Source organism: Ambystoma mexicanum, chromosome 4p, assembly GCF_040938575.1.
Source record: "Ambystoma mexicanum isolate Mex_15411 chromosome 4p, UKY_AmexF1_1, whole genome shotgun sequence".
Classification (NCBI taxonomy): domain Eukaryota; kingdom Metazoa; phylum Chordata; class Amphibia; order Caudata; family Ambystomatidae; genus Ambystoma; species Ambystoma mexicanum.
The window spans coordinates 924,258,774-924,330,862 of NC_090927.1; positions in this window are offsets into that span (position 1 = coordinate 924,258,774).

Sequence of the window (72,089 nt, forward strand, 5' to 3'; positions counted from 1 at the left end):
CATGATAATGATGTAGGATGCTTGAAAATAGAGCCAGCAAAAATAATTTTGAAAGAAGGTGTCACACTCCCACAAATTCCCCAGTATAAAATTTCTGTTGAAGGTGAGAAGTGATTGAAAAGCATTGTTACTGACCTGGTGAGATTGGGGGTGGTTGAGGAAATTGCAGGTAGCACGTGCAACAGCCCGATTCTTCCAGTTTACAAGAAAGGAGGCAATGAGGTACCCTATCGTTTCATAATTGATCTGCGCGCATTAAACAAAGTGGTAAATCCACAATTCCCTTTGGTCCCAGATGTCACAACAATACTGACAATGATACCGGCCACTGCAGAATACTTTAGTGTAGTTGATCTGAAGAACGCGTTCTTTAGCATTCCAGTGGATAAAAGCAGTAGATATCTGTTTGCGTTCACTCTAGGAGGTCGATCATTCACATTCACACGTATTCCACAAGGATACACAGAAAGCCCGAGCATTTACAGCAGAGCGCTAAAAGAGCAGCTAGACATGCTAGAATTACCCAAAGGTTGCGTACTCTTGCAGTACATAGATGACTCATTACTAGCTGCTGACACAAAAGAGATCTGCAAAGAAAGTACTATATTACTATTGACACACTTAGCGACCCATGGTCATAAGGCAAGTTTGAAGAAATTCCAGTATAATCAGAAGGAGGTGTCTTATTTGGGTTACCTACTTTCAAAAGAAGGGAGAAGATTAACACCAGAACGCATAGAAAGTATTTCTAGTATGCCTATTCCAAAAACTCAAAAAGGAGTGAGAGCTGTAATAGGCATGGCCTCTTATTGTCGGCAGTGGATCAGTAATGTTGCGTTGATTGTGAAGCTGATGATAAAGTTGACAAAAAAGGATGCAGAGATGCCTTTACAGTGGGATGAGGAATGTCAGAAAGCGTTTGAGCAATTGAAAGCTGCATTGTGTGTTGCGCCAGTTTTAGGCACTCCAAACTATAAAAAAATCTTCAGACTATTTGTGAGTCAGAGTGAAGGATGTGCATTGGCGGTTTTGACACAGGAACAAGGTGGAAGAAATAGGCCGTGCGGCTATTTTTCTTGCGTGTTGGACCCTGTAGCACGCGCATTACCACGATGTTTGCGATCCGTCGCAGCGGCTGCTGCGTCAGTGAAACAAACGAAAGGAATGGTATTGGGGCACACTTTAATTCTGATAGTGCCACATGCTATAGACGTTCTATTAAATAGGACGCAGACGCAACACCTCACCTCAGCTAGACTGACAAGATATGAGCTCATCTTGTTTGCACCCCACATCCAAATTATGAGGTGTAGCGCATTGAATCCTGCAGAATTAATGCCACTGCCCAAAGCAGAAATTGGTGACAACAAATCACCACCCCATGATTGTTTAATGATCACTGAAGAAGAAACAAAGGGAAGGATTGATTTGAGCGGTATCCCACAAAAAGAGCCAGATGGGGAGTTATTTTTGTGATGGCTCTTGTTTTAAATTACCTGATGGCACATCAACGGCCGCATATTCAATTACTACCCTAAAGAGTGTTGTAGAATGCAGAAGAATCCCCTACAATTAGGCGCAAGCCGCAGAAATAATAGCACTGACCCGAGCCTGTGAACTCTCTCAGAATTTGAACGTGAATATTTATACTGACAGCCAGTACGCCTTTGGCGTGATTCACAACTTTGGCCGACTTTGGGCTGAGACGGGTTTCTTGACATCACATGGAGCCAGGATTCAGCATGGCCCTTTGATTGTGCGATTGTTGTCTGCGCTCACGTTTCCAAAGCGCCTAGCTGTGAAGTGCGAGGCGCATAAGAAAGTAACATGTAGAGTGCGAGAGGGAAACGCATTTGCAGACAGGATTGCGAAGCAAACAGCCACAGATTTGGGGAATAAAATGATGACAGTACAAACTGAGGAAGTACCTTGTATGATAGAGAATGGAGTTGCCACAGTCAAAGAAATGCAGGCTGAGGCCACGACCGAAGAGATTCAGGGGTGGGCTGAGGGCTCTGCTGAGTTAGATTTGGAAGGATGTTGGGTGGACAAGGAGACAAAGAACTGGATGTTGCCAAATTGTTATGTAACTGCAATGGTTATAATGGCGCATACCCCTACCCACATTTGCGCGAAGAAGATGGTACAGACCAATCCGGGCTTGCCTGGCCGCTAAAAACCCACTACTTCAATCTGGAATAACTCTTTGACACCTCTTTCTTCTTTGCCATGTGTGTTTGTTTGTTTGTTCAGTTTTATGTGCGCCCTGAGGCCTACGGGCATGTTGGCGCATTACAAGAATTAAAATAAATAAAAAAAAATAAAAATGTATCCACAGTATGGAAGAATGAGCACATAAAAAAGAATGCAGAAAGACTAGTGCAGAATTGTATTACGTGCCTGCAACACAATGTAGGGAAGGGAACCGTGACTCCAGCAGGTAGTTTTGGCCCACCCTCTATACCATTTGAGGTGGTCCATTTTGATTTCATAGAAATGGAAAGATGCCAGAACTACAAATATGTGTTAGTGGTAATTTGTGCATTCAGCAAGTGGGTGGAGGCATATCCTTTAAAAGACTGTACTGCCATGTCCACAGCAAAAGTAATGCTAAAGGAGTGTTTCTCCCGGTTTGGGTTGCCCCGTGTCCTGTGGTCAGACAATGGCCCCCACTTTGTGGGCGCAGTAGTGCTACAGATCTGTGCAGGTCTGCAAATAGAGAAGCAATTCCACAGTTCCAGCCATCCCAGTTCTGCCGGGCTTGTGGAGAGACATAACGGAATCTTGAAGTCAAAGATAGCAAAAATTTGCGGTGGGAGCAAGTTGAGTTGGGTGGATGCATTACCCCTAGCGCTGTTATGTATGCGCACGTCTGTGCAGGCTAACACTGGGCTCTCCCACTATGAAATTATAATGGGGAGACCAGCAAATCTATGGTGCGCACCGCAGCCCAAAAGATTATGTGAGGTCGAGCATCCTATGTTAAGCACTTATTGTGGACTTTTAATACAGAAGTTGCGTTTGATTCATCAGCAGGTGCAGGAGGCGTTACCAGTGCGATATGCCGGACCGGGGCACTCGCTGGAGCCTGGAAGCTGGGTGTTAATTAAAAACTTTGAACGGAAGACAGCATTAGCACCCAGGTGGCGCGGCCCCTATCAAGTACTTTTGGCAACGCAGACGGCCATCCGAGTAGACGGACGGAAGGCATGGATCCACGCGACACATGCAAAAAGATTCCCAGGATTGCTGACAACTTCTGACGACCAGAGAAAGGAAACGGTCTCGGAAACGAAAGAAACTGTTGCCAGTCCAGTGCCACAGCATCAGCCTGAGCGAGAAGTGAAAGTTGAAACAAAGCGCGAACGAGAAGTGAAACTCGAAACAGTGCCTGAGGAGGCTGCCAGTAAGGGGAAAGGGCGAAAAGTGCCCCAACGTTGCTCAGCGGAAACAACACAAACCCTGCATTGCAAACATGAGCAGAAACAACACGTGTACCCCTTTGGCGCCCACCAGTTCCTGCGAATGCACCAAAGCCAAAGAAAGAAACTACATCATTGCCACGACGCTCAACGCTACCCATCATTGTGCCAAAGGCTGACACTGAGCCTGATACTGGAAATGCAACGGCACTATTCACGGATCATACAATACCAGGAGTGAATCGGTATAATTTGTGGCCTCGACTGGCAAAGTGATCCACAGATCTTTGGTGCTTTTCTTTTTGCCTTTGGTTCCACTCACAGACGGAGTAGGAACCAGGCGCGTAGAGGAGAGAAGTGTGAGAATTGTGCAAGTCGGACAATTCAAGACTCACGGCTCCTCTGTGCACTTATAAAAGTACATGTGTCAGGAGCAAGAGCAGGACAAGCTGGACGCACATAAGTACTAAAGCTGATAGAGTACATGTGTCCTAAGCCAGAGCGGGACAAGCTGGATGCACATAGTACTCTATCAATAAAGAACTGTCCGGAAATCGTCTGAGCAGTGGGAGAAAGAACAACTAATCTTGCTCGGAGTGGATAGATGATCCAGGCTGTGAAAAGGCTGGCAGAATTGAACTGTGACATTACTCATTGAACTTTTCTGGCATCAAGAACGAGAGACATTTGCGACAAACTTTGCCAGCAAAAAGAAGGACGATGAAGAACAAGTCAAGACCGGTTTCAGCTTCCTCTTGCACCCCTGCTAAAAAGATAATAGATTTAGAGACTGTAAATTTAGGAAAAAAGCATGGTAAAAGGAATAAGGTACTGATTTGGACATTGGTCCTATGTTTTTTAAGTATGATAGTACCAACAATAACAGCTATTACACTACGGTTCCTGGAGTACGTACACCCATTAGAAACACTTTTGCCAAAAGCAGCTACTGAAAGCCCGGTTCATGTAATCACTGGTACTTTGCCCCCAATGGAAGAGAGACATCGAGAAGGATACGGCAACAATACATTGTTGCTCATCATGAACATGACCCATGCGGTTTTAAAGAAAAAAGATTGCTGGGTTTGCGCCCATTTACCACAGCATGGTGGGAAAGGGATGTCTGGTATGCACAACCGTTGCCATTGATTTATTCAAGTGAAGTAACATTAAGTGCAATGTTCTTTGGGAAATGGAACAAGAGTAATACGGGTCAGCTAGATGAGACCAATATGAATGAATTTGAGGAAGTGATCATGAGACCTGTGGGTTGTTCCATATTCCAAAAAGCTCGCGTGTTTGCACTAGAACCCATGAGAAAGAATACACGAAAAATAACAAGACTAGATAGATTACATAGGCAGAATAGACCAACCCCGCCAGCAGAAAGAACATCAGTAATGACATTTCGGATGAGGGATGAATGGAACAAAGATGCTGTGCCCCCTGCCTATACAGTGGATCACAGCCCAAAAACTGCTCCCCTATGTCTACAGAAAAAGGGTTCCTATAAAGTAGGAACGTTTGGCAACTGCCTGAACACAGTGGTTTTAAAACATGAAATAGAACCCATGTACGTAGGAGACCCTGTTTACTTTATATGTGGAGAAAAAACATATCCATGGTTACCTAGAAACTGGGGAGGTACATGCTACCTAGGTCTACTGTTTCCAGGAGTGTTCCTCTTGGAGACAGCAGAAGTAGCCAAAGGAACAAAAGGTAGAACTCAAAGGAGTAGCGAGGATGGAATGATAGCAATGGATATAGCCAAATCATTTATACCGTTCTTGTCCCAAATAGAAAATTCTTACAATATAAGAAAACTGTCTGGAATATTACAAAAAACAATAGATTCCACAACGGATATTTTATTGAATATGACGATAGAAGAAAAAGGAATAAGACTAATGGCACTTCAAAACAGGATGGCTCTCGATATAATATTAGTTGATCGTGGGGGAGTTTGCAAGCTCGTAAAAACTGCATGCTGTGTGTATATAGATGACTACTCCCCTACAATATTTAAAGCAATCCGGAAATTACATGTCATAAGTTCCACACTCTCTACTGAAGAAGGGGGTTGGGGGATAGGATCCTGGTTTCGGGGATTATTGCGGTCTTGGGGATGGAAGTTAATTTCGATACTAATGATGGTACTCGGGATATTCATAACATGCTGCTGTTGCATACAATGCTTACCAATAGTGTGCACTGAAATAACTGATAGATGTACTAAGGGATGTATGCACATGGTGTTGAGAGGAAAACAAACGCATGGCCAGAATAACAGAGACACTGAGGAAACAAAAATAGTAAAACAATTCATGGCGATAGACATTAATGATGAAGTTGATTCAGATGTAGATACCCCAGACTTATCCTCATTAGAGGAGGATACAATGAATAAATAAGACGTTTGGCACACGGCCAAAAGGAGGGTTTGTCAATCTGGAAAAATGAATACCCTTCATTTGAATGTTAGATGTAACTTGATGGCCGTGGGCCAACCGTCTTATGCACCGAATTATAGAAATATAAACTGCTATGCTTGACCAACGAGCGGCCATTTTAAATGTAGCAAGAATCGCCATTTTGCTTGTTAACCATTGCTCATTGCTTTCTGTCTAAAAACTGCTTTGCAGCTTGCAATTCTTGCGGATTCTGCTTACTCTGCTCAACTGTTAACATTGTTGACTGAATATGAAAGGACAAGGTCGCAGGACTGAAGAGTTTGTTGAAACTCCTCATGAGTAGCCCAGAGAGGAATGCCCACGCTCCCTCTCTGTAGCCTTGGGAGGGAGCTGCAGGGCATTTAATCACTTCACAGCTGCCAGCCAGTCTCATACGATGGTAGAATATGTTAGAATAATACAGCTAAAGGCTTGAATTATGCTTTTCTTACGCCCCCCCTTCGCAAAACCCTTTAGAACGTGTCGGCTCCCAGGACACGAATAGTACCTCATAGATAGCAAAGCTTGGAATGTGGCTCTTCCCCGTGTGCAGCTTGCTTCCAAGAACAGAACCACTGTGTTCTGTTCAACAACTAAAAGATGCCTCCGCACTTTCTAATTGCACATTGTTACTAGAATAGACATCGAAAATGTTATAATCGTCATACTCGTCGGATATGTCCATCGGCATCCCGAGTTCAAAGGAACTTAGTACAGAGGGGTGTTGAACATGACTTTGCTGATTGTATGATATGCATTTTGTATATATGTAACTGATGTACGTAATTCGCTCTCTTGCGTCCCTCGAGGTCTAGGAAACTCACGTCGCGGGGCGTGAGATCAGAATTGGCTAATTGATACTATCTTTTGCTTGCAATAAACCCTAGCATTGGGAATTTGAACCTCGGGTCTGGTGCATCTTTTCGTGTATGGTTATTGCCTTGTTTCCATAGCACTAGGGACCCCTATGGTCCCCTTTCAATATGACTATAATCGTGTGCACTCCCAGCTCCTGTCATTGGACAGCATTTTGTATAACATCAGTCGGTCACAGAAATGATGTTTAACAGTTCTCTTTCCTATGTGATGGTTCATCTTTTCTCTGACTCTATACTTGCCAGAATCCGGAATTATGAAGTGTTTTCATTTATGCCTTTGATTTTTCATTCTCTTTTTAGAAACGTATTCACAAGAGCATCCTGTCTTTCTGTAAGAATTGATGTAAGAATTGAGGTGCACTTGCAGGGTGGCTTCCATTTTCTGAACCATTATTTCATCCTCCATTATATTTTTGCCTTAATATCAATGAAGGAAATGTACCTGTTCTGTTAGAAAGCTGTTAAATTGGCCTCAGGTCATGTATAACTTATACTAACTCTTTTGTGGGATAGAATGCTTTTTTGGGATTTCTGCAGAGCAAATTAAGCTCCCTTTAATTAAACAAGAAAGGATTTCCTTATGTTTTAGATTCGGGTCACTGCTTATATTAAATGGCACTTGAACACCGACAAAGGAACATTCTAAACTTGGTCCATAGTGAAATCACAATTCTCTTTTTCCTGTATGTAAAGTTTAACTTCTACTTACCTACACTACTGGGTCGTTTTTATTGAGTGATCACTTATTTACCAAGATCTATAGCCTAACAAATGGGAATTTAGATTTCTTTTCACCCACATCGGAGGATCACATAATGTGGATAAATCCTGATGGAAGTCTGGGATGTCTACCCATAAGGTCTTATACAAATTTAGTACCCGGAGAGAGTCAAGCAGAATGCAACACGCATTCTGATTGGCTCTCGCCGGGTCCTTACCCGGCCGAGAATCAAAGGATTCTCGGCTGGGACTCCAGCTGCCTTGTCCTCGGCGGGGGGGTGTGGCAGCCCCTCAGCCAATGAGGAGGCTCGAAGCAGGGCCATCCCCGCTCCCCACGGCTGAGAGGCTGCCTCCGCCCCCCGCTGGGGACTCGGGTACGCTTTTTTTTTTTCCCCTTCCCTCCCTCCTCCCTACCCCACCCCACTTACCTTCTTGCTCCTGCGTCCCTGGTGGGGGATGATGGCAGCCTACAGCAGTGTGGAGAGTCCGCGCCTCCACACAGCTGGAGGCTTCCATTGTCCCCTGGCAGGGATGAAGGTACGTTTTATTTTTTTTTTCTCCCCCCTTCCCCTCCCTCCCGCCTTCCAACCCCACTTACCTTCTGCTTCTTTTTTTTTCAGAAGCGGAGGCGCTGGGAACACTTGTGTTCCCAGGGCATCTGCTCCCGAAGGCCACCATGGAAAGAGAAAACGGACTCCTGTTTTCCCTTTCCCGGCGGCCATTTTCTTGGTGTTTTTTTTTTTCTGTCCCGAAAAGCAGCAGCGTTTCGGGACAGAAAAAAATGCTTTTAGTGCCCCGGTCACGCATATAATGCGGGCCGAGGTACTAAAAGCAATATGAACCTCGCGGCGGGGGCCTTACCGACTCAGGTAATGCCACTATGGGCCCAGGGGCATTGCCTGAGTCGGTAAGGCCCCCGCCGCTCGGGTCATATTGCTTAATTAGTACCCGGCGAGAGTCAAGCAGAATGCAACACGCATTCTGATTGGCTCTCGCCGGGTCCTTACCCGGCCGAGAATCCTTCGATTCTCGGCCGGGACTCCAGCTGCCTTGTCCTCGGCGGGGGGGCGTGGCAGCCCCTCAGCCAATGAGGAGGCTCGAAGCAGGGCCATCCCCGCTCCGAGCCTCCCCACGGCTGAGAGGCTGCCTCCGCCCCCCGCTGGGGACTCGGGTACGCTTTTTTTTTCCCCTTCCCTCCCTCCTCCCTACCCCACCCCACTTACCTTCTTGCTCCTGCGTCCCTGGTGGGGGATGATGGCATATGCCCCCGCCGCTCGGGTCATATTGCTTAAATATTCAATCTTTGAATTTGTAGTGGTCATGCGAGAAAAAGTAGTAGATGGGTTCAAAGAGGTTCAGTTATCTCTGAGAATTTACATGTACTTGTTCATCCAGCATTTTGGCCGTTAGCCATTAAGACTTGGGATCATACAAGTTTGCCGGTAATAATGTTTACTGGCACTTTAACCGGACCAGCAAACTACAAGTTTGTTGGTAGGGATGGAGGATTTACCTCCATCTAAGAGCTGGAGGTAAATTCAAGCCCTACCATCAGAAAATGGACCGTGTTACCGGCACGGTAATACCAGCAAAATCCCCCTTCCATTTGGACTCCATGGAAGGGGGATTTACAGATGGTGCCTGACCTCTTAATATGCCAGTATTACCAATATGTCAGGCACTGGACATACCGCCAGGATACCGGCAAACACATAATGACCCAGTGCCTACAACCCCTGTACTTTCTCCTAACCTACTCGACATATAAATTGCTGTTAGGCGCCAGTAGGAAGGTAAACATTCCCCAGAAGATTAGACATTTCGGGAGGCAAGCTTGTTTCAGATAAGTTAAGTTTTGAGAGCTTTTGAGAAAAGTCAAACCATATGTTGAAGCCCTGATTTAAAATGACAGGGAATTCCGTAGCTACGGAGCCTGTATAGAGATCTCCTTCCTTCTTCTGTGTACATGAAGGATAGATCAGTGACAACGTGGGCGCCTTGGAAGCAAGACGACTCGAAGCAATACAGGTGTGATCCCCAGGTCTGCGCTTAGAGATCTCTGGGTATTTAAGCGCATTATAAATACGCAACTAAGACAAAAAAAAGTATTAAGAAACCTAAAAAAATATTTTAAAACAATTCCTGTAACAGCGCCTCGAGGCCCTTGGGCTGTGTGAGCGCTTTAAAAAAATGCAACAGCAAACCATTTAACTATAGGGACTACCAGTAGATCTTGGTCAGAGGAGCAGAGGTACCAGCTAGGCAGTTAGGGAGTGATCATATTCCTGAAGTATGATATTATATGGCATTTATAACGCGCCTATACACAAGTGTTTCAAGTATCGAGAATCTGCTCCATTAAGGCATTTAAAGGTGAGACAGAATATTTTAAATAGCATCAGGCACTCAACTAATAGCCAATAAAGGGACTGATGTAAATCGAAGATATGATCATTGCAAACCACAGATCAGCTAACAACAGCATGTTGGAGCTCCTACACATACAAGGCACTGGTGTAATGAAATTTGGAATTTGCTGAGGTAGCAATACACACACGATAGTCCTCTTTCGTGTTATGTGGCAGAATGCAATTAAGTTGGAGAAGCCCTTAGAATGTCCCCTTTATCACTGCATGTATGTGGGGTTTCGGTATCAGTTCATATTCCCAAGGAGCTCCTGAATGTTTTAATTTAGAAAATTAGGTGCCCAGGCTGAACAGTCCAGCAGGAAGATGAATGGGACCTAACATGATGTGTTCAGTTTTAGATGCATTTAACTTTATACCACTCTGGTCCACGACATAGCTGACCAATTCCTGGGAATTGATAAGCCCATTGAATTGTTCCTCAGACCAGCATATATGTCTGCATGTCATCAGCCTATAAACGGAGCCACAGTCAAGAATCTCTAATGAGGAAAAAATGGCCAAATACAATGTGAAACGTACCAATGAAAATAGAGATCCTTGTGGGATACCATAAACCACAATCCATGGAAAGAAGAGAGGGCATGAAGCTCCCCAGTTTCACCTATGCTCTGTGTCATAAAAAAAAGGAATAGAACCGCTTCATGGCTGTTTCTGACACACGGACAGTGGAATGTAGTCTCTGCGCGAGAATATCATGACTGGCTGTGTCAAAAGCATCTGACAGGTCCAGCATCAAGAAAAGCGAAGATGGCCCTTGTTATTGAGCCAAACAAATCATACCAAAATGAAATCAGGGTCCTCTTCATCCCATTCCAGAGGTGGAACTCAAAGTGAGTTATCCAGTATCCCTTCCTCCTCAATTTAAATTTGAAAATGGGTTGTAACCACCCTTTCCACATACTGGGCAGCCCAGCAATATTTCTGGAATTGCACAGAAGCAATGGCTCTGAGGTTTCTTCAGTAATAGGGTCAGCAGTGAGTGCTTCAAGGAACCAAGGACTACGTTCTTATCTAGGGAAATGTTAAAAAAAAGTGGTCTATGCAGCGTTAAATTCTTGCAGCATGCTCTTTGGCTGCACGCACTGGCAGAGCATTTTCACGGTGACAAGTAGGGAGAAGAGAGCAAAGAAGTCTAGGAAGTGAGTCTCAGACAGGAAGCCAGTAGCCGTAGCCGTGTCTGCTTTAATACCAGATTAAACTGATTTGCTTTCGCCGATGAAGACATGGTCAATCTCTTCGTACCACTTCTGTGCTGTGTCCGGCCCCCTCTAAAAGGTTTGAGCAATGTCAAAGTATTTTCTTGGCAAGCTAAGGGCAGCTTGAAGTTTACAATGAATTTCTACGTTTTGCCTCAAAGATCTTCTTTATCCAGATAGTACCAGAGGTAGGGCTATTATCAACCAAGGTGCAGTTATTATTGGATGAATGCTTTGAAAAAGGTTGTTGTAGGCCCCTTGGATCATCGTATATATACCTGATGTGTCTACTAATCTATCCATCAATGTAAAGCTAACACTCTCATTGGAGAGTATGTTCTGGAGTTTGGTTGTATGACCTACTTTCCTGTCAAGTCGGCTACTCTGAGAATGCACTCACCTCCATCCAATCTTCCAATGTCTTTAAACATTTGTATTTTTTTGTTCGGGTAATTTAAAACCTTAAGAAATTCTGAGAGCCTAATCAATTGTTTCACCTTCTAGAATAAATCCTCCAGACTTTGGGGTAGCCATTGCTGATATAACAAAATCTGTGCAGAGCACTACCGTTAGTAACAGGTCAAATGCTCCCTCTTTATCCAACTCCCTTCGCCCCTCTCCGTTCCCTCTACCTCGTTAGCCCACTACAAAAAAAAACGAACAGCATTTTCCTGGAGCATTACTCCTTCTGAATCCCCTAAGAGCCAGAATATGGATTCTAAACACAAATGCGTATTCACGCTCCTCCCCATTGAAACGCAGCCTTGTGTTTCCATTATTAACTGGGGCACAATTTAGTAAGTTGGCAATTCCCCACTTAGGGGCTGATTCTGCAGTGCGTGCAAATGTAAGAAAGTGTCCCTCCATAAAGGAGGAACACTTTACTTACAAACACCATATTCAGTTGAAGAAAGAATGCGGTGAATGGACATGAAAGGTCCGGCATTTACATGTGCCTGATTTATGGCTTGACAACAGCCCCAGCATCCATCAGGAATGCAGGGCAGCCACATTGAGGCGATTCTTCTCCAAGCAGCACTGGTTTACAGTACAGTAGCTTTGAGGTGCCGTTAACCTCCACTGCACACTTTTCTCCCTTAAAGCAATGCCTTTCTTAGACTGCAGCACCACTTTTCTAGTTTAATGAAAGTTTAAGAAAATGTTCTTTAACTAGAAAAGAATCAGTCTATAACTTGTGATTTTAGCAGCTTTTGCTGCTGGAAAGCATACCATCTTCCCTCCAATATTTCCACCCACCTCAGAATGATGGTGCTGGAAACTGGAGGGGAGAATGTTGGCTTTCCACACACTTTTTATCACAAGCTCAGAATCAGGCCCTCGGTTTTGTCATCTCGCTGCCTCCCTCGTTTCCAGCCAATGAGATTAAGATTAGTCCTTAGTGTCACTGACCTTCCAATCCATTTCATCTGCATGAGACTAAGCCAGGGGCAACCTATGAGCTAATGAGACAGTATCGATATCTTTTAATATCCTTTCTGTGCACTTCTCTGAAGTACTCCTTCAGGTTCACACACACTCGTTTTGTCTGATGGTCTTGTGGATTTCTCTTTCTTGGGGGTCTTCTGCGTCTTGCTATCTCTATCACCAGAGGATATTGCTTAGCATTGTTGGTGCTGCACGACCACCCTCTTCATTTCGCAGTTGTATGTGCTTGCAACACTTTTCTGCCCGCACAAAAGTTGGGGACCAACAGTTTTTTTCCTTACTATTGAAATCCAATACCAAAATGTCAAAGTTCTTTTCTATTTGATATCCTTACCTTACAGATATTGTGTTATGGAATTTATGACGTACCTTCTGCTCTATGCAACTTGATAGGGATCTTAATAAACGGGAATGGTCATTTTTAAATATACAGGGGTTCACTAATATGCACCTGTTAGCCCTATGGTTTAAATGTTTTTTCTGACCCACTCTGTACAAAATATAAGTCTCTATGTCTTCAACATTGGGGTCAATCAGGGTCCTGATGAAGAACTCAGGTATGCAGCCATTTACAGTCCTCCTTTCTTTCTTTTTTCAGGAGGTCCATCCCTATTTGTTCTCACCTTGAACAGTTCTCAAGGTAGTGACTGTTAAGATGGATTTCTGAACTCTCGCCTGGTGGACAGTGTTTAGGTGGTCAGCCTAGTCAAAATGAACAGGGGAACTCTGGGAGTTTAGCTAAACCAATCAAGGTAAGCGTGGAAGAGTGGTCACGGCTAAGTTTCAGGAGAGGTGAGTGGGATCAGGGGTCCACAATGAGTCCACACAGTGAAATACACAATGAGTACACTTAGACAGTAAGTACAAAAATAATCTATTTATTTCTAGGCCCAAAAACACACTATAAAAATGAATCAAGCAAGTAATGTTATCACACAGCACTCTAAATATAAAACACATATACAGTCAAAGTTAGTTAATACAATGCATAAAGTTCACCATATACCTGAAAGGAAAGGTAAGTAAGTAGGAAACTGTATCAACAGTCTACAGGAATAGAAGCCCTCACTTTTAAGAGTGCAACCCTAAATTAAATGTGCCTTTGGTGCCCAAAAGTTCACAAATTACCAGTAGAAGTTGGGAAAAGGTTAGGCAGTGTTCCTGTGTGTGAAAATTGTTCCAGAAGTATTTCAAAGGGATTTACAGGTAAGTACATTACTTTTCCTAGCTTCTAGAGCAGCTTTTGGAACAAACGTGTTAAATGCAATTGAATGGAATATAAATTAAAGTATATCACAAAGATTATAATGGAGGCGATGAGGGCACCAGTAAGTATTGCGACTACTCACCACCCATACTCTGTTTTTCCCAAAGGACTTTGCAGGTCAAATGTGGGTCGCTGGGAGTAGGTTGTTGTGCGAATGTATCCAACAGAAGATGCACAGGAGCAGCAGATGTAAGGAAAGTTCCGGCCGGGTCCTGGAGCTGAGTGCAACCCTTTCCAGTGGAGAAATAAAGCAGGCACCGATTGACTCTTCAGGAAACTCTAGCAGACGGGGAGAGCTAGTTGCAGTGACAGCGCACACAGCGACAGCAGGCATCTCAGTAGTCATGAACAAAGGAATCCTTGCAGAACAGGACCCATCAATGTTGGGATGCTGAGACTTGCAGGAAGGCGACTTGTAGGACTAGCTGGAGACCCCTGAAGTTCTGGGACAAAACTCAGAATCGTGATGCTTCTAGCACAGTGGCCCAAAACAGGGCTGGTCAGTCCACCAGGTGGTTTAAAGACACTTCCAAAGGCTCCAGGCTGCAGGATCATGAGAAGACAAAGAGACTGGTTGGTCCCACCAGTCCAAAGAGTCTACACACCAGCAATGGTCTTCTGAGATCAGGTTGTGCAGCAGGACTTCACCAGGACAGCAGCAAGAATGGTTGCCAGTCCTCTTCAGGATTAGTCCTCGGGTCGTGCATTGTCTGCACAGCTACACAGGATATATGGCTGCTCTTCTGATTTGCTGGAATGCTTGCAGGACTCCTCTTCTTATTCTAAATTCCAGTGAGTGATCAAACAAAATGGCCAAAGAACAAGCGAAAAACCTTGTGGCACGGCCATCTTAGGACAATAGCCACAGTTAGTAGCCAAATGCAAATGAGCTAACTAGAAATATAGCAAAAATTGTAAAAATGTAACTGCTGCCACTAGCTTGTATTTAGGCACATTTAGAAATAACTAGAAATCCCTTTGGTGTATGTCTAGGGTGATACAAAAGTATCCCCATTGCACTGCATTGAAAGATGCTTTCTGCAATTTGAAAAAGTAACCTTAACAGGTAGCATTTCAAAAGACAAAAAGGAAACACGGTTTCCCACTACTGACAGTCTGAAGGACTAGTCAGTTTCCCCATTACAAAAAAGCAAAAGGCCAGTCAAGTGAAGCTGAAGTCTTCACTTTGCTGTAGAAATTCAGTACAAGGTGTAAAACAAAAGCAAAAAGATTGGGGGTTCATAGAATATGGAGGGAAAGTTGCCTAAAAGAGAAATCCTTTCTAACCATGACATTAGATGCCTCCCCATCCCGTTCATTTGTGACCATGTGATGTCTCTAGCAAGTTACTGCATCCTGCCCAAGATGTCATCACTGAGCTTCTGTATGTCTAAACATGTCTTAAGATTTAGTTTTGAAGTGAGCACAGCCACCACAGAAAATAATGCTTTCTGATCTGGCACAGTGTGTACTAAGAATTACTAACTGATATGCTAAAAAGAAGGTCCATTGTAAAAAGGTAGGTCAAAGGCAATGTCAAGGATTTCCCAGGAACGAGGGATATGGTTGGGGCAGGAGAGTAAGAGACAGGGGGAACAGTAACATACTTGAATGACGTAGGAAAGATGAAAAATAATCTTTTGAATTAGATTTATGAAGCAAGGGTACCCACATTCTATGAACCTATCATGTTACTGGGACGAATCAACTTCCGGGGCACCATTGGTCAATCAGACCCACACCTCTAGTACACCAGAAGGGATACGAACAGATTGAAACCACAAGTCAATTATAAACCTCCTTGTCCAATTTTGGTAACGTGGGCAGAATGGCAGGCTTATCTCTGCAAGGTCGTGGATCATTGGTTAGTTGCAACACAGTGAAAATACAATTATTACCCAATGATAAAAGGGTCTGTCCATTCAAGGTTGTATAAAAATATTTACTTTATTATTATCACACCAGACAGTTCTAGCCCACCACAAAATACAGTCCGCCCTGTAATGGAATACAGAGGACAGGCAGTTTTAAGAAGGAAAGGGGATGCACGTTGGATACTACTAACAGGAGGGTGGTCGGGATGTAATTAATCTCAATAGTTCAAGGATACTTGGTTTCAGCACAAGGGGAGCCATGGGTCATAAAATGTCACTAGGGGTCTTCGGGCAAGGACCAGGGGGACAGAACTACAATGTACCTTGGCTTGTAGAGGTTCTTGGTGCTTGACGGCATCAAGTCGATTTCAGGGTGCTTTGCAGCATCTGAGACAGAGTTCAAGATAGGAGACAGCTGCGGGTATCAGGTGGCAGGCAGTTTGGCAAGAGAAGCTGGATGGACAGCTACAGGCTGGCCTACATGGCGGCTCGGTGACAGGAATCTTTGTCTCAGTGCTGGTTGGCGGGTCTGAAGGAATGGTCGAGGCATCTCGGATGGAGCATCTGCGATATGGCAACAGGCATCGGTGCAGTCTGTTGCAGCCCAACGGGCTGGATTGCCTCAAAAATTTCCTTAAAAATGGACGCTGGTTGATGCTTGTCGGTGCCTTCCTCCTATCTTCTTTGCTGGGCTTGTGTAGTCCTTTAAGGCGAACGTCCCAAAGCTGAGGAGAGTGTAGCAGGTAACAGCTGTGTCCTTTGGGTCAGAGACTCTCTGGCACTTCCCAACTAGGAAGCTTCCTTGCAGAACCTAGCAGGGCACGTTGTGTGCTGACTCGGTACCGGTTCCGGAGTTGCAAGAGGCTCCTCTGGATTCATTATCTCCCTCTGTTCCCTGGTTGATGTTTAGGGGAGGGATCTTGCTTCCCTCTTGGAAATCCTTCCCTTCCTTCACTGGCAGAAACTGTAAGGCAGACTGTACCTTCGGCCAGGGTCCAAAATCAGTCCTTCTTGTTAGTCCTTGAAAAGTCTTCATATGATCTGCTAAGAGATGAGCTCAGCCCTCTGTTAAAGCAAAATGGGCCCGTGATTGGTGCAGGCTGAGCTTACCTTTATGCACCAATCCTGAGTCCACACTGACAAACTTCTGTTATGCGTGAGGTCATAAGCAGAGTGCTTTGCAACAGGAAAGGTAAAGAGATGAAAACATGTACTACTAAGTCCCACCTATCTTGCTGTCTATTGTGGATCAAAGGGCTTCCCTGGTTAATTGAGCTCTCTGTGGTCCCTGATCAAAGCGCAGGTCTCCCTTGAAGTTATGGCGACAACAGACTTTCTGTCTGCATCAAATCACATACTTCTTCCCTCTAAAAGGTGGTCCCCCTGCAGACGTTGCCTACTGTAAACAGTTGTCCCAGACATGAAATTCACTGCTCTTCATACTAAGGGGTGGAAGTTGACTTCAGGTTGACACAGGTGCATATCAAAAGGTTTTGGGTTTCCTATCCCCTTTGTCAGCTTTGGTACCAGGCCTCTCGCAGGCCTGTTTCAATTAACTTTCATCACTATGCGCTGCCACCAGCAGATTGACAATGGGCAGGGCAGATCCATGGAGGCTTTGATAGTTAATTAGGCTGCCCATGGTTGGAGGAAGGTGTTGCCCTCCTCCTCTTGAGATGCTTTCATGTACTCCTGGCTGTCACATTCCAACTAAATGTTACAGGGAGCACTCACCTGTAGGCTGTGTCTGCTCAGAGTACACAGGTCTATGGGTTTGTCCGGCGGTAAGCAAATGTGTGCCCCACACATTTTCTGAGGTTGAGCTCCCATCATTCCTTTTCATTACAAAACTTCAAAACAGCCAAGGCGAGCACACACTTCCCGTGCGCTGGTGGAATTCCTCACAGTAACTGTGACAGAATTCCACATGTGAAGGTCATATCCTGAGCTTCTTTATATTTTTAATAATACAATGATGTGGGTAATTCTATTTCTGAAAGTGTGATCCGCTAATCAGACATCACTTTCATAATGCTTTATGTCAAGAAGCATAATGTACACATCTACCTTACTGTGACAATCTCCTGACATCCCCAGCAGCTGCACTACAGAGGCAGTAGGGCAGGTTCAAACATCACATGTGCATGTGTGGACACAGTTGCTAGAACACAAAGCTCTAGCAGACAGAGGTGTTTTTTTAACTGTATTTACCTCTGATCAAAAATATCATAATTGGGCACCCAAGAAACCTGGTGGCACATTAATATCTAGATCTAAGCTATATCTGGTTCTGACACCTTGGCTACTGAGATCACTCAATTGTACAGTCAAAGGCATTTGATGTCATGTTATCATCAGCTTGGGTGATAGTTACTCATTGATGACAGGGCCTGGGGTGTATTAAGATGTCTTTTCTGGTTGTACTCACAACAACCATGTGGGGCCCGGTATGCCATCTCTTTGATCCCTGTAAGAATGGTTGTCACCTTCCTCCATGGATCAGGAACAATCCTTGGGAGCTCTCCATAGAACCAGGGGTTCAAAGGCAATCCTGTCACTACAAAGCCCACCTCACACCAGACCACTGATTGTTGTAGACCTTTTGATCTTCTCAGACTGAGGAGTTCGAATAGACCAGAGGAAAGTTTCAGTTCACAGAGGGCTCTTATCTTGGGTTTTCCTAGAGCTCCAAAAAACATCCTTTCCACCCTCCCCACTTCCTGCAGACAAGGTACTCTGGGTATAGCATCTGCCTGCAGAGGACATTTGTTAAAAGATCCTGAATCGGATCCTTAACAACAGGCTTGCTATCGGCCGATCCACTGTGTCCTTTTGCTTATATAAGGGCAAGAAGCCTCCCTTAGTTAATTAATCTTTGGACAATACTTGAAGAAGTATTCCCTAGAACCTAATTGGAGTACAGTCTGCTCCAATGTGCTCTGCCAGACAGGTGAAAATTAAGAGATCCACAAAAAGGGACGGGGAGCGCTACAGGACGCCAAGGAAGATTGTTTCCTGAGAGTTAAGCTCTGGCCGGTAACAACCCATTTGCTACCATCGGAGTGGCAAGGACTTCTGAACACTACGGTTCCCCTGCAGAAGATTTATCTCTGCAGTTACTGGTGTGGTTGAGGGGGTTTGGGGACCTGACACTTACTGGGCTCCTGTGATCCGCCAGTTGGTCGATAAGGCCCATGGAGGCATTGTGAAGGTGGACAGTCTCCGTTACTCTTGTGGTGCTGGGAGTCTGAGGCCCCGGCGGCTCACTCTTTGAGTTGAGGCTGGCACTGCCCCCAGCACTTGCTGCGGGAACCCTCTGCCCCTGGCACCCAGCCAGTGATGCCCCTGGAGGTGACGGGCCTCTACTACTGAGTGGTCGAGGGAGTGTCGCACCGGGGAACCAAGCCATTGGTGCTGCAGAGACTGTCCTGGAGGGGGTGTGCCGTGGTTTTGCTCCCGCTGTGGGGTGTGGCTGCGTGCAGCACACCCTCATTGGTGCAGCTGACCCTGAAACTGGGAGCACCCACAGACGGTCCGTGGGCTACAGTGGTACCATTAAGTGCGTGTGGTGCAGGGGATAGCCGGTTGCCCCTGTGCTGCCTGACCAACAGGATGTACAAAACAAGCAGGCTGCCGTGCTGCGGGGCCCTGATCAGGATTGTATCAAGCAAGATCCTGGGGGCGGCAGTGTGTTCCGGTGAAATGCACTGGCCCCTCCCTGCCTGCATGAACAATGCCAGTGTCCAGCTCAAAGAAACAGAGCCGCCTTGTCACCTTTGCTAGATGCAGCCAAATGAAGAATGCCCCGACCATTGGGGCTCTGGCTGCGCCAAGGTCAATGGAAGATCTGCATCCTGTAGAATTGAGAAGCATCATGATGGGCACGTTAGATCAGGAGATGGATGCCATGTCTGGCAGTCTTGAAAACTCGCAACACAAGATAGAGCTCCTGTGTGGGGTGATTAGGTGTAGCGGAGACCGGAATCAGCCTAACAGCAGATGCTGTGCATTTCCTGTAAGGTAAGGTGGTGCGCCTGGAAAAGGATATGAAGGCAGTGCAAGAATAGAACAACGACCTTGAGTCCACGGTGCGCCGCAGTAACATATACATTGTTGGCCTGCCTGACGCAGTGGCTAAGGGGCCTCTTGAGCTGTTCCTCGTAAAGCATCTGCCTGCTATGCTTGTCATCCAGTCTTTTCTCACCATTTCCTGATTGAAAGGGAGCATGTTCATATGGCCCTAGGCCTGCTCCTGATTGCCCCCCTCGCACTGCCATAGCTACTGTGTTGAATTACAAGGAAAGAGACTTGATTCTCAAGGCAGCAAGAGAAAAGGAGGAGCTGAGGTTTGATAAAGCTGTAATCTCCATATATCCAGACTTAAGCGTGGCACTTCAGACAGCCAGGTGGACATTCCTTGATGGGAAGTGCAGACTGCGGGCAAGAACGCGAAGTACCAGATGCTGTTCCCAGCGAAGCTGAACAAAATATGGGGAACCGAGTGCACTTTTTTACGGCTGCAGAAGAAGCTTCTAAGTTTGTCAACGCTAAGTGAAGGGTGAACACAGTGTCAATAAATATCACTGTGAGTGTGCAGTCCATGGGACTGCTTCGGTGAGCACTGCCTCCTTGGATTCCTATTTGAAATGTTATGGTCTGAATGGTTCCCTGGGCAAGCTCCTGCTCGATACGCCCCCCTCCCAGAGCGAGCACCGTTGTGGCCCAATTAGGTCACCAAAGGTTATGTTCTTGGTTTGGGTATTGGAGGGTGCACTAGAGGTTGGGCTTAAACCAGCGAGGATCGGGGGGCGTAGGGGCGAAGGGGGGATTGTAACCGGTCTGTTGGCTGTTAGTGTTACATCACATTCTCAATGATATCATTGTCCTTTGTTTTTATCATGCAGGGGGAGGGCTGGCAGTTCAATAATGACATCTGTTGTCTCAAAGTGATTGTTGAGGAAGGTTACCATGGCAAACAGTGGGACATTCAATAGGGGAAATCTAACAATGCAGTCCTGGAAGTTAGGGGGCTGAATAACCCTGTCAAACAGCGTAAAATAATTGCATACCTGATAAGGCATTATAGCTCCATTGCCATGTTGCAGGAAACCCACCTGGCACATGCTGGCCATGAAAAGTTCTAGAGCGGTAGATCTCATTCGAAATGGCACTCCTCGTAGTCCACACACTCCTGCGGAGTTATAATCCTTATTCAGAAGGAATACCATTGCGTTCCAATACCATAAAGCCATCTTAGACTCGGAGGCGAGATTTGTCATCCTGGCAGGCTTTATTTTTGGACACCGACTAGTGCTGGTTGATCTATGTGCTCCTAATCTCGATGACCCCAATTTCTTTCACAACATCTCCACTAAGCTGCAGGAATTTACAAACTACACTATGATCATCGCAGCTGACATGAACACAGTCAGAGATCTTACAATTGATATATCCTCTGATAGATGTAGGCCGCTGAGTGGTTCGTCTAAGTCACTGTTGAGTCTATGTAATCAACATACGCTATAGGATGTGTGGAGGGGACTTCATTGGGCGCAGCATGAATATGCATTCTACTCCTCTGTACATGACTCTCACTCCCAAATAGACAAGTGTCTGGTGTCTGGGCAGCTGGGTATCTGGGTGGCACACTGTGATATATTATCACGTACGCTCTCTGGCCACTCGCCTGTTACGTTGGGCTTCTGCATTCCTTATGTTCGCCAGATAAGCAGAGGCAGGAGATTTAAACCAGACTCCCTCCAGGATGTGGCGTTGAGGGTGGACCTCCATAATGACAAAGCGTGAGTCCTACATACTAACAAGGGCTCTGTTGTTAAGGTGGCTACGCTGTGGTAAACTTATAAAGCCTACTTGAGGCTATATATGTATCCCCAAGGAGAATGGCGTGCTCAAGGCCTGAAAGGTACCCTTCACACTACTGAGATCAATCACCCTAATGGAGCTTGAGGCGCTGTATGTCAGGGAGCATTTCAGTAACACACTGGCCTAAATTAAGGACAGGTTGAGAGAGTTCAGGTAAACTGTGAATAGAAAGGTAAGGTTTTTGGGTCTCGCCCTTGGCCCAGCGGTACAGGGAGGGAGCCAGACTGGCCAGGTTCCTCTCCTGGCCATCCGATCTGAGAACCCACCAATGCTGATAACTGAGATAGAGGTGGACAGTGCATGGTACAAGGACCAAGACTCAATTATGGGCACATTTGTCAAGTACTATTACACATTATACGGGGGATCTGCAGTCTGTCTAAATGACAGGTTGCAACATTTCTAGAGCGAGTTGAGCTGGCCTGGATAGTTGATGAACACCGGGCTCGTCTTAATGTCCTCATTATGGAGGCTGAGGTCAGGAGGGCCAATAAAGTATTGTAAAGAATTTGGTCCAGCGCTTGTGCCTCTATTGGTTGAGGTATACCAAGCAGCTCTGATAGAGCAGACACTAACACCCATGATGAGAGAGGCGGTCATAACACTAATCTCCAAACAAGGGAGGGAAGGTTGGCTATGTGCCTCGTACAGACCACTACCATTGTTGAACATTGACAAGAAAATATTGGCCAAACTGCTGGCCAACAAGTCAAGAGGGTGTCCCCTTTGATGAGCAAACTGATCCTCCCGGACTAACATGCTTTTATTCTGAGGAGGCCCATGGAATTAAACCTGCGCCAACTGTTTGCTGTGCTCTCTCAAATAGACCCACATTCCCAGGCAGCTGCCATGCTCTTAGATGCTCAGAAAGCATTCAACTTCTTGAGTTGGGGCTTTCTCTTTAACATCATGCAGCATATGGAAGAAAAACCTACATGATTTCCCTGATTAAGCTTCTGCTTACTAGACCAGTTGCCAGGCTGCTTATTAATGGCATGGCCTCTGCCCGATTTGAATTGCATAGAGGGATGCAGGAGGGCTGCCCCCTGTTGGCCTTATTATTCCTGCTGGCTATCGAGCAGTTGGCATGTGTGCTGCATGCGAGCATATACTGCCCAGCCGCTTCCTACGTTCCCACTCCTCCCACCTCCTAGCCCTCCCACTCTCCATCTCTCCTCACATCTCTGATGTCTCTTAGAAGTCACACTACCAGCTATACCTCCTCAGGTATTCTTCCTTTCCTCTCCTTCCCCCAGAAGCTCACTGTCTCCAGAGCTCTGGTTCTCTCTAGGCTGGACTATTGCAAAAGCCTCTTTCTAAATCTGTCTGCTTCTACTCTCCGCCCTCTGCAACTCATCCAGAACAGGACTGCAAGAATTGTCATTGGCCTCAATCCCAGGGATTGTATCCCTCCAGGACTGAAATCTCTGCACTGTCTCCCAGTAGCTGCGAGGATTAAGTTCAAAACCCTCTGCATTGTCCACAAGGCCTTCTGGGGCCCCAATACCTTGAACTCTCTCTTCCTAAATATCTTCCTTCTCAAGCTCTTCAGTCATCCGCCTCCAACTCCCTCAGGGTCAGTAGCTTCTCCAAGCAACACGTTGATGGTAGATTCTTTCTTCGGCTGGGGCCTCCCTCTGGAACAGCCTCCCTGCCCCCCTGAAACTTGAGGAGAACCATCTCCAGTTCCGGAAGCACCTCTAAACCTTTCTCTGTGCTTCTGCTTTTTCTCCTCCTCTCCCCTGCTGATTTCCTGGCTAATACTGAACCTGCACTGGTTACCTGGCCACCCTCTGATCTCGGGCCCAGGACCCCTCCTCCTCCAGTCGCACACCTGCACTGCCCTCCTGGCAACCTCTGCACTTGGGGACTGTTTTCTGTATCCCTACAGTCCCACTACCAGCATTTGACACCTGATGCCTGCACATGCCCTTTACCCTTGCCACCTGCTGGCCGTACTTTACTATTGTTATTTATTCTATTATCCCATGTACTGCACTGTCCCCTCCCCCTTTTCCCCCCGCACTTTCCCCCTTCCCCCTTCCCATGCACTTGCATGATCTGATTGACACCTGGCATAGTAGGATCGCTGTCTGTCTTCCCTCTGTTCCCCCTCCCTTGCCTCGTCGCACCTTGAAACACTTGTGTATAGGCGTGTTATAAATGCCATATCATATCATATCAGCCCCTGATTGGCATGCTCGTTCCTTCTAAGACACCCTCCCAAGGCAGACTCTGACCAGGCACCCCTTGGCTACGGGACACAAGGCAAAGAGAATCTCCAGAAGAAGCAGCTGCAGTCTGTGTTTGCATGTTTTTGCCTGGAAAACTTGCCTCATTCAACCAGCAGCGCCTGAGAAGGTAGATGTGGTTGGGGTGGGGAGTACTCCTGTAAAGCTCCACCAATCGTATTACCCACTATAACATAGCCCACCTCTGTCAATCTGCCATCTCACACTTATTTTGAATTAAAGTATGCTCCCTTCTTTACTTCTGTGTTTCAATTCTAGGTGTTCCCCTCGAGCGCTGTGTTTCAAATCTAGATGTTTTTCCCATTACTGCTGTGTCTAGGTGTTACCCCTCTAGCGCTATGTTTCAAATCTAGGTGTTATTCCCATTACTGCTCTGTTACAAGTCTAAAGGTTTCCCCATTACTACTGTTGTCCAATTTTAGGTGTTTCTCCTCTAGTGCTGTGTTTCAAAACTAGGTGTTTTTCCATTATTGTTGCGTTCCAGTTTAGGTGTTTCCCCATAACTGGTGTGTTCCAGTTATATGTGTTCCCCCTCTGGTGCTGGGTTTCAAAACTAGGTGTTTTTCCCATTATTACTGTGTTCCAATTGTAGGTGTTTCCCCTCTACTAATGTGTTTCAAAACTAGATGTTTTCCCATTACTGCTGTGTTCCAAGTCTAGGTGTTCCCCCTCTATCACTGCGTTCCTATTATTGAAGCTTTCCCTACTACTGGGCACCAATGTTAGGTGCTCGCTCCCACTGCTGCTGTGTTCGAAGTCAAAGGGTTTCCCCACCACTGCTGTGTTTCAAGTTTAAGGGTTTCCCCACAGCTTCTGTGTTCAAAATCTAGGCATTCTATCCCATCACAGCTGTTCTCCAAGTCTATGGCCTCATTACGAGGTCAGAGGTAAGAGAAAAACGATGCCGGTAAAGGATTACCGGCATAGCTAACCGCTCCGGTCCATTAAGACCCGCCAACCCGCTATTAGCGGCACCGTAAATAACGGTGCTTCTAATAGCGGCATTGGCGCGGGCATGCGACTCTACATGCCAGCAATAGCGGCATGGCGTAAACGGGAGCTGAACACAAGTCAGGCGGACATGCAAATAACGGCCTACAGAAGCAAGAAAAGTACCTTACTGGCATGGAGTAAATACCGGCATCGTGAACCACCCGTAAACGGCCATGTGCAGTGTTCCCAACTGCCATAGGTGCACACAATCATCACATGTGGAGACAATGTAGACTGGGCCAGCACAAAAGGAGCACACCCCACCCCTTCCCACACCCAGTCACACACCAAAATGATACCAATACTAGTAGCAATGTTGGGGCTGGAGGACATGATTGCAGTGGAACTCCAGTAACAACAACAGGCAGCACAGAGGAGACGCAGGAGGAGAAGGAGGGTGAGGCAGGCACAGCATGCCACACCAGTGCAGGCAGTTGTACCACACAGGCAGCCCCCAATCCCTCTAATCAGAGCCAGTCCATTTAGCCTAACCCCTGAGCAGATCCACACCCTGTACCGTCTGGACCAGGACACCATCACCACCATTGTGGACAGGATACATAATGAAATTGCCAGCCTCATAGACATCCGTACCGCTATCCCCCCTCTGCTGAAGGTGGTGTCTGTGCTCCACTTCCTGGCCACAGGCACCTATCAGCACACAGTAGGGCAGATGCACGGCATATCACAAACATTATTCTCACGTACACTGAACCAAGTGCTCAATGCCCTCCTGAAGCACACAGGCGACCACATATTCCTACCACGGACTGCCCAGAAGTTCTCCAACACCAAAGTTGGCTTCCATTCACTGGCAGGCATCCCAGGTTGCATTGGTGCCATCGACTGCACCCATGTTGAATTGGTGGTCCCACATTCCATGGAGGTAGTGCACCGCAACCGTAAGTTATACCACTCCATCAACATGCAAATGGTATGTGACTCAAACAAGATCATCACACATTGTTGTGCCCGATTTACCAGATCAACCCATGATTCAATGGTCATGCAGAACTCCACGATACCATGCTACATGGAGTGACACGCAGGGCAACGATCCTGGCTACTCGGTGAGTTGCATGTCAAGCTCATGGCAGTGTGATGTGGGGAGATGATTGGGGGGAGAGATGCATACTTCACCTGGCTGAGATGGGGGTGAGAGATGCATACTTCACCTGGCTGAGATGGGGGGGGGGGGGGAGATGCATACTTCACCTGGCTGAGATGGGGGGGGGAGATGCATACTTCACCTGGCTGAGATGGGGGGAGAGATGCATACTTCACCTGGCTGAAATGGGGGAGGGGGAGATGCATACTTCACCTGGCTGAGATGGGGGGGAGAGATGCATACTTCACCTGGCTGAGATGGGGGGAGAGATGCATACTTCACCTGGCTGAGATGGGGAGAGAGATGCATACTTCACCTGGCTGAGATGGGGGGAGAGATGCATACTTCACCTGGCTGAGAGTACCTGAGAGGATGGACCATGCTCATACCCCAAAGGAGGCCAGACTGGACCTGACACCTGACACTTAAATGCAAGACGTAAGCTGCCCTACTATGAAAATGAGGCAGTGCTACAACCATTCCATAGCCATCAACATGTACACTGCACATAATCAGACCGTAGCCCCTGCAACACAATGCAGCGACATGCAGTTAGTATGGCCAATGCACATGACCAAATTCCATCATCAAAAAGGACAGTTGTCCATTACTGCGTACAAAGGAGTCACATGAGGGTAAAATACATGAACCCACTCCTACACCAACACAGAGGTCCAGCATAACAGCATGTCAACATCTGCCGTGGAAAGTGAGATCATCAAGAGTCTGCCATCAACGGTGACAGGATGAAAACATACAATTGACTACACATCACCTGGACAACAGTGCATGAGCACTCATAAGGAATAGGACACCCCTGCGCCCACTAGACGATGCCATGCACACCTGTCGATCAGATGAATTCACACATTGCAGTTACTTCATGTGGCTCTATTCATGCATGGATATGTGGATGCAAACAGGAAATGAATGCATACTATCGTGTCATTGATACAGGTCCCATTTGATGTAATCACTTACACATAACCATTGTTCTACACATGCAGGTGATGCTGGCTATCCCCTGAAGAGGTGGCTCCTTACCCCTGTCCGTAACCCGCAGAACAGGCACGAAGAGGACTACAATCGTGCGAATACACATACCCGTGTGGTGATTGAGCAGACATTTGGCCTTTTGAAGGCACGGTTTCGCTGCCTCAGCAGGTCTGGTGGGGCACTCCTGTACGGGCATGAGAAGGTGGGCAAGATCATCATGGCATGTGTCATGCTACACAATATGTGCATCAGACGGAATGTGCCACTGCCCCCTAATGCTAAACTGCAACCACCTGACGAGGGGGATGAGGAGGGAGGAGATGGGGCTGCATTTCAGGGAGGTAGCGATGCACAGGAGGGACGTGCCGTGCGCCAGATTTTGATTAACCAATGTTTCTAAAACACATGGATGCGGAGTGTGCCATGGAGGTGGGACTCAGGGCACTGGGTGTGTCAGGGACATGAACACTGTACACTGTTCACCAATAAAGCACACGTACACAATAAGCAATGTCCGGTCATGTGAATTCTCATTTCACAACAGGTGTATTGAACAAATAGAACATAGAAAGTGCACAAGCCCTCCACCCCACACACCCTATCCCCCTCCCACTCCCCCTGAACTTCCCCACACACCCTCTCCCCCCTTAACTTCCCCACACACCCTCTCCCCCCTCCCCCTCCCCCCTCAACTTCCCCACACACCCCCCTCCCCCTCCACCCTCAACTTCCCCACACATTGCATGCACCATTAGTCTTCATGAGTTCCGAATGGCAGGCTGCACCTACACCCCTTGTCCACTGCCAGCATCAGGTGGACCCCTGTCCGACCTGCGCAAGTTCTGCCCAGACCTACGCAGGGGGCTGGTCTGAGTGGAGCTGGCATTTGAGGAGGTGCCAGGTTGTTCAACAACCTGTGCGGGACGCTGAGCCTCCAATGATGCCACCATGTGTGTGAGGACCTGCCTCACAGCCGCCAATTTGTTGCATATGTCTTTGGAAGTAGACTCAATGGCAGATTTGAGGGACGCTGCACATTCCCTGATATCCTCCCTTGCCTGGCCACATTCAATGATGTGCTGGGTCACCAGCCCTGTCAGCTCCTCCTGGCGCTGTTGGATTGCCCTGATCCCCTTTTGCCTGTCCCGGACACCGGTGGATATCGAAGGTGCATGCAACATGGTTGGTGCTTCATGCATGCTCGCCGTGGGACTGATGTGCTCCCTGGCCATGACTCCACAGCAGACAGCTCACGGCTGCTGGTATTGTGTTTGCTGGGTGGGGAGAGGTGGGGTGACTGCAGGGGGCCAGTAGCGGTAGGTGTGCCAGGTGTCGGACTATGTGCTTCATCATCTGACACGGCTGCTGTGGCACATGCCTCTCTGACAGTACTGCTGGCAGTGGATACAGTGCCTTCAGCCACTGGCTCCTGTGTGGTGGTGGCTGGCGTGGGTGCTGTGGTGGTGGGCATATTGCACATTGGTGCTGTAGGTTCTTTGGTTGTGTTGGGCTTGTGAGTTAATCCTGGTTGCACTCTTGCCCTTGATGTTGAGGGCCTGTTTGCTCCCTCCATGCCCCTGGACTTCTTGACTGGTGTTACAGGCTGCTCCCTGGGGTCATGGTCATCGCTGTCAGATTGTGTGCCTGTGGGGGATGAGGAGAGGGAGAGCATTAGTGATGGGTGTACGTGCATCAGGCACGCATTGGGGTAGCAGCATTTCTATGGAATGGCGGGTATTTGCCATTGGAGCAGTGACATACAGGTTGATTGCCTTTTAGGTGGGTCATGCAAGGATGCATCTGGGCTGACACATGTATGGGGTTCATCATGCATGTGGACAAGATGGTGCTGTGCACTGCCTGTAGGCAGGTTTGCGTACATGTGTCTGGTGGCCCCTGCTTTGCATCATTACACTGTCAGTTCGGAGGGACATCTTCATGGTTTCCATTACACTGGTTTATTTGGGACACCTACCTGCATCAGCCGATGACAGGGCTCCGCGCTCCATATCCCCCACTCCCTCAATTGCCTCCATTCGGACGGTGATGGCACAAGTCTCCTCCCAGCGAGTCATCTTTATGGGTGAGCCACCTCCACCACCTGTTGCCATTCCCTGGCTACGGTTTTTCCGAGATGATATTCCGGACGCGTAGCCGCAGGTCATCTCAGCGCTGCCGGACATCTTTCACTGTGCACGGGGTGGTGCCCACCGCACTCACTTTAGGCACCACCTCCGCCCACATTTCTTTTTTGCGCAACAGTGCAGGTCGGCGCATGTCATTAGAAAACACAACATCCCCATTTTCTGCCAAGGTGTCCGCGAACATGTTGAGCTCTTCTTCGGAGACGTGCTCCTTGCGCATGCAAGCAGCACCTTTTTCAGGGCCTTGAGCATTCTAATATTCTGCTGGTTTGTTTTGGACAGGTGTGGTGGTGATGTGGATCCTGGGTGCAGAGGATGGCAATGGATTGTGTTTCTCAAGATGGCCGTCGTGCTCTTTCCCGTTCCTGTGCGGTGATGGTACTTCTGGTTCCGCCTATTTGCGGTCACCGCTATTAGCGGTGGCCACTATTAGCAGTCACCGCTAATAGCGGTCACCGCTAATGCCGGAGGCATGGATTGCGGTGGTGCTATCTGCACTTTACTCGATGCCGCTAAGGGTGATTTTTGGGTCTTTTGCAGCATAGTGGTAAGGTCATTACCGGCATGGCGCAAAGCTTGTGCCCGCAAAGTCATAATAGCCCTCTAATAGCGGGCTCTAGGCTACACGGACACGGTATTTGCTCCATGCCGGTAAGGACCGTAACTTACCTCCAACCTCGTAATGACCCCCTATGTGTTCCACCATTACAGCAGCATTTTCAAACTAGATTTTTCTCACTAGTGTGCTGCTCCCACTCTAGGTACACCGCCACTGCTGCTGCGTTTCGAATCTAGGTGTTTGCCCAACACTGCTGCATCTGCAATCAAGGGGTTTGCCCACTACTCCTGGGTTCTAATTCCAGGTGTTCCCTGCTATTGCTGGACTTCTAGTTCTGCATTTGATCTAAGTGTAAGGCAGCCGAAACTTGCATCTGGGAAACTGACTAAAGTACCCACAGCCTGAAGATAGCCACTGGCCTAAGCTAAGTAAAGCTTGCAAACTAGCCAAAAGGTGGCAAGGTAGCCAAAATCTGCCAGCGGCCTAGGAGTTTGAGGGGGGCAGAATGCTTATATAGTGTAATTTGGTAAAGTCACCATAAGCATGCATTCAGGACCCACCAACCAGTGCTGCCCCATTAGGACTTCTCCCCACACTCACCCAACAGGCAGTATCACTGTCCTTAACTCCCTAGATATCCACAGTCCCCCCCAATGCAAGCCACCGGCCTGACTGGGTCAATCTCACAACTCCGCAACAATAACTACAGACTACAGGAGCCACTAAGAAAAGCACAACTAAAAAGGGATCATCAAATCAAACAAACAAGGAAGAAAACAACAAGGCCAACAAAAATTCAGACCAAAGTCGCAGGAGGGCTAGTGCTCGTCTGGCTCAAAAAATAGTAACAAACTCTGAAAATCCAACCAAAGAACCGAAAGAAGGAAAACAAGAAAACGATAAGAAAAATAAAAAAACGTATCAGCCAGGACCACCTTGGGCACAAAAAACAAAGACCACACAATTATAAATTATAAAACCTCAGAATCACAGGAAGATATTTGTATCCATGAGATACCCTGAGCCTCCAAGCATTCTAATATAAAACCACTAGAAGACCAAGGAGAACAAAATATGTCACACCAGAGAATCCGATGATGCGAGAGAAACCAAGGAGAAAGGATAAGCAAAATTGAACCACACCACGCCACCAAACACCAACACATCTACAGAGCACACACCCACGAGCGCAACCGTAAAAGCAACCACCTCGAAAACAAGACAAAAATCATTTGGCCTCATTCTGACCGACCAACTCTGGGTTTGCCTCTGGATCACCTGGGTTACCTTGAGCTAAGAGCTAGAGGGAAGCCAGGCAGGCGCCCTAACGGCAGAAAATGCCCACATTACCGGTGCCGGAGATGACGTCTAATCCCCTCATGCAGTCCTATGGGACTCCATGAATGGGGATATACACCATCACTCCAGCACCCATAATCCGGCTGGATCAGGTGCCAGAAACAATATCTACATTTGCTGCTATCCTGGCATCTCTACCGCCACGATACCAGCAAACTCAGAATGAGGCCCATTGTACCTAACACCTTACCTCGCAACAAACCAGTCGCCAGAGCAGCAACCAATTACCAGAAACATTAGACACACCAGTAGGATATCGGGACCCCAAAGGTAAAAGCCAGAGAAAAGCAGAAGGATAAGGGTGGGAAATTACACCTTCTCTTCATGCATCACCAAAACCCAAGGGCACCTCTGACGACTCCAACCTGAGACAGAAAAGGAGCCAGAAGAAGTCATGAACCCAATAAGAAACCTAGCCGACCAACTTAATGACAAAACAGACCTAACAGAACACAACCCACATCCTGAGGATAATAAGGAGAAACACCAACAAAGCCACCCAAAGACAGAAGCAAGAATAAAACAGGCCACGATAAAGAAAAAAATACACAACAATGTCAACGCCAGATCGATGTCCAAACACACAACAGAGACCTACGATCTACTCTGTGACGGGGGAATTGACATCCTATTCATCACAGAAACCTGGCTAGATGAAAACTACAAAGTCATACTACACAGCTGTCTGCCTGACAACTTCAAATGCATACAGGCAAACAGAAAAGGAAAAAGAGGAGTAGCTTACAAAAAACACCAAAAATAAAAACAGCTGACCCACTGAACATCCTGAAGTGCGAATCGCTCATCCTTCACCTGTGCTCAGACCTTCACCTGGTCTCAGACCCACAAACAAACCTCACATTTGTACTCATCTATAGAACACTGACCTATGACAAAACCTTCATATACACTTTAATAGAAGCAGTCACAAACCTGGCCATCAAATATGATCTCTTGATCATTCTCTGGGACTTCAGCATATGGTTCGGAGAAGAGAAGGCAAACTTGCAGAAATCAAAAACTAAGCAGCTTGAGACAATGAGTCTACGACAGATGGTGAAAGGTGCGACGAACACAGCAGGACACTATGGCCCTCATTACGATACCAGCGCTAAACCATGGCGCTATTAGCACCAAGGTTGGTGCCGGTATCGTAACGTGTCCGCCATGGTGAAATGGGGAAATACCGCCCCATTCCAAGGTTGGCGGGGCGGTATTTCCCCATTTCCCCATGGCCCTTCCCCATTCCCATTTTTGCCCCATAGGGCATAATGGGAATGGCGAAGGCGCTAAGTACGGTACCGCAAATTGCGGTACCATACTTACAGCGAAGGTCCCTTTGCGGGTCCCTACTTTAACGGCTGGTCTAGACCAGCCGTTAAGGTCGTGTCCCGCAAAGAGACCTCGTAATTAGGCAGTAATGGGTTAACGGCGCCACAGCATTTTATGGCGCCGTTAACCCATTAGCGCCAGGGTCGTAATGAGGCCCTATGGATGCAATCTTCACCAATAAAAACCTGATAACAACAGCACCACCAATCCAAATACTATGGAGCGACCAACTCATTATACCTTTTGTGATCCAAATACCATCAGAAGCCTCCAAAAATCCCCAGCAGAACCCCAGATCTGGAAAAGAAACTGGAAAAATGGAAGAAGCAGTAACTTAGAAGAAAAACTAGAACCTCGAAGCCAGCGACTGCAACCTTCGACGCAACTGACATAGATGAAAAAACAGACCTAATCCTAAAATGGATTGTGGAAACAATTGATAGCATCTCCCCAGAAAATCTCTTCATTCCATCATGAAAGAAAGCAATGTCAAGATGGTTCACGCCTACCTCAAAGCAATGGAAAAAAAGGAAACTAGAACAATAATAGAGATAAAACTAGGACCAAGCCAAAAGAATAACATACCAAAAACAAATCTGATCATACAAAATGGAAATTCTTAAAGCAAAAAAGAAATACTACAATGACCGGATCGTAAAAGTCACCAACACTCAGAAAGAACTAGTCAACATCGTAAACGAGATGAGAAATGCCCATGGAGGCAATAACACACCGGTGCCTTCGCAAAAATTATGCAATGAAATTGCAGATCATTTCAAGAATAAAATCACTGACATCCCAGATCATAAAAACTAGACTGGTCAACTAGACCATAGAACAGACTGAACAACTTCGCGAAATGTCAAGAGAAAAACTCCTCAGCTTGGTGAAAAAGAGCAACATGGCAGGCTCCCCAATGGACCCCTGTTCACTAGACATCTACAAATCAATCCTTACACAGGGTACACCATCGGAATGCTACCTAAACCTCTTCAATCTATCACTTTCAAATGAGAAAGCACGTTTTATATAGGCAGGAGACAATAGGATGATTGGGATGTAGTTACAGACAATGGGCCTCATTACAACTCAGGCGGTAAGGGGTTTACGGCGCCGTAAACAGCGCCGACCCTTACCGCCTGATTACGAGGTCCATTAGCGCCATGGATTTTAACACCTGCTAAAAGCAGGTGTTAAAACCTCCATGGCGCTAAGGGACCTTGATGTTAATTACGCCACCGTAATTTACGGTGGTGTAATTAACGCCTTCCCCACTCCCATTATGCCCTATGGGGCAAAATGGGAATGGGGAAGGGAAAGTGGGAAAATGGGGATTTACCGCCCCGCCAAGGTTGGAATGGGGCGGTAAATCCGCCAACCACCATGGCGGTGGTAAAGTCACGGCCCAGGCGGTAACTTACCGCCTGGGTCGTAATGAGGCCCAATGTTTAGATTGCATACAAATGTATGAAGTGTCACAGTAAGAAAATGTAATATTATGCCAAACAGGATGCTATGTTGGCTAATACCATGCACGGCTACCACCCAGGGGCAGTGTCCATGCGCTCCTATCGAACATCAATGGCAGTGGGAGATGGTTTATTGTTTGCATAAGTAGAATGACAGTGGCTTTCACAGGATTGAGTTAACAGGCAGGTTTCTCTTTTACCTAAATGCTGCGCTTCACTCTTGACTGTTATTTGAAATTTAAGAAATGAGTTACTGCAACTAGTATTCCCATCTGCTTCTTGCCTTACCATCTTCTCCTCCTCGTCCCCTTTTCTCTGATATGCCCGTCCAGCAGGCTGGTAACCATCGCTATTAGTTAATGCGTCTTTGCCAGACATGTTTTGTTTGTGGCGCCCACTGTCGCTACATAAAGCGCTTTGGCAAGAGCGCTGCATGTGAGCAAAATGAAACAAGTCAGCAGATCCCTGGCTGCGAGGAGCATCGAGATATTATGCTGTCTCTGGAAAGGCGACTGTTATTTATTAACTTTGATTTGTTCAGTTGCCATTGGCAACACTGCGGGCAAGAGGAACTGGTGTGCCCTAGCATCACTGCACTTGTACATGTGGCAGCGACACTAAAGAGGCACGTGTTTCCATATTGCTCTGTGTAAGGCATTGTGCGCAGGGGAGGTATTGGGCGCGAAAGATGGCCAACCCTAGAACCGTTATGGCTTCCCCATCTCTGTTCGATAACACGCTGCTGCGCAGTGTAGTTACGGTGAAAAAACATAGTAGGGTCGAGGTTTGTTGTGTGAGAAAAAAAACGGAATGTCCTCCGAGTGGCGACTCGAGGGTAATCTGCCAAAGTTAAAGGCCTCCAGGTGATAAATAGGTGGTCAGGGACACAGCTCTTAAATTACTATACTCGATGTGATCCGTTAAGAATCGCCCGGCAGAATATGCTATTTAAAATGGACGAGAATGTGGTCCTTGCCCCAGGCCCATCTATCAATCAATTGCCAGCCGCAGAGATGAACAGGCGGACATCTCGAGAGCCCCCTGCCTGCCGATGTAGAACACCGCAGTGGTGTTGGATGTGTGCGTTAGCGTTTTTTCCAGGAAGGAGGGAGGCAAAATTCAAGACTAAAATGAGCATTTTCTCCAGTATGTTTATATCGCGCTGCAAGTCCTCTGCTTGCTAAAGGGCAGGAGCGTTTTGAAGCCCCTCGCATTGCGCACACATAAAATCCAAGGATTGAGTGTCTCATTAGTGGTTGCCTATGAAAAATCCCACCAAAGTCGTCTTTAGTTACCACATGAGGTGTGCCTGCGGTAACAGGATAGGGAGACATGATGCAGATTCACACGGTTATTGCTCATTTGGAGTCTCCCCATTGGGGACGTGCAGTATTTTCACCTGCGGTAATAGTACATGGGTAATACCATTTCCTCAAGTGGCTCTGCAAAATGAGCTGGGGCTCATCAATGGTGCGTGGCCTAACCCCTTGACGAACCCCAGCTTAATGGGCTACAGGCACCCCCACCAGGCAGCCTTTTGTAGAGATCAGCACCCTCTCCCACCGTTGGAGGGAGAGGGTGCTGATCCCTACATTTATTTTCTATAGGCTTGCCTGGCAGGGGACAGTGCCTCGCCTTTTCAGCTTTAATGGTGGCGCTGCCCCTCACCAGCTGGGCAAGGGCAGCGTCACCATTAAGACTGAAAAGGTGAGGCCGCTGGAAGCAGAGGCCTTTTTTCCTAAAGGCTGAGGGCCCGGTTCATGTAAATGGGTGCAGAAATCCTGAAACGGCTGCGCACCTAGATGGACACTGCGTAGGCTGTGAGCAGAAAGAAAAATACACATCCTGCGCATTCATGCAATTGATAGCGCAAAGTAACCGTATTCGCAAGTCGTGCCCGGAACGCCCCCAACACGCCCACAAGCAAAGCATGAACAGCCAGAACAGCAACCTTTGCGCGCTCCCCCGGACGTGAATACACGCACCCTTCAAACAGTGCCTGGGGTCCCCCGTAAGCAGGCCCGTGACTCCCTGCGCGGGGTCCCACATAGCTGTATCCGGCACCCTAACAACATGCATATAAAAAATTGTAACTCGGCAATAACTCAGGAACCCACGTAAAATGTTCCTGCACCCCACTACACTGGTTTACACGCACCCCTACGATATATCGGAACCCCAATTGAGTACACGCACTCCGAAATCTGACATGCAACCCCACCTGCACAATGAAAATCCTATACACAAGTGTACTTCGCCTGCCTTCGGGTGGCCGATCGTATGAAGGACTTACGTGGCCATTTCCCAGCAGAGACATTGCACCATAAAATCCATGAATACGTCTTAGGCCACACAATAGTGGCCATGCGAGGAACAGCCTGCAGGTACTTTTTCGCAAGTTCTTCCCCATTTTTTGTGTTCCACCCCCTTCCCAGCCCTCTGCGCAGACCACATCCACTCTCTGCTTGGAGTCTCGCGCAAGGAAACTGCTCTTCTGAACACCTGTGAAGACCTTCTCTCAAATCTTGAATCTAATTGCCTTCTGTCCTCATTCTTCTCAATCTCTCTTCTGCATTCGACACGGTAAACACAGCATCCTGATCTCCTGTCTCTGTGATACCCTGGTCATCAGAGATCTGGCCCTAGCGTGGCTTGCCTCCTTTCTCTGCGACCGTCGTTCCCAGGTGGAACTTGGGTCCTTTCTCTCCTCCATCACTCTTGCTACTTGTGGCGTCCCCTAGGGACCTAGCCTATCCTCTTGGTTCTTAAATGTCTACATGGCCCCTCTGGCCGACACAATCTCTACCTTCACCTCTAACTTTCAGCGTTATGCGGAGGACAAGCAGCTCTCCTTCAGGCTATCCTCGGCCTCTTCCTCCTCCTCGCTCATTTCTGATTGTCTGTCCGCAATTCAGTCCTGGTGTGCTGCTACGATCTCTGCCTCAACACCAGTAAAACAAAGGTTGACCTCATTGGGACCTCTGGCCCCGCTTTCCCAATTTCTCACTGGCCATCCTCCCTTGGCCCTGCACCCCCACCTGCTATTGAGGCAAAAAATCTGGGGATCATCTTCGACTCCACACTCTCCTTCTCTTCTCACATCTCAGACATCTCCAAAAAGTCTCACTACCAGCTGCACCTCCTCACAGGTATTCTACCTTTTCTCACATTCCCCCAAAAGCTCACTGTCTTCAGAGCACTGGTCCTTACTAGGCTGGACTACTGCAACAGCCTCTTTCTCAATCTTCCTACTTCTACTCTCCATCAGCAACAACTCATCCGGAACAGAGCCGCGAGAATTATCCTTGACCTCAAGCCCAGGGACTGCATCTCTCCAGCGCTGAAATCCCTCCACTGTCTCCCTCTGGCTGCTAGGGTCAAGTTCAAGACCCTCTGCATAGTCCAAAAGGCTTTCTGGGGCCAGGACCCGCACTATCTACAGCGCTCTCTTCCTAAATAATCTTCTTCTAGAGCCCTCCGCTCGTCCTCCTCCAACTCTTTGCGGGTGAGTCATTATTCCAAGCAAATTTGGGATTTGGGGGTAGATCTTTATCCTCTGCAGGTGCCTCCCTCTGGAACAGTCTCCCTGCCTCTCTCTGCCTTGAGCCAGAGCTCATTAAGTTCTGTAAATGTCTCAAGAACTTCCTATTCTCTTCCTCTTTCTCTCTCCCTCGCCCCTTCTTACCTCCTCTCTCTTCCTCTCCTGCCTCACCACTCCATCTCTCCCCTAACACTGTTCAGCCTTTTCTGACTGGTCACCTGGCTGACCTCCAGAGCCTCACAGGTCCCAGTCTCGCCCGCCAGTCTTTGCACTTGCCTCTGGGCCTCTGCTCTATGCTCAGCACTACTGCACTTTCAGCATATGTTCCATGAGAAGGGTAGCCTCTCTGCATTTAACCCAGGCCCTGCTGGACTGGGCTCACTTGTTCGCCCACCCCCTCCCTTGCATTTCCATCTAAACACTTGCATGACCTGAATTTACTAGGCCTAGTAAATTCTTCCTTGTCCCCCCTTTGTCTCCCCTCCCTAATCTGTTAGAGCATGAAACACTTCATGCACTTGCACTAGGAGAAATTCTGTCAGGCCTAGTACGCTAGTTACTATTTTGTTAGATCATTCAGAAACCTCAAGGCCTAAGAATGACTACTGTATTCCCTTGTTCCCTTCACACCTTGAAGCGCTTTGAAGCACTTCACTTGTGTATAAGCACTGTACAAATAAACAATTACAATGACAAGGCTCTTGGCGGCTCGCACAGACGTGCCAAGCAAGCACAAATTCCACGCAAGTGCAGGAAAAGTACTGCAGATTCGGTTCCATGAATCGACAAAGGTAGATTTGTAAGCAGTTGTGTGTGCAAGAACCCTCTTTTCTGAGCAGATAATTCCATGAATCAGGCCCTGAAACTCCTGTAAATGCACAGGAGCTTCAGGATTCCGGCAGCATCATGTTTCTCTCCATAATTGTAGCGCCGGCCCACGGGCATCTTTTGCTTGAAGGGATGCCTTGCAAGTGCAGCTCCACCATTATGGATGAAAGGCATTTTCTTCAAAGCCTGAAGCTCTTGCACATGAGCGGGAGTTTCATGCTTTAGAAAAACAGCCTTGTCATGTAGTGGCCGCGGCTGCCAGGGGAGAATAGTGAGTCCAGGCAGGGCACCGCCTCAGAACAAGATTTTGGAGCCTGCCAGAGCTCAGCCCCGGCCCACTCAAAGCCTGGGTAATACGCTGATGGTCTCTGGTGTGAGCTGGTTACCATTAATTCATTCTACTACAGAAGCTATACAGATCCGTCTCCGTGGTAAAATTAAAGACAAATAAGTTAGGTGATCCAACTCAGTCCATTAACATGTAAGGTCATGACATTGGAATTAAATTGTGCATTAAACAAAGTAAAGTTGCAATGCTGTTAAGAGAAAAAGATATGCAGAAAACGCCCTGAAAACCCCATCTCACTCGTGGAATTACTTCATGTCCCGCTCTTCATGATAGTCCTCACTCAAGGCAATCCTCCTTCCTGACAAAAAACATCTGGAACCATGATAACATCGTAAATTCTTTAATTTGGGATACAACCTTGCCTGCCACACATATCGTCCTATACTTTTCTGTCACCCATAGACAGTGTTTCCGATTTTCTGGGATCCTGCCCTTTCTGGTGCCAGCATAATACACTGACCTGATGCTGCTGTTGCTTGTCAAGTGTGTATATATTTGTTTGTATAGTCGCACCATTGTGGTCCATGTTATACAAGTACATTGACTTACAATTATAGGTTGTCACGCTGTCGCAAGTTCCCCCTCCCCTCTAATCATTGAGTGGAATGGGGGGTGCCCTTGCAGACACTCTCCATCCTAGGTTCTATCAAACAAAGACAAAGAATCACAGAGAGCCATCATGCATTAGTACTTCCCTTCTTTATTTCTCTTCCTCGACTCTGCAAGATCTTTCCTCTCATGTCACTTCCCTCTCATCTTCCTGCACCCTGTTCTAATAGGCTGTGTGGATCTGACAGGCAACAGGAAGTCTCCTTGACTAAAGTTAACTCTTTATGGCAGAGAGACATGACATCTTCCCTGGGTTCATCCTGAGAGTAGACGTCTTCTTCACTATTACACTTATTCTATAAGTCTGGTTGGTTGCTTTATCAGTCATTGTGATTGGGGACATATGTTCACTTTTCCACTTTCCTGTTCCCCCTCTGAGGATGATGGTTTTACCAGTTGTTGGAGGGTCACTTCATCTTCTCGCTCAGTTTCATGATACTTCTTGAAATGAGACACATTCCTGGTAATGACTCGGTCAGGGATTTTTTTGTCATCACCATTGAACCTTTGACATGAGTCATCAACATGGGTACTGGATGAAAAGCAGAATCAGATTTCTTTTTCTGACGCTTTGTAGTGTCCTGAGCTCACAGGATACCCAGGTAAGGCACTGGAAGGACACTGCAGCTGGCAAGTATAAAAGGTGAAGTATTTATTCTGTTACAGGGTATAGTAGGGATGGGAAACAGTAGAGCTGGGTAAGTAGGTCCTTTCAGTCACAGCTCCTATCCAGATTGTCCCAACCATCACCAAGAGAGCCCCCAAGAATCCTAGGTTCTAAGGCACTGAACATTCGACGAGGTAAACTGGTATAAGCATCCTACTACACGCTTTCTCACTAGTACATTGGGCCTCATTACGACCATGGCGTTAAGGGTTTAACGGCGCCATAAAAGGTGTCGGCGCCATTAAACCCTTAACGCCTGATTACGAGGTCCCTTTGCGGGACCCGACCTTAACGGCTGGTTTTTCCAGCCGTTAAAGTAGGGACCCGCAAAGGGACTTTGGTGCTAATAACGGTACCGCAATTTGCGGTACCGTTATTAGCGCCTTCCCCATTCCCATTGAGCCCTATGGGGCAAAAATGGGAATGGGGAAGGGCCATGGCAGCATGGGGAATTACCACCCCACCAACCTCGGAATGGGGTTGTAATTCCCCATTCCGCCATGGCGGACACTGGCGTGGACCATGGTGCGTAATGAGGCCCATTGTCTCCTAGTGCAGATGGGAATGCTTCACCTATCTTCTGCGATCCAAATATTCTTTCATCTTGTCCTTCTGGCATTGATCACATATCAATAACTCTTGGTGACATCATGCATCCCTTGCAGGCACCTTCAGTAGTCTCATCCTTGGTTCTTTCCCAAGCATTAGTTCGGAAGGGCATTTCCCCATCATGCTATGAGGTGAGGTGAGTTTGTGGACAATGCCTGATTCAATGTCATTAAACTACCCTCAAACTGTGGCACAACTTTCTTGAGATTGCCTATAAACATTTCCATCAAGCCATTTGCCTGTGGTCACACCGGGGTCATTTTTTAGTGATCAACGCCCATGTAGTGCAGGAACCAGGCAAATGTATAAACTGAAAGGTAGTCCATTGTCCAACTTCAATGTCTGTGGAATTCCCCATGCAGAGTATATGTCATCCAGAATTGGAATGACTACTGCTGCTGACATTGATGATATCATTCAAATGATGTGAAATCTGGAGTATTCACCTATCAGTATTAATAGATATTGACCATCTTGTGAGGTTCTGGCTTTTCTGATCTCATTGTGCATTGACACAAATGGCAGGCGCCTATCATTCATTAAACCATGACATCAAGACCAGCGAACCACGTAGGATCTCTTATTTGTCTCTTGGTGGCTAATACTCCTCGATGTCCTTCATGTGCAATGACATTTAGGAATGACTATGCGCGGGCCCCTCATTAGTATTCTATCGAAAGAGATATTTAGTTTATCCAGCACATATTTAAATGCGAGTAAGTCAGCCAATGCAGTGTTTTCTTTGAGAAGGCTGTCATGTGAAATTCTATGACAAGACTGGAGGCGAGCATTATGCTTCATCTTCTTTTATTTCTACCCTTCAGCAGTTCAACCAACATATATAACAAATCATGAAAAAATGTCTTAAAGTAGCAACTTTTCTTTTTTCCAAAAACTACACAATCCATGAACCTCTGTAGTCCATGCTCCCTCCACCAGTCACAATCCACTTCCTGTGCCTGGGCTCCTCCTCTTCTTTTACTGCTCTTCAAGCAGATAAGTACTATTTCTTTCCTCTCCCAATGCCTGTAGTAGAAATTGGCTGACTGAAGAGGGGAAATGTGGATTAATGATAGAACATATGTTTAAAGAGTGTGTCTGGCAAGGGGAACGTGAGAGAATTGGTTTGGCGGAAGTCTTTACCGAAAAAAAAAAAAAAAAAAAATAATAATAATGAGTGATATGTCATGCTACGCGCGCGCGCGCTAAGCGTAGTAATTTTCCCCTACCACAGGAACACTCGCACGGGGGCCTCGGCGGAGCCCCAGGGAAACTCCCTTGACCGATAGGGACGGCCGTGAGGCTGACGGCCCCGTGCCGTATACCCGGCACTCCAGGGGTTCAGTCAGCCTCACGAGCGACCGGAGACAGGTCGCGCATAGCCTCCCACTGGAGGCCGGAGCTTGCGCTCGAAGCGCGGGGCGGATCGCCTCTTCGACATAGCCCCCACCCGCGGGTGGGCGGAGCTAGCGCGCGAAGCGCGGAGCGTCTCGCTCCAACAACATAGCCCCCACCCGCGGGTGGGCGGAGCTTACACGCGCGAAGTCGCGTAGCGTCACAGCGAAGCGGCGAAGGCAAAATTATCTTTCGCCAGCGTTCGTAGACGCAGAGTTTCTCGACCCCAACTAGTTGGGAGCGAATTTAGCGATCGTTCGATCACGCACAGCACGATCAGCTGAGACACTAACCTCAGCACTGCTCCTAGTCCTCTAGCCACAGGAGCTGGGCGATTCGAGGCCAGGAGCCCTACACTGCCGTGAAGCAGTAGACGATTGATTGGAGGCCGGAAGGCTAAAAAAGGACAAAGGTGCAGCCACATACACAAAAAAAAAAAAAAAAAAAAACAGAAAACATCATAAGAGAGTGGTGGGCGTGCTAAGACACCTGTTCCAGGTATTTTAGGCACACAGCACAGAGGAATATGTCAGACTTTGAGTGGAGTGAGGAGGAGCAATCCCTGGACCTCGCTGCCAGCTTCAAGCAAGTGCTGGGTAGCTCTCTCATGGATGCAGTGGCAGAAGGGGTGAGTCCCCTACAATAAAGGCTGGAGACCTTAGAGACTATACTCTCGCAGCCAAAGTCCAGCACCAAAGGGGATAAGCGCACGCCCACAGAACCCTTGAATGAGGGGCATAAGGGGAGAAAACTAGCCCTAAAGAGGAAATCCTCTGACGACCCCCGGGGCTCATATGAGGAGGCGATAGAAAAGGCCTCGGAGGTGCCTGACGCTTTTGCTAAGCTCAAAGAAGCGTACCTACTAAAGCAGGCAGTGCCGAACCTCACGACCCCCACTCCAGGGGAGGATAATATTGGAGAAGACCTCGGCTCGGAGGAAGAGCTAATAGATGAGCAAGGCTCTTTAGGAGATGAAGAAGTCGAGGAAGAGGACTGGACTAGACCCAGTGGTGGCAAGAAAGCGAGGAAGGAGAAACACCTCGTAGAGAACGAGGAGGATATGTTCGACCCAGACAGCATACGTAATCCAAGGTCCACCGAGTGGCAACCATCCCCCCGAGTGACTCAGTATATGGCAGCAAGATTACGCAAGCCACTAGACAAGGAGGTTAGACAGCGCCTGCGGGCAGAGTGCCCGCGCCCAGATTTGCCAGGAAAGGTAGCGGAAGCACCGGAGCTTGACCCAAAAATGCTGACCTTCGTAGCCAAGACGAGCAAGGACCCCCGTAAGGGGATTGACAGATCCTGGAAATCCTGCCAGGAGAAGCTATTAGACTTAGCAGGTCCGCTCGCAAAAATTATGGACCTCGCAGAGAGGGCGAAGGACACGGGCGAAGAAGTGGATCCGGAAGCCCTCGCAGGGTGGGCTCAGAGAGCCGTCTGCCTGCTTGGAAACGCGAATTGTGCCATCGCGTCAGAGAGGAGAAAGGGCCTATTGCTCAAGATAGACTCGAAATTGAGTGATCTGTCATCATATGAAGCAGGGGAAGGTGCACAAGGCCTCCTGTTCGGAGAGACCTTTGGGAAGGAGATGGGCCGGTTCGTAGGAACATTCGCGTCGCTAGAGAAGGCCCAAGCATCTATTCGCAAGATATTCCCCAGCAGAGTTTTTGGAGGGACCGGCCGCTACAGAGGTCGCGCTGCCGGTCGCTACCAAGGAGGGAGAAGACCTCAGAACACCAGGGCACAATACTGGGAAAACAAGAGCCAAGACACCTTTTTCCCGTCCAGGGGGAGATTCCCAAGAGGCCGAAGGCCCAGAGGATCGGGAAGAGGCCAAGGATTTACACCAGGTGAGAGCGATTATGTATCCCCCAGTAGGGGGGAGGACGCGCAGATATTTAGAGAATTGGCGCAAGCTTTCAAGCGATTCCTGGATACTGCAGACCGTCAGCGGTCTACATCTAGATTTCATAGAAACCCCAGTGCAGCGATACGAGCCGCGGGGTCAGAGATTAGCGCAAGCAGAACTAGCATGGCTAGACAGCGAGATAGAGCAGCTAGTCACCAAGCAGGCGATAGAGAAATGCGAGACAGCCCCGAAATTTGTGAGCAATATGTTCCTAGTACACAGGAAGGAGAAGGTACGCCCGGTGATAAATCTCAAAGAGCTGAATGGCTGGATCATATATCGGCACTTCAAGATGGAGGGCGTCCATCAGCTCAGAGACTCCCTAAGAGAAGGAGATTGGTTGACGCGTCTAGACCTAAAAGACGCTTACCTCACAGTACCTGTTCTCGAGGAGTACAGACCATTTCTAGCTTTTCGCTGGCGAAGTCGATTCTGGCAATTCAGATCGATGCCATTCGGCCTTGCTTCGGCACCATGGGCTTTCACAAAACTAATGAAGCCGGTAGCAGCAGCAATCAGGGAGAAAGGAGTGAGGCTCATTATCTACCTGGACGATCTCCTGCTTCTTGCAGAAGATCGGGAGGTATTAGTGTACCAAACGAGATGGGTACAGGACCTTCTGGCCTCGCTAGGGTTCCTAGTGAACACAGAGAAATCAGATACCATACCAGCGCAGAGGTTAGATTTCCTGGGATTCATTCTAGACACCAAGAAAGCGACCTTAGAACTTCCAGCTCGGAAGATGAGAGACATCAAGAGAGAGATCAGAGTATGCTTAGAGAAGCAACAAGTATCTCTCAGGACATTAGCGAGAATAGTTGGGCTGCTAGCAGCATCTATCCAGGCCATTTTTCCGGGGCCACTGCACTACCGTGCATTGCAGAGATTGAAGATAAAGCATCTGCAGCTAGGTCTGAAGTACCATCAACAAGTGCCGCTGGATCAGGACTCGATTACAGAGCTAGAATGGTGGTTAAAGAATATGGACGCCTGGAATGGGCGAGCCATATTCGGAGACAAACCGGACTTGATAATAGAGTCGGATGCCAGTCGGAAAGGCTGGGGAGCCAGATGTGGGTCTTTACAGACCGGAGGCAAGTGGAGCGAAGAAGAGCTTCGTCTACACATAAACTGCCTAGAGCTCCTAGCAGGATCATTCGCGATCAAGGCCTTTACGAAAGAGAGAGTGAAATCTTGTGTTCTGCTGAAGATGGACAACATATCAGCAGTGCGCTACATCAACCATTTGGGTGGTACGAGATCCAAGATGCTCGCAGAGTTAGCGAAGGATCTGTGGCATTTCTGCCTTCGATCAGGGACGTCGGTGACAGCAGAGTACCTGCCAGGGACACTGAACGTAGTAGCAGATTGGAACTCGCGGTACCTGACGGATTCCAGCGATTGGAGGCTGGATCCAGCAGTGTTTCAGAGACTAGACACGAGATGGGGACCATTGCAAGTAGACCTGTTTGCCTCCCGGCTCAATACGCAGAAGACCAGCTATTTCAGCTGGAGGCTGGATCCGGGAGCGCTAGGAACAGACGCGTTTCTGCAAGAGTGGATAGGAGGTCCACATTACGCTTTCCCTCCCTTTGTGATGTTGAGCAGAGTATTGGCGAAATGCCGGAGGGAGAAAGCAGAACTAGTTCTAGTAGCACCATTATGGAAGTCTCAAGTGTGGTTCCCCACCCTAATGGAACTAGTATCAGACATTCCCAGAGTCCTCCCCGACGAGGAGCGACTACTCACGGACCCAGCTGGGTCGTGTCATCCTCTGAGAGTGAGAGGGACACTCCCGCTAGTCGCGTGCAGGATATCCGGAAACGTTGGGCCTTGCCAGGAATTTCGGCGCAAGCTGCTCAGCTTATCGCTGAATCCTGGGCTCCATCCACTAGGAGGAGCTATGACTCAGCTTGGGCAAAATGGACAAGCTGGTGCAAGGACAGAGGTGTTCATCCCGTTTCGGCACCTGTAGTGGAGATTCTGAACTTTCTAGCGAACTTATTACAGAGCGGTAGAGCTTTCCGTACTATAGGAGTGTACAGATCGGCGATTTCTGCGGGTCACACGCCATTAGAAGGCGTCCCGGCAGGAGAACATCCGGCGGTGGTTAGGCTCATCAGAGGAGCTAGATTTAAAGCGCCGCCGGAGCCCAAGTATACCACGACATGGGAAGTGACGACAGTGCTGCGCCTACTAGCGAGTTGGCCGACTAATGAATATCTCTCGCTTAAGCAATTAGCGGGAAAGTTAGCGATGTTGCTATGCTTGATCTCCTGCAAGAGAGTATCGGACGTAAGAGCACTAGATGTTAACAGACGATCCTTCGGGCCGGAGGGAGTTACATTCTCCATAGTCAGAAGGACCAAGACAGGGACATCTACGGTACATTATCCGTATTTCCCGAGTAATTCGAAATGGTGCGTAGCACGATGCATCAAGGAGTACGAGAGTAGAACGGCAGAGTATAGAGCAGCAAGTACTACTCAGTTATTAATTGCGCGCAGGAAGCCCTATCACGCAGTGGCATCAGCTACCATCGCAAGATGGGTCAAGGAAGTTATGCAGGCAGCAGGTCTGAATGTGAGCACGTATGGAGCTCATTCGGTGAGGGGGGCAATGGCCTCGGCAGCCGTGAGAGCAGGTGTGCCTTTGAATGAGATAATGCTGGCGGCAGACTGGTCAAGCGATAGGACTTTCAAAGAATTTTACTTTAAGCCAGCGGAGAGTTTAGCAAGTACGGTGTTGGGTAAGCTTTGAACAAGCATAATGCTCGCCTCCAGTCTTGTCATAGAATGTAGATTACCCCTGCTATCTGCGCAGGGAGTATTAATTCTATTAAAGACTAGGAGGCGAGCATTAAATTCCCACCCGAGTCTGGTACTGTGTATACGATGGCAATGCTTTATTATGTATCAGTACGAGACGTTGGCACCACCCTAACATAATCTTGTGTTGATCTTTTCATAGGAGAGGATCAGAAGAATAACTGATGGTGAAGACGGAGCAGAGAGGGTCAGGAGCACAGAGCCATCGCAGCAATTAAGTTAAAGTCCGGAGAGTCTTCGCACAGTTGTCGAGGATCAGTTAGAGACTTTCAGAGCGAGTAAAAGCAGAGGAGGAGCCCAGGCACAGGAAGTGGATTGTGACTGGTGGAGGGAGCATGGACTACAGAGGTTCATGGATTGTGTAGTTTTTGGAAAAAAGAAAAGTTGCTACTTTAAGACATTTTTTCATGATTTGTTATATATGTTGGTTGAACTGCTGAAGGGTAGAAATAAAAGAAGATGAAGCATAATGCTCGCCTCCTAGTCTTTAATAGAATTAATACTCCCTGCGCAGATAGCAGGGGTAATCTACATTAAACACAACCTTCTGGAAACAACAAGTTCTTTTCCCTTGCATAAGTTAGGATCTTTTGAAGTGTGTTCAGTGACGAGAGAGAGACAAATTGCCGCTGGAGGTGAGGTCTGCGTTAGGAAGTTAATATATTCTTCCGCCACAGATTCGCCCTGACGTGTAGTGGACACTGGGTGTCTGGATAAAAAAGTCTGCTGGATTAAACTTTCTGAAGTCATACTCTTGTAGACGCAATCCCCACCTCCCAATTCTTGGGTAATCTTCCAATTTTGACTGCCAAATGTGGTTACCAGATCTTGATGATCAGTAACTATCGAGAACGTTTTTACTGGGAGAATCATGTGAAAGTGTTCACAAGCCCATAGCACTGCTAGTCCCTCTTTTGCAGGCTGCAAATATGCCTGTTGGCTCATTTTGTATCTGACAGCCCCTTGCTGGAATATGCAATCACATCTCGTGCTGAATCCTAACCTGGCTTATGTTGGACTAGAATCACTGCAACAGGTCTGGCATCAACAGTCAGTTCCATAAACTAGGATGGGATGAAGTAGGTTCCGCTGCTGCAATGTCGCATTCACTTTTCGAAACGTACTCACATTAAGATGACTATTTGAATGGTATGATCTGATCTGTCAGCTCCTGCACAGGTGTGCTAGTAATTGCAAAGTCTCTGATGTACCTGCTGCAATATCTGGCTAACCCCAGAAAGGATTGGATATCTCTAACAGCCGCTGGCAATGGGATTTCTGTAATTGCTTTGACTTTTTCACGGTCAGGTCGCATACCCTGTTGAGAGAAGTTGTGTTCAAAGAAGTTGTAATTTGTGAAATTCATACTTGTTGATGTTTAACGTTAACCCAGCTGTTATGAGGGAAGTGCATACTTTCATTAGAGCTTGGTTATGCTTCTCAAGTGTGTTTCCGGTTATCAGAATGTCATTGCTATATTTAAGCAGTTGCCAATATGCCTGATGACTTTCCAAATGCATTCTTGCAATATCTCTGGCGCTGAAGAGTTCCCAAAACTCAATCGCTTGTATCTGTATAGCCATAGATGATTTGAGAAGGTCGATATGTAACCGGAATGCAAATGGAATTCTATTTGTTAATAGCCTTTATTTAGTTCAAGCTTTGAGAAAACATGAGCGCCATTGTGGAGGCTAATAATGTCATCCGTGTGCACTCCTGGATGTCTTTCTCTATTGCTTTGTTCAGCAGTCTCACGTCTACACTGATGCAAATGTTACCCATTGAGTCCTTTTTTGGAGCTGCCACAATTCGAGACACTGATGACGTGGGACATGATGCTGGCTCAATGATATGTAGTAAATACATGATTTCTCTTTCAGGAACAGGAATGCAAATTGAAATCTATTTGATGATAGCCTTTATTTAGGTGAAGCTTTGAGAAAACTTGAGCACCATTGAGGAGGCTAATCATGTCATCCATATGCATTCCTGAATGTCTTTCTCTCTCTATTCCTTTGTTCGCTGGTCTCATGTCTGCACAGATGAAAATGTCATCCCTTGAGTCCTTTTTTGGAACTGCCACAATACGAGACGTGGGACATAATTCTGTAGTAGATTCATGATTTATTTTTCTACTTTCAGTTGCAGGCGAATCAGAACAGGACGATAATGCTGAGCCATGGGTATCGCTGATTCATCAATGTGAAGCATGATGGGATCACCTTTCAAATACCCATTGCCTTTGAAGAGAGCAGGACACACTGAGGCAAACAGATTTGGAACCTTCATGGTGAATGTTACAGCTGCAATATCCATTGCAACAGCTATTAGGTGCCCAAACAGGTTACTCCCTGTAACCTCTAAATGCAACACATGATTGTTTGGTATCAATCTACACGTCTTTGTATTTCAGTGTTGTCTTGAATATTCTGTGATTTATGACGGGGCTTTAGCTGCCCACAGAAATATTTGGAGTTTCGAGTGTGTAAATTGGAGTTTAATCGTCATTTTCTTAAATTCAGAAAGGCACATGATATTAAGTGTTGCACCTTTATCTATGTTATGTTATGTTATGTTGATTTATACTGCACACCGCTACCACCCAAGGGAAGTCTCCAGGCACTCTTGACGAATTTGGCCGGGTGACTGCCAACCATGATGTCGAGGTCATCTATTTCACGTGTGGATGCAGACATCATGCATACATACTCTTCAGGATCACCATCAATAACTATCAATGACTGACTGTGGCGGTGAGTGACGTGTTGATTTCCTGGTGCAAACACACCTTGTGGAATCCTTTTTGAAACTGCGATCATGCCTAACTGGGGCAGAATTGCATGTTTGCTAGATGATTTTCCTTGTCACAATTGCTACACTTTTCTCCTATGGCAGTACAGGTTCCTTCAGAAGAAAATGGTTGTCCATATCAATAGCGTTTATTGCGTGATTGAGTTCTGTTGGAGTTGAAATTCAATTTGTATTTATTCTTTGCAGCCTGCGAAATGCAATAGATTGGCTGCGGCTTGAATTCTTTGTGAGATTCGATCTTTGAACCTTGGGTCTCAGCTCTAGATTTTGTTTGTGCCATAGTAAAAAAAGGCTATTAATGTGAGCAGCTCTTGTCATTAGCTTTAAATGAAATGATGATGATAGACATCCTCCAATAATATGAAGGCTGATTGCTTCTGCGTTGGTGAATCTGTGGAAATCACAATGAGCGACTAGCTTACGAAGCCTGGTTGCGAACATGTCCATGCACTCTCCCAAGAATTGACATGTGGTGTTGAATCTATCTGTATGTGTATTTTTTGAGTTTATTTGTATTTATGTTTTTGAAAAAAATATACACATGTTATGGGGTCCTATGACCAAGATAGCACCTTTTTCACCAGGGGCTAACTAGTATGTATTGATGATCCTGGCAAGCCTTGTCAGGAGCTTGGCTGGATCCATTATGAAAAGAAGTAAATCATTAACTGTTCCTGATAAATTCATTCATGTATATAATGTATAGACTTCATGGCCAAAAATGGACACTATGGACACTATGCCTGAAGCGCTCCAAGAGTCCGCAGAGTTCCTTTGCTTTCTTCCCTGACATTCATGGAAAGAGAGAAGGGTCCCTTCTCTCCGATCACTGGTGGCCATTTCTTTTTCTTTTTTTTCCTCGAGTTGAGAAACGGTTTCAACGATGTTTCTCAACTCGAGAAAATATTATGTTAGTACCCTGGTATGACGTGCCGGGGTATAGATAGCAATGGTACCCTCTGAGGGGATGCATTACCAGTCTGGAAATACCCCAGGGCTACGTTAAAGCCCTCACTTTGCTCGGGCTTGTAGCTATCGGCCCACAGGCATTACCAGACCAGTAATGCCCCCCTCCTTGGGTTCTATTGCTTTATTATCTGATTTTTATTTATGGTGTTTTTTTTCTATTCTTGGAAATTTGCATAGTTAGTATATTTATTATTTGTGTACTAATGTTGTCTATTTACCTATGACGTTCTCTCAAAATGGTAATAAATAAACTGAAATAAACTGATTGTTTCCTTGATGTTCAGAATCAGACATGTTGGAATCAGGTGAAAGCTTTATATTGTGTTATAGCCGGTATAAAGTGCATGTGGCTTAAGTTTTTTGGACATGAGTCACTGTGTAGAAGAGGTGGGTCAATAGATAACTCATAATAGGCTTTAATTGAGTCCCAATTAGACAGAGTTGATTTTGTTCAGCTCTAAACATCTTTTGGCAGTTCAATGCAGGGGCCCTCCTCCTCCTTGCACCCTTGGCTCCCAGCTGACTTTTGCTGCCAAAGTCAAGAACTTAGAGCGTATATGGAAATATAATGTTGGCAGTGAGCAGCACGATGGAGCTAAGGTGCAATCAGTTTTCTACTCTCATCGTCTGCTACGTCATGTCATTCCATTTGTCACTGGAAAGACCATGCAAACATTGTTGGAGCATTGATTAACTCCAGATTAGATTATGGAAACAGCACCCCTGCAGGTATTCCCAAGAGACAGATGGCCCGGTTCTAGCGAACACAGAATGCAGTAGTACTCCTGATATTTAAAGTTCCTAAAATGGGGGTGATCCCCTCCCTTCGCAGATCACTTCTCTGGCTTCCTGACAAGCAAAGGATCAATTTTAAGATCCTCTGTTTGATCTTCAAGTGCATACACAATCTAGCACCTGGATATCTCTCCAATAGAATGGTTCGTTATGAGCCAGGGTGTGCGCTTCGATCTTCTGTTAAATATCTACTGGTGATTCCACTTTCTAGATAGTGTGCCTAATATCCTCTCTGTGCAAAGTTGAATTTAGAAGTGTGCCTAACATCATCTCTGTGCAAAACTGCCCTGGTACTGCTAATCACAGAAAGAGTGAACAATTAACATCCGGTGTTATAGCTAAAGTGGGATTGTGTGAGCGATATCTTCCAACCCATCTATATCACAGTTACTAACCATGAGTGCACCCAATCCACCAAGATCTGCCGGAAACGACCACCGTGCACCATCCCCAACCTCCTGCCAGCCCTGCCTCCCGTCCCCCCATCCCAAATCATCCCACCCTCCTCCTCATCCCCTACCCATCCCCTTTCCAAACACCAAGCCAGAGGGGCACGATGGCGAGCCAACCACCCTAAAACCACTGCTCCTCCGAACCCCTCCACCGATCAACCTACTATGATCAAACCCACTCCCCGCACTAGCCTCCCAGGCACTCCTTGCCCAGTAATCATGCACCCCCCGCTATTCCCATCAACCCCCACCATCATCCCCCCTGACCACACCCAAAGCTTCCCCTCCCTAAAAACTGCACGCCTAGCCCTAGCAAGAACAGAAGCCGCATCCCTCTCCCCCTCTAACCCCCCTACCCTCTCCCACACACTAATCGCAACAAAGACACTAAAGAGGAAACCTACCTGATCCCCCTCAATCTCTCAGCACTCATCGCCTCCCCTGTCTCGACCCACCACTTCATCCCCCAATCACCACCCTCCCCCAACGCCTCACCCTGCCTGAAACCCCTCTCCCTTGATTTCTCTCCGACCACAACTGAAACTCCTAACTCCCCCCACCCCACCTTCAAATCCCCCATGCCAAACCTAATCACCCTAACACACGCGTCCATCCACTCCCACCCGAAACACACCAACTTTTCTGCTCGCCCACTTTTCCCATCGACCAGCAGCCACCCCACCCCTCTCGCTCCCCAGTCTCCATGCTCTCCCCCCACCCCCCATCTATGCAGCTCCAACACCAACCTCATCTACCGAAGTGAATTGCATCCTATTTAATGCCCAATCCGTAGCAAAAAACAGACACAGCATCTTTGACCTCCTCGCCTCTGGCAAACCAGACCTGGTCCTCATCACCGAAACCTGGTTCTCTGATGACTTTGCCCCTATCGCCAATGAAGCCTTCCCCCCCGACTACGCCCTCATCCCACTGAACTGCCCCTCTAGAGGAGGAGGAATAGTATTCACCTTCAAGTCTCACTTCCACGCCTCAATCATCGACAACCAACCTTCCATTCCTTCCTGCGAATCACTCTTCGTTAAACTATCCCTTTCCCCTTCATTCTCACACAGCTTCCTAATAATCTACAGACCCCCTGGCTACGATAGATAATTCTCAAACAACATCTGCGACTCTATTGCCACCCTTCAACTAAACCACCCCAACCTCACCTTTCTAGGAGATTTCAACATATGGCTCGACATTCCCACCAACCCTATGACACACTCTCTGGCTGACGGCCTAGACGCGATTAACCTCCAACCCCACATAAACGGCCCGACTCACTATAAAGGACACACTCTTGATACAATTTTCAGCTCCCACAACCTGATACATCTAACCCCCCCCACCCCTATCATCTGGTCCGATCACTTCATTGTTTCCTTCGCCATTCGCTCTCCCGACCTGCTTCCCGTACTCGGACTTGAACCTCCGAATCTACGCAAATGCTGGAAGAAACTAATAATCCTTCCTGACCTAGCCGACGCACACCTTCAGTCTCCCCCGCCTACCTGCCTACTCAATAATCAACTAAGCCCGACGCCTTTGACTCATGGCTCAATGCCTCACTAATGCGGCTCACACCCTCTTGCAAACCATCAGCCCGCCGTGGCCTTTTTCCTAGATGGTTCACACCTGAATTGAAGACTAGTAAACAACTATATAAATACCTAGAAAGCAAATGGCGGAAAGGCAAAACTCCCCTGAGCAGATCAACCTTGGCCCGGCACTTTCATCAGTACAAGGCCGAAATCCAGAAAGCAAAAAAAGCCCATTACAACTCCCGAATCCTAAACTGTAAAAGCCCCAGCAAAGAACTTCACAAGATTATCACTGAATTCACCAAACCATCATGCACCACCACCGTACCGACCCCCTCCCAATCGCTGTGCGACTCACTCTCTCTCCACTTTTACACCACAGCTCTCGAAAGAACAAATGCTCTAACCAACAAACTAGCTCTCTTACACCCACCAAGCAACCCACCCCCATACCGACCAACCAATCGCCTGCGACTACTACCCAACCAACGTTTGACTCCTTTAGTCCAATATCACCCGACCAATTTCTCAAACTTCTCTCTGCCCGCAAACCATCCGACTCTCCACTAGACCCTTGCCCAGCCACAACCTTCAAAGAAATTTTCGCTTCTACCTGCGCAGCAGAATACGCAAGATCCATCATATATGACTCCCTTTCCTCGGGAATGTTTCCCGACGCATTCAAAACAGTTCATGTCAAACCTCTATTAAAAAAACCTTCCCTCGACCCTCTCGAGCCAAACAACTACCGCCCCATCTCAAACACCAGGTTCCTTGCCCAAATCATCGACCGGACCGCCTACTTCCAACTAAATGCCTTTGTCGAAGCCAACAATCTCCTAGACCCCATGCAATCAGGTTTCAGAGCCGACACAGAACTGAAACCACCCTAACTTCAATCTGGGATGACCTTAAAAACAAGGCAGACTCTGCCGGATGCGGCGCATTAATCCTTCTTTACCTATCCACCGTCTTCGACACAATCAATTACTCAATCCTCCTTGACCGCCTCCACTCCCTAGGAATTTGTGGAACCGCTCTCAAATGGATAGCATCCTTCCTCAAAAATAGGAACCAAATAACCCTACTCTCCGCCTATTCCTCCCAAGCCCAGATAGTCGACACGGGAGTCCCACAAGGAGCATGCCTATCAGCCCTCCTGTTGAATCTCTACATGGCCATCCTCCCACGAATAATTTGTTCGCACAACATTCTGTGTTACAACTACTCTGATGACACTCAACTAATTCTAAAAGTCCTGAACTCAAAATCCAACTGCTGATCTGACCTGGCCTCCTGCCTCCTCGACATAGAGCTCTGGATGACCACAAACCACCTCTTGCTAAACCCCTCCAAAACCAAAATCATGGTATGTGGCAGCTCCAAACTTCTCCCACAACCACTACCCTGGCCATCTGCCATGGGCAACTCACCGACTCCCTCTAATACAGTAAAAAACCTTGGATGCACCCTAGACTCTAACCTAACGCTCTCGCGCCAAATCAACAACGTCTTAAAGTCCTACCTCTTACAACTTAAAAGTCTTAGGTGCATTTTCCCATACCTCTCCTTTCCCAACAGACTATCCGCGGTCCAATCAATTGTTATATCAAGACTGGACTACGCTAACCCCCTCTACCTCGGAGTCTACGCTTACCAACTGACTAAACTACAAAGAGCACAAAACGCTGCAGTCAAACTGCTACTAGCGCTCGGACCGAGAGACCACATCCCCCCAGCCCTCAAAACTCTGCATTTCTGAGATCAAGCTCAGCCGGCCTCCTAGTCATACCTAAAACAAACTCAGTCAGGTTAGGCGGATCATCATTCTCAGCCATGGCCCCCACGCTGTATAACGCACTCCCACCCCACATCCAACTCATGGAAGACCTCATGTCTTTCCGCAAACTACTGAAAACTTGGCTCTTCCACTAAAACCGACCCCGAACTCAAATTAACTCAATCTGGATAACAGCATCTCAATGACTTTACCAAATACTAGATCATAAATAGCAATGCAGCATCTAGATCCAAGCGAGAAATCGAAAACTAAGTAACATCTATTGGTTAGCTAAAAAGAACAAACAAAATAGAATGAGTAGAAATTAATACGTTGTACGAGAGCTGCATAGTGGCTGAAATTAAGGAAATTGACAAAATAAATGTAATGGACATGAGGCTCAATGTGGACGTGAGGAATAAAGTGTATAACAACAATTCAAGTAACCCAAACTACTAGATCTTAAATGACAATAAAACAAATAACATTACAACATCAAGATCCAAGCGAGAATTCGACAACTTATAACCTCTAATGTAAACTAAAAAGACAAACAGAATAGAATGAGTAAAGTAGACCAAAGTAGTGAAGTGGATAAAAAGAATAGATTGTACGAAAGGGTGGTCAGTCAAAAGGTCGAAAAAAAAATCTCGAATGTCAATAATCTCGAAACAAAAATCTCGAAAAAAAAGGTCGAATTTATTATTTATCTATTTATATGTATTTTGGGGGTCAGGTAAGTAAAAAAAAGGGTAAAATAAAAAAAAATGAAAAAAGGGGGGTCGGGGGGGGGGGGGGGGAACCCCCAACCCCCCATTTAAAAAAAAACGTATTGAAAAAAAAATGCGACCTTTTTTTTTCGAGATTTTTTTTTCAACCTTTTTTTTCGAGATTTTTTTTTTCAATCTTTTCACTATAAACCGTACTAAAGCAGTAAAGTGGTTGAAATTAATGAAATGGATGTAATGATTGCAATGGAAGAAAGGAACAAAAAAGATGAAATGAATAAAGTGAAGAAGATGGAAAGACGAATACAGGAGGCGGATGAATACACTGACAGATGACATGGAATGTATGAGTGCATGGTATAAACGGAAAGTACAGAACAGATGATTTGAGTACATGAGATGGGTGTAGTGCATGGGACAGATGGAGAGCACGCAACAAATCGAGTGCGTACGACAAGTGACATGGACTGAACCGATAATGCAGAATGAATGAATGAAGTGAGTGGAGCGGACAAAGTCGTTGGAGTGGATGAAGCGCGTATAGCAGATGAGTGCGTTGGGCGGATGAGGGCGTTGAGCAAATGAGTGTGTAGAGCAGATGAGAGCATTGAGCAGATGAGTGTGTAGAGCGGATGAATGCGTAAGAGCGGTTGAGTGCGTAGAGCGAGTAAGTGCGCAGGGTGGATGGGTGCGTAGAGCGGATGAGTGCGGAGAGCGGATGAGTGCGTGGAGCGGTGCATGGAGTGGATGAGTGCGTGGAGTGGATGAGTGCGTAGAGAAATGAATGTGTAGAGCGGATGAGTGCATAGAGCGGATGAGTGCCTAGAGCGGATGAATGTGTAGAGCGGATGAGTGTGTAGGGTGGGTGAGTGCATAGTGTGGGTGAGTGCTTAGAGGGGTTGAGTGCGGGGAACGGATGAGTGGGTGGAGCGGATGAATGCGTGGAGCGGTTGAGTGCATAGAGCGGATGAGTGCGTGGAGCGGATGAGTGTGTGGAGCGGATGAGTGCGTAGAGCGAATGAGAGTGCAAAATGAATGAGGGCATGGAGCAGATGAGAGCGTGGAACAGATAAGAGCGTGGTGCGGATGTGGGTCATGGTGCGGATGTAGGCTGTGTGAGTGGATAATAGAATGGAGTGGGTGTAGAGTGTTGAGCAGATTTAGGGTGTTGAGCGGATGTAGGACGTGATGGTGTTGAGCGGACGTAGGGTGTGGTGGTGTTGAGTCAATGTATGGTGTTGAGCGGATGTAGAGTATGGTGCGGGTGCGGAGCGGGTGTAGAGTGCTCAGCGGGTGTAGAGTGCTGAGCGGGTGTAGAGTCCGGAGTGGGCGTAGAGTCCGGAGCGGGTGTAGAGAGCGGAGCAGGTGTCGAGTTGTGGAACAAACGGGTGCTGTATGTGCGGGATGGAATGGTTGGAATGCATGGAAAGTTTGAAAGAGCATGGAAGTGATCGGTTTTGAGTGTTTGAAACGGTCGTAATGCATGGAACAGTCGGAGTACATGGAATGGATGGAGTACATGGAACTATCAGAGTGTGCCGAACTCAAACACCTAAGCTCAACCACCATATCACGTCTCCATGCTTGCTCTTTTCTTTACACCACCACTCAAATAGCTGGTCTCATACCATCATCTGCCTCATACTCACCATCACCCTAATTAAACACTGCTGGTTACACTCCCTCCACAGCCTAGGCGGTTCTCCTCAGGCCTAACGCAGCCAGAATCGGTCTGGATAAAAACCTGCCAGAACGAACACATACTCCTGATCTCTCAACCACCAGACCTACCGCTAAGAAGCAGCTATCGCACGAATGCCACACCCGCTGCACACATATCAGGTGCTCACACGCACCTTTGACTCTCTCTATTCTCTCTACTGACTTGAACTTCGTTTCCGAAGGGCGTTCAACCTACCAGCGCCTTGAGACCATACCAATGGTACATAAGGCGCTATATAAATGCAAAGTAACATAACATATAACTATAGGAGTGACGGGCATTTCTCGATACATGGCCCCAGATTCTGGAATTCTCTGCCTTTAGATATTTGCATTATTTGTTTTTTTTCTCAGTTCCGGAAGGCCTTAAAGACCCATTTGTTTATCTAATGGGTTCTTTTTCGTAGCTAGCCATTGGTATTGTTGACCTTGGCATGATGAGTTATTTGCTAGTACCATCTGTTCTTGGATGCTGTTCATTCTGTCTGAAGTGCGTTACAAATTCACCAAAATCAAATCAAATGGGGGCGTGGCCAAGCTCCGTAATGGATGTCCGCCTGATTCCCAAGCTCCTGGCCTGGATTCAAACTTCATTTTATTACATGTGGCATAAATAGTGTTTGTCACGAAATAAAAATACTGGCTCCGTCTGCATACATGGTAAGAGGATTTTACAGATTCCAGTGTACTCTCCTCCTCTCGCAGACAAAGACGTGGAACTACGACGTATGTCCGGAAGCACGGCCTGCTGACAGCGGAGTTGTGTAAAATGAAGCCTGTAACGTTCTGTCAGCTGCTCGGCTGACGCAGCAAGGAAGTGCTGCTATACTCAAGGAAGCAAGTTTTCTCCACAACAAAGGCTGATCTCCCACACGCTGCAATCCTCATAATTAAAGGTACTTTTGGTACACAGCGGCCAGGATAGTGGAATTAAAATATGCGTTATTAATAATTCAAGCATATTATAGACATTATGAAACTGTGAGAAAAAAAACTTTTGACATTTATCATTCAGAATTTATGTTGAAAGACTCCTTATGGCACATGGCTGCCAGGATATTTAAAGATAAACTTATCTATAACTACCACTTTTATTAAATGATGTGAGGCTCTAAGGAAAATAAAGGCATTGTGGCATATATCATTAATTCAATACTGGGCTGCAGAATTTTTTCAAGGCATATGGCTGTCAAGATACTTTAATAAGAGAATGTTTTGTACCTATAACTAGAACTGACAACAGGTGTTGGGAGGTCCTGAGTTTAACTAAGCCCATAGGGTTTATACTACTGTAAACTAGCCATGTATGGCCTATGCATACGAGTGCTGTCAATTCTGCTTTGCTGACGCTTAAATTTCATATGAATCCTTGCAAAGGAAAGCTGCGTATCTGCAATTAATACATATCATTGTGCCCCGAACACAGCCACTGAAGCAAACTTATCTTAACTGAAAGCAGAAGCCTAGTTTTACCCAGTATTACATACCCTGCCGCGGTATGGCTTCAAAGAAGGGACAATCCAAATAAATCCCATTAACATCTACCAGTAATGCTCCAAAAAGACAGAAAAGTGACTCTCCTTCACCTAAATAAAGACTACATGCAAGATCTGGCTATGCAAACTATTTTAACTGAAATTAAATCCCCTTAAACCCTTTATAGAAGCCACAACAGCTAAATTGAAAATGCTTGATGACAAGTGGTCCACATTTGAATCAAGAAGTTGAAAGAAGGGTTAGTGATGCTGAAGATGTTGCAGGAAAGGTGATGTCTCTTGAAAATACAGTCTTATCCCTGCAAAAGCAGAACATTTAGAAAACAGGAATAGGAGGAATAATACACACATTGTTGGTCTTCCTGAGAGCATTGAAAAAGACGATCCCATTCAATGTCTATACTATATGTTCCCTCTACTTCTGGAACTTCCTACGCCCTTACAACTTAACAACCAGAGGGCTCATCGTGTGGGACCTAAACACCCATCCCGGAATACTCCACAAACCCTAATTTTTGCCTTACTTGACTATACTCACGTCCAACTCATAATGGACAAGGCAAAACAAAAACAGATACTTACATGGGAAGGCACCAAAATCTTTATTTCTCAGGATGTTTCCAATGCTACAGCGGCAAGAAGAAAAGAGCTATTGGCATTTAGACCAGCAATGCGACAACTCAATACCAGATATGGGATCATCCATCCAGCATCTCTAAAGGTTACTCTCAATGGTAACATGTTCACATTTCAAAATGCAACAGACTTGCGCAATTTTATCCAGAGCCACAGAAGGGACAACATGGATACCACCAGACCACCACCTATATGAATTGAACTATATACACAAAATGGTTTTGCCATAATATGATATACTTGCCAGAAAGGGGCTCAGAGTGGGCCCATCCAGATCTGTCTCGCAACCCCTACTACTTATTGACTTTTCCTGGACATGGTTTGGAGTGGCTGTTTCCCGTTAGCCACTACTCTTTTCTACACTAGTTGGTTTGTATGGAAATTGGTAAATTCAATGTTCTTTTTTTTTCTCTCCCTCTTCCTTATGTCTCTTTCCCGTATATGTTTCAACTTACCAGTATATTATTTTGACTATACATTTGTATATACTAACTTCACTGGTATCTATGGCACTCAACATAGCCACATGGAACATCAAAGGATTACATAATCCTGTTAAAAGACAGAAAATCTTCTCACACCTCAATAGGGCCAAACCATCCATTGCATGTGTACAAGAATCTCACTTTTCACAGGCAGAAACTGTCAAATTGAAACGCCTGTGGGTGGGGAAAGTAGTTTCTAGTGCCGCAGATGAAAAGAAGAATGGAGTCTTTATCCTTATCAATGATCGTCTTCAATGCAAGGTCTTATCCCCAGAATCAGATGATGCTGGGAGATGGGTTTTAGTTAAACTTCTTATTGATGCTATATAATATTCTATTTTAAATGTATATGGCTCCATTAATGTGGACCCTGCCTTCTGGTCTCAGCTAAGAAACCATATTTCCAAATCTTACCCTAATAACCTCATTGTATGTGGAGATTGTAATGAGATCATGCATCCCCTTCTTGACAAAAAGTCTAATGTACATGTTAAAAATTAAGTCCCATTTAGAATTTGCCAACTTTGTGGCTTAATTAGGTCTCATCAATGCATGGCGTATCACTCATCCCTCAGATATGGACTATACCTTCTATTCCCCTCCTCATAACTCTTTTTTAAGAATTGATTATGTCTTTATATCCAAATCCTTGACTAACTGCCTATTATATGCCAAGATCTTCTACCTTGTCAGATCACGCCTCTGTTCATGTCAAACTATCCAATGCACAAAACTTGCATCAACATAATAGATGTAGATTCAATTCAGCTCTTTTAAAAGATGAACAATTTGTAAGATTCACTTATCAACAGCATACCCATTTTTTCGCAGAAAACTCTCCTGATGATACAACTGTACATAATAATTGGTATTGTTATAAAGCGTTATTAAGAGGACACATTATATCCTATATGGTCACTAAAAAGCAAAAACTCAAAAATGAAACAGAAGATATTCTCAAACAATTCATATCTCTAAAATCTGAATATATACGTACTAATTCCGCCCCTATCCTTCAAAGAATCATTAAACTTAGAATACAGTATAATAACTTAGTTACAGAGTACTCATGTGCCAATATTTTAAAGTATAAATCCAAGATTTATCAGTTTTCTAATAAATCTGGGAAATCATTAGCAGCATATCTCAAAGTGAAAAAAGATAAAGCAAAAACGACTGTAATTGAAGACCATGATGGTAATAGAGTTCTTACTAACAAGGACATATTACAAGTCTTCTCAAAATGTTATCAAAGGCTATACTCATCTGAGGCACTCCCTAATAGTAACCATGCATCAGATTTCGTTAAGCATATACATTGCAACTCATATGTAGATTCTAACCTCCAATTGTTAAATAATCCCATATCCTCGAGTGAAATCTATAGAGCTATTTAGGATCTCAAAAAGGGTAAAGCCCCTGGCCCAGATGGTTTCTCTATTGATTACTTTGCCCACTTTAAAGATATATTGGTTCCTACGCTTATTTATTTATTTTATTTTATCTTTACATTTATATAGGGCACATACAGCCCAAGGGCATTGCAGCGCTATTACTTGTGGCTAGCTTAGTTACAGATGAAAAGTATGCATGGGACTCATATATAAATGTCAGACAGATGATTACAATCATAAAATACATCCACTCGCCTAATGAATTATATACCTCCTTTATTACTAACGAAAAAGCCACTGGATCTTCCCCTGAAGCAATGCTAATTGTATTCCCTAAACCCATCTAAGACCCTAAATTAGTTCAAAATTATAGACCCATATTCTTAATTACTGATTGTAAAGTTTTTGCCAAAATCCTAGCCAATAGACGCATCCCTTTTCTTCCAAAGTAGATCAAAAATGACCAGGTTGGTTATGTCAAAGGTAGAACATCTTCAGCCAATATTAGATTATTTACAACATCCTTAGCATAATTCAAAGTTCTCCTGATCCATATGCGGCAATAGCACTTGATGCTGAAAAGGCTTTTGATAGGGTTGAATGGAAATGTTCGTTTGAAGCTCTTACTTGGCATAGAATTTCAGGATACATTTATATCTATGGTCAAAGTACTGTATTCTAATCCCACAACATTAATCTATATTAATAATCATATGTCCTCCTTTCTTCTACTTCATAGAGGTACTCGCCAGGGATGTCTTCAATCCCCCTTCTGTTTATCCTAGCTTAAGAACCCTTTCTAGAAGCGATAAGACAGTATGATAATATACATGGTATTCAATATCGAGTTATTAAGTTTAAAATGGCTGCTTATGCAGATGATGTACTACTTTTACTGAATGTAACATATCATTGTCTATATCATTTGACTCATATTATCGCACAATTCTCCCTTGCATCAGGGTATAATCTTAACACAGATAAGTCTGAGATACTGCCACTTAACATTCATTGTACCAAACACCTTGGGGTCGATTCATGGAAGAGATGTGCGCCAAAAATCTTGGCGCAAACTGGCGCCAGCGTGAAAAAGCAATTGCACGCGCACACGTGCGATTCATGGAAGGGCCTGTGCGTGTTTACTCCGGGATGTGCGCCAAATCCGAGCGTGATGCACACGGGCGCGCACGTCACAGCAACATCCCGAATGCTGTGAGCTACCCACACAACGAAAGCGCACAACATCGGCGCACACACCAAAAAGGGGGCGGAACACGGGGCGGATCACGCGGAATGGGGAACAACACGTGAAAAAGAAGGCGTAACTGGGGAAGTACTGCAGGGAAATACACGGAACGCCCACACACACGCGAACAACATGTATTCATGGAATCGAATACGGGAAACCCGCGCGCGCAAAAAGACGTGCACAGGCGTCAACACATCCGCCACACGAAGACAGGCGGAAGCATCACCGTGCACAATATAAAAGTCCGCGCAAACAACAAACACATATATACAGCTACGATGAATGCCCCATTTGTCACAGCACTGATCGTGGAACACTGCAGGAGGAGGAGAATAGCCAGGCCACGCATTTTTTTGCCCCGGACCAGCCTTTTTGGGATGCCTGACGACCAGGTCTATGGCAGGTATAGGTTTCCATCTCGTATCATCCTAGACCTGGTCAGGGAGTGGGAAGATGACCTTACATCACCCACCCTGTGCTCCCAAGCATTGAGCCCCTTGGAGAAGGAGCTCAATGTCCTGCATTTTTTGGCCACTGGGTCATTTTAGCGGACAACTGCCATAGTGGGGGGGGTCTCACAGGCCACGCAGTCATGCTGCCTACACCAGGTGTTGGCAATCATGACTGCGTGCCCTTCAGTCCACAGGCACATATACATGCCCAGAACACCCGCAGAAAGGCAGGCCGTGGTCCAGGACTTTTACAGGGTGGCACCCTTCCCCAAAGTGCTCGGTGCCATAGATTGCACCCATGTGGCCCTACGTCCACCTAGGGCCACTGAGCACATCTATCGAAACCGCAAGCACTGGCATTCCATCAACGTGCAGGTTGTATGCGATGCCAAGGGAATCATCACCTCTGTCTATGCAAACTGCCCTGGGTCTACCCATGACAGTTTCATATACAGAATGTCCGCCCTGAGCCGGGCCCTGGAAGCTGGGAAGCATGGCGACACATGGCTCCTAGGTGAGTACAAATGCCTGTGCACATGCATGCATGTCACACACAGACAAATACACAAACCCAACTAATCACAACCATTATTACCTCCCCAGAGGACAGTGCCTCCCCTCTGAGCAACCACATGATGACGCCAATCCAGAACCCCACCACACCACCCCAGGTAAGATACAACGCTGCCCATATTGCAACCAGGGGCATAGTGGAGCGCACATTCAGAGTTCTCAAGTCACGCTTCCATTCCCTTGACCGCTCTGGCGGCCAACTACTATATGCACCCCCAGTACTGTGTAGGATCATTGTGGCAGCATGTGCCCTGCACAATGTTGCAACACGGCGGGGCATACCGGTTGACATCGTGGTGCCCCCACATCCCCAACCACATGCACAGGCACTGCCCATGAGAGGGGAAAGGGCACATGGCGAGGCAGCCCGGACCCAGCTTGTGGCAACATTTTCCACCTAAACTCCCACCCCTGCAGAGTGCACACAGGCCTGGCGCATACCAGGTGACAATCGATGATGACAAAGAGACAGTCAACTGTCACAACCTTACCACCCTGAGAATGTTGCCACAGAAGTGCTACATTGTGTGCATCCCTAGCTACTTAAACATAACCAATCCTGTGTGACCAAAAGGAACACATGCAAGGTGTGTATCACACCACCCCCTGAAAACAGGCCATGACAATCACTGGTATGTCACCCAAATCCTCCCAACCCACATCAACCTTGTCTGCCACACCATGACATGCAACAGCAAAAGCCCAACACATGATCAATTACATACGAAGTGACATGTGATAAATGGAAAGAGGGCCGAGACAATCACACCTGACATGGAATCAGATGAAATGACTGACCAACAACCTCCCACACATACCAAGTCATACACAAATGCTTGCCACCAGTGGTAGCATCAACAAAAGACTCAATGCCTGTTCACATGCACATTGGCCAAGCCAAATTCGCTACTCCCTAATCTGTGTGCTGTGTGTGTCTCCTGCAACACACTGCTCAGCACACAGCTCAGTGAGCAGCCATTGTGTTGGGGATACACCTTGAGCATCACATAAAAAGGACAAACAACAAAAATTACCAATTGACACATGTACACGATCCCCAAATGCTAATTGATCATGTGCTGCAGGACACAGCGTGCCAGAGAAGGCAAACTGTGTGAACCTGTGGGCATGGATGGGTGGTTGTCTGTGTGGTGGAGCATTGTGTAACTGTATGTGTCAGTAGGGACATGCACTCAATATATGCATGTGAAATCAAGTGACCCTCAGTGTCCTATACACATCACATGCAATCATTGCCCATGTGTACACCCCAGCATGTCAAAACACAACAATCCCCTGACACCTGAAAAGTAAACACAACACAGGAACAGCCATTGACCAGCAGAACACATCATGTACATAGTACCCCACAATGACAATGTCAGAGAGTGCCCTTGACTGGTAAAAATACCAAATCACAGAGAACTCCAAGGAGCCAAAACCCCAAACCAGGGAAAAAGCCTGTAGCCACCAAAAAACCCTGTAAGAGTCTCCAGTAGATGACTTGAAGTTGCAAAAAATGTCCAAGCACATGTCCAAGCAGAATGATAGAACAACCAAGGTAGCACAGTTCAACAATGGTTCCACAGGATGGGTACCATTTTCAGTACACAATATACAATGAGGATGTAACAACTGATGGGTAGTGTCACAGCTCCGGTCTCCAGGCAATGGAGTGGCACGAACCAACCACCCACTCCGTGGTCTGGGCGCCTGCAAGGTAAAACGTACAAAGGCCTCCGAGACCCCGGCGGGGAAAGAGGGTCAGGGATCCGTCAGTTGGATAGGCATTGGTATTCAGGATAACCGGAAAGAGGGGCAGGAGAGGGGAGTTGGATGGGCAAGGGAAAGTAGGCAAAATACAAAATACAACTATTGACAATAACACATACTCAATCAGAGAAACCATGTTCTTCATGCACATTGTACAAAATGAGTCAAATGCAAGCCAAAGAGAGACTTATCTCTGGTGTGAGTGCTGGCCTCATTCCTGGGCACTCTCAGGTCCGGTAACAGGAGCAGTTCAATGCTGCAAAGAGAGTGGGAGTTACTAATCTGTGTGTGTTTTCAACACACACACACCACCATTCATGCCTCAAACTAAGTGACTTCTCCACAAACAAACACTCTTGTCTGCTGCTTTGTTTGTATACTTTAGCTTCCCTCCGTGATGGTTCATACACTGTCAATGCAGTAAGGCAGGCGCACGTGGCCACACGGTAAATGGAAGACCAATGTGTCAAGAATCACACATGATAGAATGGTCCCTGGGTGAGCTGCAAGACGCATATGACGAGGTGCGACTTCAGCACAAGTAGTGTTCTGCCAGCCGCGGATTTCAACAGGTAGTGCATGTGGCAATTTGCACATGCAAATGATATGCATTGCACTCGAGTCTGTGGCTTACTGGGTGCCCCTGTGTGCTGTACTAGTTTCTGGCTAGGAACTAACTCAGCTTCTATGGAGCAGAGGGGACTCGAGGATATGGGCGACGGCCCCTGCGTGTGCCCCTGACAACTTGTAAAGCTACTTGGCATTTGTTCCTCAATGCGTCTTAGCTGTACTGTACGCTTCTTCCCCAATGCCTGACCAAGCTCCCCAGCACTGGCGCTACTTAGCATCACCTTGCTTGGAGCTGTTGGAAACACGTCTGCTTCTGTTGGATGTCTGAGCACAAGCCCTGTGCTTCTGCTTGCGCACGCATGTGCACGTGTGCACCACCCAATGTGGCCAGGTTTCAGTAGTTCTTGGCCCCGTGTCAGCTGGCATAGGTATTCTGGAGGCTCATTTTCCTGCAGAAAGGGCATAAAAGATATTAATAAGGCTGTAAAGTTCCCTGTGTGTGTGTCTACATGCTGGTTGTCACCGGGCCATGCTTGAGACCTACATCCAAACTCCTCCCACCATCAGTGTGACTTTGACAGCCAAAGGGTGCAGGCTACTGTCTACAGCATGAAGTGCATCAAGCACATATACAGGGAAGAAAAGAACATACATCACAATCAATATCAATAAATGGACATATCAATCATGTACTCACCAAAATTGCTTGCAGAAATGCTGTGGAGAAAACCTACTTAATCCCCACTAGGGGTGTTAAAACAAGTAGTACAGCAGCAGACAGGCCACAGATATGACGAAAGTCCAATGCCCTTGTGTAAATGGTTCTAACACCGAACCATCCATGCAAGCCCATGGATAGGGGAAGCAGGAGTGGCATATGTGAGTCAGGACCCAAGCTGCGAATACATACATGAGACAAGCTTGAAGGGCCCAGCTGGAACAGACAGTGAATGCTTTCAAAAGCCACAAAGCACCACACCGTCACATGAATGCACAATAGACAAGCAATTTTAAACTATAATAACTAATTAAACTAACTATAAAAAAGCAATATTAACTAATTAAACTAACTATAACAAACAATATTAACGAATTAAACTAACTATACAAATCAAAAATGGCCACATATGACCCAGGGGGGAGGAACCCAGGAGGGAGGACATACAGGGTGCACCTCAACACCTACATGTGATGATGTTGAGATTAACAAAAAACCTCCATGGGCTCAATGCCTGCACAGCCCGACCACTGTGGGAGATAAGTCATCGTCCTCCTCACACTCTGGCTCAAAAGGTTGATGTGGCACAGTACCCTGACCATGCCTATGGGCAGCTTGCCCCTCGTCGGCAGCAAGTCTGCTGGACGGGTGAGCCTGGTTCTGTGTGGCGATGACACGTAGGTCAGGATGCAGAACTTCACGTGATACGCATGCTTCCTCTTGCAAGGTAACACGTGTCACATGGAGTTATGCCTGCATCGCCTAGCTGGACAACTGGTACACCTCCCGGAAAGCACCTAGCTCTGACGAGATGGTATTCTCAAGCTGCTCCAACGACTCCTCTGACGCTGCCACTGGGAAATCAAGAGCACCCCCATAGTAGATCTGAGGGATTCATAGTCAACCCTAATGGCCTCCATGAGTGCATCTGCATGAGCAGCAATTGCTTGACGCAAAGGCACCATTTCAGCCCAGCGTGCCCTGTCTGAGGTCGCCATTGCCGAGCCTGAGCAAGCGGGCCGTGGACTGTGCCGCCCGCTGCTGGAGATCCACCTGCCTAGCAGGGGGGAGCACGGATTGGGTCACACATTCCATGCTCTCAGCAATGTTATCAATTGCTGCCCCCTGGTGTTTGGAATTGGCAACCATGGCTTGCTCCCACTCAGTATACCCCAGTGGCGCATGGCCACCGCGTTGCTGGGCTTGACAGCTGCGGGGCCCAAGGAGCCGCCATCCTTGTTGGGTTGGCACCACCCATGGCTGCAGGACTACATTCCTCCATTGACGTGATGCCCCAGGCACATGAGCAACTGGTGTGGAGCGTGACCCTGCATCCCGATCCACCACAGGTGGAGGTCCCACCACGGTCTGGCCGCACAGTGCAGATGTCGCGGACAGAGAAGTGTCCACATCAGGATCACTCACCGTTGATGAATGGACCTGACGCACATCCAACTCGACATTGTTGTCAGAGTGATCATCCGAGCTAGACTCATTGCCAGCCCTAGACACGTTGGTCTGGAACACAAGTGGGTTCTCATGGTCTACCACCCCATGACCCCCACTTGTGCCGGGTTGCTGGTGTGATAGCAACCCTGTGCCTGGCATGACAACACCATCCTTTGGCTCTATTGCATCATCATCTGAAAAGTGGAAAAAAACAAACATGAGTACACATGTCAGAAGCACATAACCCACACACACATAGACATCACATTGACAGCCAACACATGAAGCAGACATGTTACCCACAAATGAGAACCTGGCATGCATCCAGTGGCCTTGATATGCAAACAAATCCCAAAAGCAGAAATGGATGTGTCTAAATAGCAAAGCCTACACAAGTACAAAATGTAGTATATGAACTCCATAAGACACCATCTCTGTCAGGCACATGTCACAGGCAGAAAAGACAGATGGCAAGAAAGAGATGGAACATACCATAAGCATGTCTGAACTGCAAATTGACCACTGCTGCAAGTGAATCCAAACACACAATGACACACGTAATATGCATGTAGACATGCATCACTAAAGCATCATCAGCAATATAGCTCCATCCATCTGCAGCTCGGGCCGTACCAGGTGGCATGAGCCATGTAGATATAGTGAATGTCCCAAGCAAAACAAGGGCCTGCAACCAGGCATGAGGGACCATAACACCCAGTACGGTCCGAGCTGCAGTACATGAGGCCTCCACAACACCCCTCAGGGCCTGATTGAGCACATTGGGCTATGAATGTGCCCTATTCCATCATTCCTTGTGTAAAATCTCCACGGCCAGGCCCCACCATATTAGCTAAGTGGGCCTGGGCGTACACATACTGCACAACAGTGCACCTTCAGGATCATGCCAGTTCAACATAACATGCGCAATGCAGAAATGTCACCAGCATTAACGTTAAATAACTACATATTAGTCAGTCAACAAAAAAGCTGCGGAAGACACATGTGTAAATGAACACTTTCACAAACACATAAGTGACTAGTTGCAATGTTGCACTACACAACATTGAAGCTGCTTGCATATGTACATGTGAAAGCGTTCAAAAACACCCCTTTCCCCATACACCTGTATTGTGAACATGAACAGCATCCAATACAGCAAATCAAGCAGCTACAACGTTGCTTGCTTTGATGTATGTGAAAGTGTACACATACACACGTGAAGGCAGCTACACAGTCGTTACAACCCAATCAGCAGGCTAAATTCAATCTGCGCCCTATGCCAGTTAGTATAGGCCGCAGATTGACCAATCAACTTTGCTAAACAACCACTAGGGAGTTGCAATACTGAGCCCATGTGTCACAGGATGCACCTGTGCCCGTGGCATTCATGACAGAGAAGGGATGAAAATCTGACCATACATGCCAGTTCACATTGGCATTGCAGCAGTGAGTAGGCATGTAGAACAGTGTAACACGGCTCAGAAGTGGGTTGATGCAGTGCAGAACATGTGTACGTTACCCACTATCTACATGCACTAGTACATTATAATGTCTATCAATAAACATGAAGGCAGTGTAAGGGCAAGTTCAGGCATCACGTGCAATGTGCATGCAATGGGTTGCATGGCTACAAGCAAACTCCCCCTAAGTGAAAATGCAGGTAGCCATTGCATGGCAGCCAAAGGGTGACCAGAGACCTGTCTATTGGCAGACAGTGTTGACTAGCGTCAATTGCATCATCTGAGTCAACTGACAACACAGCAGATGATAATGGGACAGTAAGCAGGACACATGATGAACCCTCAGTAGTACACTCATGTGTGCAGAAGCCACTACACCAGTTGAACAGAGTCAGGGGGCCTGAAACAGGGGGAGGCCTGTGCCCCACACAGACTGTGACACCCTAAACATGTCCATGATGCTGGACTGAGCCAGAGTGGGCATGGAATGGATGATCAAATGCCATGAAATGTAGGTCATCCTGGACACGTACTACCATGATCATCCAGTCAAGGACACATAGGGGTATGCATGGAATGCACATGGAGCATGAATGGGCACTCATGTCCCTGTGGAGCATCTGTCATCTGCACAGTCCAGGTGAGACACCCTACATCAAGGCCAAAGGATGTACCCCACTGTATGTGTCTGGCAGGTTGGCTGGGGGAAGTGTGTATGTACACAGGAGCCTTGAACAGGCCATTGCAGTACTCAAACATGATACACACCAGTGCCATGGTGATATTGGGATGCAGGGGGGTGGAGGGGCAAGGGAGCATGCCGACGTGGAGTAGCCGCATGCGGGCAGAACACACATGCACGTCAGTCATGCAATGACATAGTCCCAGTGCTTAGAGGAAAGACACCCCAGGCTACATGCAGAAGGGCCAGTGAGCTGGAACATGGACCAGAGGGGCAGCCGGGTGACTAGCATGTGGGTTGGGTGCAAGTGTGGTGATGAGCACAGTCCCCGTCTGCTCTACATGTCCAGCATGCTGCACAGCAGCCACCATCAGTGAAGCATTGCATGACTCGCACATGAGAACCATGTACACATATCATGTAGTGGCAGTCAAGCACAATACATCACACAAGCAAAACACACATGGGGCCTCATTACGACCCAGGCGGTAAGGGGTTAACGGCGCCGTAAAAGGTGGCGGCGCCGTTAACACCTTACCGCCTAATTACAAGGTCCTTTGCGGGCCTGTTCCTTAACGGCTGGTAAGGAACAGGCCGGCAAAGGGACCTTGGAGGCAATTACGGTACCGCAATTTGCGGTACCGTAATTACCGCCTTCCCCATTCCCATTAAGCCCTATGTGGCAAAAATGGGAATGGGGAAGGGCCAATGGTGAATGGGGAATTACCGCCCCGTCTACCTTGTGATGGGGGCAGTAATTCCGCCATTCACCATGGCGGATTCCGCGTCAACCATAGCGCTAATAGCGCTGTGAAGTTGTGATGGCACGCAAATCAACACGAAATAGCAACACACATGTCGGTCTCCACGAAAGGCAGGTACAGTGAACTGCTGGCCCGCTCACCTTTAACCCGTGCTGAGGGATACGCCCGCACGCGTCACTTCACTTACGCACTTAGGCCCTTTCCTCGAATTACACGCATTAACACGCGGACGTGTTGTTTTTTCACGGGCTGATTCACTATGCACCGGTCATGAGGGAAACGCCCGTGCGCATTACATCTCAGACGCGCTTATGTGCTAAGGGCCTTTCCTCAAATTACACGCTGATGTGCTATTTTCCATGTGCCAATTCACTCCGTATCAAGTGCCTGTGTGTAATCCTGTTCCCGATCCTGTGACTGCATCATCCTGCACCAGCAGGGATGCCTTCATCCAGACCCGTTTTCAACAGGCAGGGCACATGCATGGCAGCAGCAGGCTCAAGGTGGGCGCGATGATGGCTTGGGGCCATCAACATCAGAGGGGCAGGCATCGTCCGGAGGGCAGGAGGACCCTGGATTGGGAGTGTCTTCCGAGTGGCAGCGGTTGGGCTGGCAAATAGATGTGGAGCAGCGGCGGGCGGAAAAGGCACAGCTCACTATGGTCATGGTGGAGAACTCCATGCGCAGGGTGTTGAGGCGGGCTGAGTGCCTCGAGGCAACTCGCAGGGAGTTGGAGGAGGCCATGGCTGCATCCCTGCGAGACCTCAGGGCCAGGGAAGAGGCTCGCCTCCGGGACGTTGAAGAGGAGTTTGATGTTGCCCTGGCCCGGAACATCAACAAGTGAGCCGTTGGACTTGCCCGCCGCCTTTGTAAATATTTCTATAGGTGTAAGTTTCCTTTCTATTTTTTTTTCCTTTGGGGCGCATGGACTATGCTCTGCCTTTTTGTATATAGTTATATATTTGGTAGGATTTAGGTTAGGTTTCCTTTGGATTGTTGGGCTCATGGACCCTTGGATGCTCATTTGTAAATAGTTTTGGACCTGGATTTCATTTTCTTGGACCCATGGTGG